Here is a 72,089-nt window from a genome sequence, read left to right on the forward strand (position 1 = left end):
GGAAGAGGAGAGAGAGAGGGTGGAAGAGGAGAGAGAGGGTGGAAGAGGAGAGAGAGGGTGGAAGAGGAGAGAGAGAGGGTGGAAGAGGAGAGAGAGGGTGGAAGAGGAGAGAGAGGGTGGAAGAGGAGAGAGAGAGGGTGGAAGAGGAGAGAGAGGGTGGAAGAGGAGAGAGAGGGTGGAAGAGGAGAGAGAGAGGGTGGAAGAGGAGAGAGAGGGGTGGAAGAGGAGAGAGAGAGGGTGGAAGAGGAGAGAGAGGGGTGGAAGAGGAGAGAGAGGGTGGAAGAGGAGAGAGAGGGGTGGAAGAGGAGTGAGAGAGGGGTGGAAGAGGAGAGAGAGGGGTGGAAGAGGAGAGAGAGGGTGGAAGAGGAGAGAGAGGGTGGAAGAGGAGAGAGAGGGTGGAAGAGGAGAGAGAGGGTGGAAGAGGAGAGAGAGAGGGTGAAGAGGAGAGAGAGGGTGGAAGAGGAGAGAGAGAGGGTGAAGAGGAGAGAGAGAGGGTGGAAGAGGAGAGAGAGGGGTGGAAGAGGAGAGAGAGGGTGGAAGAGGAGAGAGAGAGGGTGGAAGAGGAGAGAGAGAGGGTGGAAGAGGAGAGAGAGGGTGGAAGAGGAGAGAGAGAGGGTGGAAGAGGAGAGAGAGGGTGGAAGAGGAGAGAGAGGTGGAAGAGGAGAGAGAGAGGGTGGAAGAGGAGAGAGAGGGGTGGAAGAGGAGAGAGAGGGTGAAGAGGAGAGAGAGGGTGGAAGAGGAGAGAGAGGGTGGAAGAGGAGAGAGAGGGTGGAAGAGGAGAGAGAGAGGGTGGAAGAGGAGAGAGAGGGTGAAGAGAGAGAGAGAGGGTGGAAGAGGAGAGAGAGGGTGGAAGAGGAGAGAGAGGGTGGAAGAGGAGAGAGAGGGTGGAAGAGGAGAGAGAGAGGGTGGAAGAGGAGAGAGAGGGTGGAAGAGGAGAGAGAGAGGGTGGAAGAGGAGAGAGAGAGGGTGGAAGAGGAGAGAGAGGGGTGGAAGAGGAGAGAGAGGGGGTGGAAGAGGAGAGAGAGGGTGAAGAGGAGAGAGGGGTGGAAGAGGAGAGAGAGAGGGTGGAAGAGGAGAGAGAGAGGGTGGAAGAGGAGAGAGAGGGTGGAAGAGGAGAGAGAGAGGGTGGAAGAGGAGAGAGAGAGGGTGGAAGAGGAGAGAGAGGGGTGGAAGAGGAGAGAGAGGGTGGAAGAGGAGAGAGAGGGTGGAAGAGGAGAGAGAGGGTGGAAGAGGAGAGAGAGGGTGGAAGAGGAGAGAGAGAGGGGTGGAAGAGGAGAGAGAGGGTGAAGAGGAGATAGAGGGTGAAGAGGAGAGAGAGAGGGTGGAAGAGGAGAGAGAGAGGGTGGAAGAGGAGAGAGAGGGTGGAAGAGGAGAGAGAGGGTGGAAGAGGAGAGAGAGGGTGGAAGAGGAGAGAGAGGGTGGAAGAGGAGAGAGAGGGTGAAGAGGAGATAGGGTGAAGAGGAGAGGAGAGGGTGGAAGAGGAGAGAGAGGGTGGAAGAGGAGAGAGAGGGTGAAGAGGAGAGAGAGGGTGGTGGAAGAGGAGAGAGAGAGGGTGGAAGAGGAGAGAGAGGGTGGAAGAGGAGAGAGGGTGAAGAGGAGAGAGAGGGGTAAGAGGAGAGGAGAGGGTGGAAGAGGAGAGAGATGGGTGGAAGAGGAGAGAGAGGGTGGAAGAGGAGAGAGAGGGTGGAAGAGGAGAGAGAGAGGGTGGAAGAGGAGAGAGAGGGTGGAAGAGGAGAGAGAGGGTGGAAGAGGAGAGAGAGAGGGTGGAAGAGGAGAGAGAGGGGTGGAAGAGGAGGAGAGAGGGTGGAAGAGGAGAGAGAGGGTGGAAGAGGAGTGTGAGGGTGGAAGAGGAGAGAGAGAGGGTGGAAGAGGAGAGAGAGAGGGTGGAAGAGGAGAGAGAGAGGGTGGAAGAGGATGAGAGAGGGGTGGAAGAGGAGAGAGAGGGTGGAAGAGGAGAGAGAGGGTGGAAGAGGAGAGAGAGGGTGGAAGAGGAGAGAGAGAGGGTGGAAGAGGAGAGAGGGGTGGAAGAGGAGAGAGAGGGGTGGAAGAGGAGAGAGAGGGTGGAAGAGGAGAGAGAGGGTGGAAGAGGAGAGAGAGGGTGGAAGAGGAGAGAGAGGGTGGAAGAGGAGAGAGAGAGGGTGGAAGAGGAGAGAGGGGGTGGAGGAGGAGAGAGAGAGGTGGAGAGGAGAGAGGGTGAAGAGGAGAGAGGGTGAAGAGGAGAGAGGGTGAAGAGGAGAGAGAGGGGTGGAAGAGGAGAGAGAGGGTGGAGAGGAGAGAGAGAGGGTGGAGAGGAGAGAGAGAGGGTGGAAGAGGAGTGAGGGAGAGGGAGAGGAGGGTGGTGGAAGAGGAGAGAGAGAGGGTGGAAGTGGAGAGAGAGGGTGGAAGAGGAGAGAGAGGGTGGAGAGGAGAGAGAGGGTGAGAGGAGAGAGGGTGATGAGGTGAGAGAGAGGGTGGAAGAGGAGGTGAGAGGGGTTGAAGAGGTGAGAGGGTGAAGAGAGAGAGAGGGTGAAGAGGAGAGAGAGAGGGTGGAAGAGAGAGAGAGAGGGTGGAGGAGGAGAGAGGGGTGAAGAGGAGAGAGTGGTGGGAAGAGGAGAGAGAGGGTGAAGAGGAGAGAGAGGGGTGAAGAGGAGAGAGGGGTGAAGAGGAGAGAGAGAGGGTGGAAGAGGAGAGAGAGTGGAAGAGGAGAGAGAGGGTGAAGAGGAGAGAGAGGGTGGAAGAGGAGAGGAGGGTGAAGAGGAGAGAGGGTGGAAGAGGAGAGAGAGGGTGAAGAGGAGAGAGAGAGGGTGGAAGAGGAGAGAGAGGGTGGAAGAGGAGAGAGAGGGTGGAAGAGGAGAGAGAGGGTGGAAGAGGAGAGAGAGGGTGGAAGAGGAGAGGAGGGTGGAAGAGGAGAGAGAGGGTGGAAGAGGAGAGAGAGGGTGGAAGAGGAGAGAGAGAGGGTGGAAGAGGAGAGAGAGAGGGTGGAAGAGGAGAGAGAGGGTGGGAGAGGGAAGAGGAGGAGAGGGTGGAAGAGGAGAGAGAGGGTGGAAGAGGAGAGAGAGGGTGGAAGAGGAGAGAGAGGGTGGAAGAGGAGAGAGAGAGGGTGGAAGAGGAGAGAGAGGGTGGAAGAGGAGAGAGAGGGGTGGAAGAGGGAGAGAGAGGGTGGAAGAGGAGAGTGAGGGTGGAAGAGGAGAGAGAGAGGGTGGAGGAGAGAGAGGGTGGAGGAGGAGTGTGGAAGAGGAGAGAGAGGGTGGAAGAGGAGAGAGAGGGTGGAAGAGGGAGAGAGAGGGTGGAAGAGGAGAGAGAGAGGGTGGAAGAGGAGAGAGAGGGTGGAGGAGGAGAGAGAGGGGTGGAGGAGGAGAGAGAGGGTGGAAGAGGAGAGAGGGTGAAGAGGAGAGAGAGGGTGGAAGAGGAGAGAGGGTGAAGAGGAGAGAGAGAGGGTGGAGAGGAGAGAGGGGTGGAAGAGGAGAGAGAGAGGGTGGAAGTGAGGAGAGAGGGTGAAGAGGAGAGAGGGTGAAGAGGAGAGAGAGGGTGGAAGAGGAGAGGAGGGTGAAGAGGAGAGAGGGTGGAAGAGGAGAGAGAGGGTGGAGAGGAGAGAGAGGGTGAGGAGGAGAGAGGGTGGAGATGAGAGAGGGTGAGGAGGAGAGAGAGGGTGGAAGAGGAGAGAGAGAGGGTGGAGAGGAGAGAGAGGGTGAGAGGAGAGGGAGAGAGAGAGGGTGAAGAGGAGAGAGAGAGGGTGGAAGAGGAGAGAGGGTGAAGAGGAGAGAGGGTGAGAGGAGAGAGGGTGAAGAGGAGAGAGAGAGGGTGGAAGAGGAGAGTGAGAGGAGGTGGAGAGGAGAGAGAGAGGGGTGGAAGAGGAGAGAGAGGTGGAAGAAGAGAGAGGGTGAGGAGGAGAGAGAGAGGGTGGAAGAGGAGAGAGAGAGGGTGAGAGGAGAGAGGGTGAAGAGGAGAGAGGGTGAAGAGGAGGAGAGGAGGGTTGAAGAGGAGAGAGGGGGTGGAAGAGGAGAGAGAGAGGGTGAAGAGGAGAGAGAGAGGGTGAAGAGGAGAGAGGGGTGAGAGAGGAGAGAGAGAGGGTGGAAGAGGAGGAGAGAGGGTGGAGGAGGAGAGAGAGAGGGGTGGAAGAGGAGAGAGAGAGGTGGAAGAGGAGAGAGGGTGATGAGGAGAGAGAGGGTGGAAGAGGAGAGAGTGGTGGGAAGAGGAGAGAGAGGGGTGGAAGTGGAGAGAGAGGGGTGGAGAGGAGAGAGGGTGAAGAGAGAGAGAGGGTGATGAGGAGAGAGAGGGTGGAAGAGGAGAGAGAGGGTGGAAGAGGAGAGAGAGAGGGGTGGAAGAGGAGAGAGAGAGGGGTGGAAGAGGAGAGAGAGGGTGGAAGAGGAGAGAGGGTGGAAGAGGAGAGAGAGGTGGAAGAGGAGAGAGAGGGGTGGAAGAGGAGAGAGAGGGGTGGAAGAGGAGAGAGAGGGTGAAGAGGAGAGAGAGAGAGGGTGGAAGAGGAGAGAGAGAGGGTGGAAGAGGAGAGAGAGAGGGTGGAAGAGGAAGAGAGAGAGTGTGGACAGAGGAGAGAGAGAGGGTGGAAGAGGAGAGAGGGTGGAAGAGGAGAGGAGGTGGAAGAGGAGAGAGAGGGTGGAAGAGGAGAGAGAGAGGGGTGAAGAGGAGAGAGAGAGGGTGGAAGAGGAGAGAGTGTGGAAGAGGAGAGAGAGTGTGGAAGAGGAGAGAGAGAGGGTTGGAAGAGGAGAGAGAGAGGTGGAAGAGGAGAGAGAGAGAGGGTGGAAGAGGAGAGAGAGAGGTGGAAGAGGAGAGAGAGAGGGTGGAAGAGGAGAGAGAGAGGTGGAAGAGGAGAGAGAGAGAGGGTGGAAGAGGAGAGAGAGTGTGGAAGAGGAGAGAGAGAGGGTGGAAGAGGAGAGAGAGAGGTGGAAGAGGAGAGAGAGAGGGTGGAAGAGGAGAGAGAGAGAGGGTGGAAGAGGAGAGAGAGGTGGAAGAGAGAGCGAGAGAGGGTGGAAGAGGAGAGAGAGGGTGGAAGAGGAGAGAGAGGTGGAAGAGGTGAGAGAGAGAGGGTGGAAGGGAGAGGAGGGTGGAGAGGAGAGGTGGTGGAAGAGGAGAGAGAGGTGGAGGGAGAGAGGGTGGAAGAGGAGAGAGGTGGAAGAGAGAGAGGTGGAGAGGAGAGAGAGGTGGAAGAGGAGAGAGAGAGTGTGGAAGAGGAGAGAGAGAGTGTGGAAGAGGAGAGAGAGAGGGTGGAAGAGGAGAGAGAGGTGGAAGAGGAGAGAGAGAGGGTGGAAGAGGAGAGAGAGCGTGGAAGAGGAGAGAGGGGTGGAAGAGGAGAGAGAGAGGGTGGAAGAGGAGAGAGAGAGGGTGGAAGAGGAGAGAGAGAGGTGGAAGAAGAGAGAGAGGGTGGAAGAGGAGAGAGGGGTGGAAGAGGAGAGAGAGGTGGAAGAGGAGAGAGAGAGGTGGAAGAGGAGAGAGAGGGTGAAGAGGAGAGAGAGAGGGTGGAAGAGGAGAGAGAGGGTGGAAGAGGAGAGAGAGGGTGAAGAGGAGAGAGAGGGTGAAGAGGAGAGAGAGGTGGAAGAGGAGAGAGGGGTGGAAGAGTAGAGAGAGAGGGTGGAAGAGGAGAGAGAGAGGGTGGAAGAGGAGAGAGAGAGGGTGGAAGAGGAGAGGTGGAAGAGGAGAGAGAGGTAGAAGAGGAGAGAGAGAGGGTGGAAGAGGAGAGAGAGGGTGGAAGAGGAGAGAGAGAGGGTGGAAGAGGAGAGAGAGGGTGGAAGAGGAGAGAGAGAGGGTGGAAGAGGAGAGAGAGGTGGAAGAGGAGAGAGATAGGGTGAAGAGGAGAGAGGGTGGAAGAGGAGAGAGAGAGGGTGGAAGAGGAGAGAGAGAGGGTGGAAGAGGAGAGAGAGAGAGAGGGTGGAAGAGGAGAGAGAGAGGGTGGAAGAGGAGAGAGAGAGGGTGGAAGAGGAGAGAGAGAGGGTGGAAGAGGAGAGAGAGAGGGTGGAAGAGGAGAGAGAGGGTGGAAGAGGAGAGAGAGAGTGGAAGAGGAGAGAGAGAGGGTGAAGAGGAGAGAGAGGGTGGAAGAGGAGAGAGAGAGAGTGAAGAGGAGAGAGGGTGGAAGAGGAGAGAGAGGGTGGAAGAGGAGAGAGAGAGGGTGGAAGAGGAGAGAGAGAGGGTGGAAGAGGAGAGAGAGAGGGTGGAAGAGGAGAGAGACCTTCGTTCGTTATGTTGGCATTCAAATCTTAATTAATTGGTTTGAACCTCCACTTTTAATTAAATTTTTTTTATTTTACACAAGAAATATATATCAGAATGTGATATATATCAGAATAGCACAGTACTATGTTGCGTTTACAATAATACGAAAGTCACGCGCGAACACAGGACAACACAGTGTAGTCGAGATGAGGAGGAGGGGTCACCGTCATACATTATCAGGAAATGAATCAATCATGCAAAAAAGAGAGAGTTGAGTAACTCACACTCACCCGTCTTATTTCATAATACAACGTTTCCGAATGGATGTTTGGATTAAACCAAGTGTATGCAGTGATGCTGAACTTTCCCAAGTTACTTAACGTTACACAGGTATGTTATGCACGTTTAGCTGGCTAACGTTAAGATAGCAGGAGCCGTCGGCCAACAAAGATGTTGTTTCAACAAATGGATTCACAAAATGGATTACCATCCAAACGCTATTGAAGCCTCCTGTGACCAGTAAGTAGGTACTACTACTCTTAACCCTTTCACTGCCACAGGACAGAAGGTTAACCGGTCACCGTCGGTTGTGTGATAGGAAAGGGTTAACCGGCTGTTGTGTGGCAGTGAAAGGGTTAACCTTCTGTGTATTGTCGCAGTGAAAGGGTTAACCGTTTGGTAGTCCGGCAGTGAAAGGGTTAATAACCACGGCAATATGCGCTTCGTTATATGCGTAAATGTGCGCTAAGTCAAGACTCGACAGTACTGAACCAGAACAATTATTTAGGAGCACATTTTTTTGCATGATTAAAAACGATGGTTCGAACGTGCGTTGGAAAAAACCTGGCGAAGTTCGAATCCCAAAAATAGGCTTCGGGGAAACAGCTCTAGAACCGACACGAGATATGGTCCGACTTTAGTGCAAAACGTGTGACTCACACTTGACGGCGTGCAGCACTCTGTTGTCCAGGGGTTTACGACTGGGGTCGTTGGTAGAAGAACGGATGCCTGTTCCACAGCTGTTAGCCAGAGTGCTCCTGAGAACAAAGACCAGACAACAAGACAGTATATACCCCTGGCCAGAATACATTAACCCAGAGAACATTCCAAAACGAAAAACGCTCTCTCGAAACTTTGCTTTCACACACACACATTCCTGCACCTATCCATTCCATCTCTTCTTGCACCCTACAAGTTCACGTTTGTTTTTGTTTGTCACATTAACACTTTCAGTGCCCAGCAGGGGGCGCACATTTAGTGCTTGAATGCTCACCATCCACTTCAATGTTAACGTTAATATCGCCTAATCTATGTTTTAAATTATGGATATGTGTCTAATCTGCCCGTCGCTTATCAATGACTCATTTTCCAGTCAACATTGTCGAAGCGGATTGTTTTTTTATCGGTTCATTTCCCGTTTTATAGCATTTTGAAACGCGTTTTCAAGGGGGAAAAAAAGATTCTGTGATAAACGCCCTGTACTGTAATATTCTAGAATGTTGTCATTTTTCGGCCTATTTATGAATCGTTTTCAAATAAACGCTAGATTATCGATAGTATATGTGTATGTGTGCACGCTGGTGCCGCAAGCTGAAAATCAATTCTCTTAGTTCCTGATCGCTCGCACAGTCAAACAGCCATATCACACATAGGAGAAAAGCTTATATCTCCGTGAAAACAGGTCTGATTATCCTAAGACTGGTAAAATAGATTCCTTACCTGAGATCAGATGGTATCCAAAAAGATTATTCCAATTCCTGATCGCCATTCCAAAAACCGATCCTTTTATTGATCCAATGCTACGTACTGTAAAGACATATTACACGCTGCTCTGAGGGTCCACAATGAATCTGATCGGCTCCGGTTACATGCGTGAGAAGTAAAATGTGGATTCCGGAGTTTTTTTTTCTCATCCATTTTCATTGAGTCCAATCCAAAAGGGTGCATTACCATCTGGGAGACGATAGCGGGCGCTTTTTTCACATCTGAGCGCCTGGTGGGGCAGGGTTACCAACGGTAGACTTGGTTGATGAAATATGAATTCAGATCGCTAATAAAATAAAATAAAACGAGAATTCTCGTGATGGGCATTCAAAGTGTTAATGTACATGTACTTTACAGTGAAATGCTTGGTTCTGTATGAGCCCCTGAGAATGTGCTTCATACAGTAAAAAAGTAAGTAAAAGAGGAATAACACAATATACAATATACAAACTAAAGTACAACCTAAGTACAATCTAAGTACAATGAGTAAAAATGCAGACAATGAGGTACAAAAACATTAACCCTTTCACCGCCGCACTACCAAAACGGTTAACCATTTCACAAAAGGTTAACCATTTCACTGCCACGGCGACCGTCGGTTGTGTGATAGTAAAGGGGTAACCTTCTGTCGTGTGGCAGTGAAAGGGTTAAGCCAGGCAAGGTGAAAATGCAAACCCTGCCCGCCCGCCGCCCCTCCTCCTCTCCCCCCTGTACCTGTCGAAGAAGGCGGCCAGCAGGCGTCGCAGCAGCACCTTGTGGCGGGTGCCGGCGCTGACGTGGCAGTTCATGAGCTGCGCGCGGGAGATGAAGACGCAGGTGCCGGTGACGAGCTCCAGCTTCTCCGCCGGGTCGCCCTCCTCGTACAGCTTGGGGTGGCAACGGTTGCCGATCTGGCTGATGAGCTCGGCGGGCAGCGACGCCAGGTCCTGCCGGGAGCGGCTCCCGCGGCCGCCCCGCCCCCCTCCCGACTCCGCCGCCAGGTCCGGCAACGCCTCCACCCGCTCCCCGCCCCCTGCCACTGCAAGAGAGTGAATACAGTGGAACTTCCTTTATTAAAGCCCTTCACTACCACACTACAGAAGGTTAACCTTTCACTACCACACTACAGAAGGTTAACCTTTCACTACCACACTACAGAAGGTTAACCTTTCACTACCACACTACATAAGATTAACCCTTTCACTACCACTACAGACGGTTAACCTTTCACTACCACACTACAGAAGGTTAACCTTTCACTACCACACTACAGACGGTTAACCTTTCACTACCACACTACAGAAGGTTAACCTTTCACTACCACACTACAGACGGTTAGCCCTTTCACAACCCCACTACAGAAGGTTAACCTTTCACAACCACACTACAGACGGTTAACCTTTCACTACCACACTACAGACGGTTAACCTTTCACTACCACACTACAGAAGGTTAACCTTTCACTACCACACTACAGAAGGTTAACCTTTCACAACCACACTACAGACGGTTAACCCTTTCACAACCCCACTACAGAAGGTTAACCTTTCACAACCACACTACAGAAGGTTAACCTTTCACAACCACACTACAGACGGTTAACCTTTCACTACCACACTACAGACGGTTAACCTTTCACTACCACACTACAGAAGGTTAACCTTTCACAACCACACTACAGACGGTTAACCTTTCACTACCACACTACAGAAGGTTAACCTTTCACAACCACACTACAGACGGTTAACCTTTCACTACCACACTACAGAAGGTTAACCTTTCACTACCACACTACAGACGGTTAACCTTTCACTACCACACTACAGACGGTTAACCCTTTCACTACTACACTACAGACGGTTAACCTTTCACTACCACACTACAGACGGTTAACCCTTTCACTACCACTAGACGGTTAACCTTTCACTACCACACTACAGAAGGTTAACCTTTCACTGTCACACTACAGACGGTTAACCTTTCACTACCACACCACAGAAGGTTAACCCTTTCACTACCACACTACAGATGGTTAACCCTTTCACTACCACACTACAGAAGGTTAACCCTTTCACTACCACACTACAGAGGGTTAACCTTTCACTACCACACTACAGACGGTTAACCTTTCACTACCACACTACAAAAGGTTAACCCTTTCACTACCACACTACAAAAGGTTAGCCCTTTCAGCTTTCACTACCACACTACAGACGGTTAACCTTTCACTACCACAGAAGGTTAACCCTTTCACTACCACACTACAGAAGGTTAACCTTTCACTACCACACTACAGAAGGTTAACCTTTCACTAACACACTACAGACGGTTAACCTTTCACTACCAAAGGGTTAACCATTTGGTAGTGTGGCAGTTAAAGGGTTAACCGTCGCTTTCACCACATAAAGAACTCCACCATCCTTCCAACTAATGAGGAACCACTTTAAATCCTATTGCAAATAAAACATTCTGATCAAAGCACTCGTCAGTGAGCAGATCATCATAAACATTGTTTTACTTTGACTGGCTCCCCCCCCCCCCCCCCCCCAGTGACTGCACTTAAGAGAATTTTTTTGGTTGCAACCGAAGGGACCGTTAACCAAAACCTCATACATCTGAGCATAGCTTGATGTGCCGAATGTCCACAAAATGCAGTGATGCGGAAAAATATATTTTTATTGATTTTTGAAAGTGCAATTAACACTTTGGCTGCCATGGGTTAAATTCATTATCAACCGTAGGTTGCCGGCTCTATTTGTCTATGGAGAAATTCCCCTTCTTTGCAGGGCTATAACTTTTTAAATTATATTGCTACATTGCCATTATTAGGGCCCATTCAAAGTCCTATATGTATTGTTCATTGTGTAGCAACGTTAAACTTTTTCATTCACATATTCATAGTAAAGTATGGTCTAATGTATAAGTATGTTTTCATCTCTTTCTGCAGCTTTCTCCAGAACGTGATCTATAGCCCCAAATACATTATATTGATGATGCAATACAGTTTTATGGCAATCAGCGCGATATAAAAAATTCCAACTAGACGTACTTCTAGAAGTTACTACACGTCATCTGATGTTGACCGGATGGGCTAGGGGGCGTTTATAATTCCGTGGGCAGCGTTATACCAATCATCTACGTGTGGGTCAAATGTTGATAATAGCAGTTAGTATCTGCAATACTATTGGCAATTATTGGCAATCGATCGCTGTGTAGTGTGACGAGCCAGAGTCCCGGGACATGTACCGAGTGCCCGGAAGTAATACGGCCGTCCAGCAAAACCTCTACTGCGCTTCCTGTTAAGCGATTGCGCCGATCGGCCACCAGATGGCGCTCCTGAACCGCCAGAGAGCTCAGTGGGTCCTCCTGGTGGATATCAGGCCAGCGGAGGGGAAATATGAATCCGGTCCCAGATTTTTGAAATATTGATATCAAAGACGCTTTAAAGCGTCTTCGGCAACTTGAGCATGGCCGGGAATGACGTGTTTAAGCGTTTTTAGGCAGTCAAAGTGTTAACAATTATTGTTTTTTAAGTTCTCGTTGAGTGAAAAATGTCAACAAAAACATGGTTTAACTGGAACCTTCATGCCTTGAATAAGATCAATGTTGAGTTTGTGTTTCAAGTGTTTCGCCTGTTTTATAGCAACACTACCATCACCGACATCTAAGAAGGGAGATCCCCCCTTGAACGGCCCTTCTAAGGTTTCTCCCCTCCACATTGCCTGTGGTGCTTTTTCCTATTGCTAGGTTTTAGTGAGTTTTTCCTTACCTTGACGTGGGGTATTGATCTGGGAGTGTTGCATTTATTTATTTTACATTTTACTTTTGGATTTCATGGTGTTTTTTGTTTTGTTCTTGATTTATTGTGATGTTTCTTCTTGACTAGTTTAAAGAAGACGTGTCCGCCCCATGGGGACATTAACGTGTGTTGTCGGGCCTTACAAATACATTTGATTTGATTTCAGTATGGCGAACATAGTCCTGAATGACCTCCACTCCTGCAGGGTTGGCAGTGGCACAGACACATTGTAAAACAACATAATATATCGAGAACTATCGTTTGCAGAGACTGGAAGAACAATAGAAACAGTATAACATTTGCATTGAAACAGTGCGCCTCCGGCGGTTAGGTGGCCGAGCGGAGATTGCGTTCGTCACCAGCCCCGGAGCTGTGAGCTGGATTCGCCTGTTCGAAACCAGCTCACAGCTCCGGGGTTGTCACCAGCTTGGCTGGCCGTCTGCACTAATACAATTGGCTGTATTAGAGGGTGGGAGAAGCTGGCGGGGTGGGTCCGGGTCGTTGTAAACAGCGACTCCTACAGTTCGGTCGGGGCGCCTGCTAAGCGCGGATAGGACTCGAGGGGGATAGTGTGGTCCTCCCACACGCTACGCCCTCTCGATGAGAATCCGCGCTGCCAGGTGAAAAGAAGCGGTGATTGGCTGGACGTGTGTCGGAGGAAGCACGTGGTAGCCTCCACTCTCCCAGATGATCTGACTGTGGGGGGTAAGTGCGCAGCGACCAGGAAGGGACTGGGAATTGGCATACGACTAACATTGGGATGGGAGAAAATCGGAGGAAAATGGAGGGGGAAAAAGACCAATAAAAAAGAAAAGAAACAGTGCGCCTCCAGCATCCCAGACAAATAGCAGATCAAGACATCTAGATTTATAATTATTATTAATATATATCTTTTAAGTAGGCTACTTTTGCTTAAAGGGGAACTATCTTATAAATGGCCTTTTCCAGTGTTTAGCATTGTTTTCTAGCTATGTGGCTTTATATTAATGGGGTCTATGTCTCTAATTCTCATTTTGGCGCATTCTTCCAATTCTCATCTCACAATATTCTCCCTCACTGAATTGAGTCATCTGAAACTTTGCATACTTTGGACGTCCAACAATACTCATCTGCATAATAACGCCTGCCCCCTCTATGTTTGTTGCCACCAGGCGCACACACTGTGGTTGTAGCCACTGCCCACAATCTACCTTTATTTAGTGCAGACCGCAAGGAAGGAAGTGCAGTGAGTTAGCCTAACGTTAGCCTAACGTAAATTGTATGAGCAAAACACGCAGGACATGTGCTGCTCCCGAAATGCTCCCGCTGTTTCTATTGGCAAACTTCCATCTTATATTACATCTTTGTTGGTCTGGAGTGCTGTCACCTACCAAACTCGTTCGAATGATCGGCTTGTGCTTAGGGTGCCTCGAATTCGGTCTGAGCTTGGAAAGTCTGCCTTCTCCTACGATGCTCCATACACATGGAATACCCTGCAACAGACTCTAAAGCTCGGAGCATTCCCGTCATTCATGGAGTTTAAAGGCATTGCACTTGACCTATGTACTGAATCATGTAATTGTTTTTAATCCATCATTGTAGTAATTGTAATTCATTGTAATTAATAACTGTTATGATATTTGTGTCCTTTGTTAACTCGTCATCACTGTAAATGAGGGAAACCTCAGTGCTTTCACGAGTATAAATAAAGGTTTGAAATGAAATGTGCAGGGAAAAGTGAAAGTGCTTTGCATCCTAGACTAGTAATTAATTTACATGGTAAACTAACGTTAGTGGCTAGCTAGCTAAATAGCCACACTGATGATGACAGAGAGAGACAGAGAGAGAACACAGCTAGCACGGGTGGGGGCTCTCTGGGGAGGGAGCTTTCTCTGTGTGTTTGTGTGCGCGCAGCATATTTTTTCTGTATTAGGTTCACTTTGACGATAGTAGAGTAGTATGGGCGGAGCTACAAATCACATTCCGAGTATGGGCGGAGCCAGGGGAGGAAACTAACTTTTTGGCTTACCAGCCAACTGGCGAGTAGCTGATTTTTTTTACCAGCCAAACAGATTTTTTACCAGCCAAATAAAAATCGCTAATTGTGATAATTACTTCTTTGTATGTCTTCGTCTAAATTGATTTTCAATCATAGTAATAATCACACCATGTCTCTACTCTTTAAGATATTTATTAGCATAAAACATTAATAACAGTGTCTCTACTCTTCACAATATTAGCATAAAACATAACATGAAAGAGGAAACTATTCTGGACTGGGTTGGGCTGAACTTGGCAGTGAAAGATGCTGGGTTGGACTGGGTTGGGCAGTGAAAGAAAAAAACCGAAGTATGTTGTGAAGTGTATAGATAGATGTGAAATGTATAGATGTAGCAGTACTGTCTATCTGTATGTCATATGTTATGATGAATTGAAAATGGGGGACCCTGATGTAAACCAGACGAAAGTCTTTCTCTGGTCTGCATCCCCTTAACAATTGTGTGTATTGAGCCGTACTGTATTGTACCCATTCTGCAATCTGTTAATAAAGTTTTCAATCAATCAATCAAGTTAACTTTGAACCTCGGTTGTCAAGCCGCGTCAATGTTGTGTATGCATCTGGGTGGGTAGGCATCACAACGGTGTTCACTGTGCCTTTAAGGCGGCACGGTGGGCTGGATGACAGGACTGTGAAATACCGACAGTGTTGTGGCATCGTCAGTTCGGTTGGTGTGTTGTTGTGCACTGGTTGAGCATGCAATAAAACATATAACCTTATGTCGTAGTCCAGTGCGTTTTTGGAAACATTATAGTCATAACAGATACACCTAGCTAACATGTGGCTGGCTGCTTTGAGCACACACACACACACACACAGGGCTAACATTAGCTAGCAAGCAGCTATATAGCCAAAAGTTTTAAAACGCTAACTAGAAGCTAACTACTGTATACTGTTCCAATAGACTAACATACACCTCTGTGATTTAAATGTGTCCTTGCCTTATACTCGAGGGTTGTACTAGGGTTGGATGCAGTTCCCCGTTGGTCAGTCTGTCTGTTTTCCATCTTCTGCTGTGTTTAACGTTATCTGTTTGCGAGTGCTCCCTTGACTGATGGCTAGTACCGCGGGACTTTTATTCAACATTATATATGTCCGCCGCGGGTTGGCCAGTACTGCGGGAACTTTTATTCAACATTATATATGTCCACCGCGGGTTGGCCAGTACTGCGGGAACTTTTATTAAACATTATATGTCCGTGGGTCTTGTGCAGTTCTCTCGTGGCACTGTCAACTAAAGCGAGCGCTCAGAAGACGCGCACAGTTTGCCAGTGACCGTGATTGCAGAATGTTTTTTTTTTTTTTTTTGTTTACTAGTCGCCAGACTGGCGAGTGACATTTGGCAGGTAAAGTGGCCTAATTTCCTCCCCTGGGCGGAGCCCAGCCACAAACAGCTTGAAATCTTGAAGTGGGAAAATGCTGCTCTAGAGTACTTGATTAGAAATACAAAACAATGATTTTTTTGGAAAAAAAACCTTACAGATGTGTTCCATAGACTCACAGGAATTGTGTAAAATTGCCCAAATAGTGAAAGAAACAGTAAGATATTTCCTATATTCCTCATGTGCATAACGTGTCCGAGTGACGGACTATAGCTTAGTCATAACTTGTGTTGTCAAGTCAATATATATCCCTCGTTTTAGTCTTTGTTTCACTACCTCTACCAAAGGGTTAACCCTTTCACTGCGACAATACAGAAGGTTAACCCTTTCACTGCCACATGACAAATGGTTAACCCTTTCACAACCACACTGCAGAAGGTTAACCCTTTCACTGCCACACTACAGGTGGTAGTGAAAGGGTTAAGAGAGAAATTAAGACTAGTCAGTTGCCTCTCTGCTGTCCAGTTCAGCACCATGGACATCGCCACGCGGAGAGGGGATGGGGATGAAGTAGGGGATGAAGCAGGCTAGCACGGCCAGTTTGGTATTTTCACAGGATATTACGAGCGAGAGATTTAAATTAGTGGTGGGACTCGATAAATCTTTTTTTATCGAATTAATTTGAGACTTTATAGTTAATTAATCAAAATGAATCGCATATCAATATTATTTTATTCAAAAAAAATTGTTATAAGAGTGAATCAATGAATCATATATATATATATTATTATTATTAATATACATTATATACGTTTAAGCAGCAAAATCTTGTTTATTAGCTGCTACACAGACCAACAGTCAGATCAATGCAATGTTTTACAAAGTGCAGCAATTTTAGGAACAATATATATAGCGCAAAGGACCTTTTGTCTTTTTTTTTTTTTTTTACTTTATTTTTTAGCGTTTATCGCTTTCCTGGTCAAGCATGACCGACAGTTGCAGGGTGAAACGGGAGAGAGAGCAAGGGGAGACATTCGGCAAATGACGGCGAGTCCGGGAATCGAACTCGGAGTCAACCAGATCCGTGACTCAGCACGGAGTCCCGCGCGAGCGCGGTAACATGGTGTGCTACTGGAGCACCCCGACCTTTTGTCTTTTAAAAGCTAACATTCCAAAGTTTCTTACACAATAAAGAAAAATCACTTTGAGTGCTAATGAAATAGAGTAACAGAGGTTTGAACATACTGAAGTAAGAGTTGTGTGTACTCACATTTCTGTTTAGTGGTTTCCAGATGCCTGTTTTCAAGTTCCAGCTGAGAGGTAGGAGCTGGAAAACATAACGGTTCCATAGCCTGAAGTCTAATAGTCATACAGGTCCAAAGTTTATAAAGATCCCATGGAAAATTAGTATTTCACAAAGATTTTTGTAATGCGTGTATCGCAATAATAGCGTGATTATCAAAAATGGCCATCCACTGCATTTATTTCTTCTCTCGAGTCAAAACAAAGGACTTCCTCATCCGAACGGCTCGTCAAATGACGGTTTCCTCTTCTAACGCGAGACCCGAAGCACGCAATAGGTCGAGTGTGGTGACGGTGGAAAGGCGACAAATTCACCTTCGGCGAAAACGCAGCCTGGAGCCGACAGACGAGAGCAAAGTGCTATGACGTGCGATAAAACGCATACTTTTTCTTTACCTTACATTTTTACGGTAGTTAATTAATAAAAATTAATACGATAAAGTCCCAGCCCTAATTTAAATATGTCGGACTTCCAACAGATTTTTCAAAAAAATAAAAAATAAAGGTTATTACTAGGGATGTCCGATATTATCGGTCTACCGATATTATCGTCCGATATCGGCATTAAAATGTGATATCGGAAAATATCGGTATCGTTTTTTTTTTTTTTTTACATTTCTATAGAAATGGTCCGATATTATCGGCCGATATCGGCATTAAAATGTGATATCGGTTGATATCGGTATCGGAAATTAAGAGTTGGACAATATCGGTATATCGGTAAAAAAGCCAATATCGAGCATCCCTAGTTATTACCAGACAACGGAAACAACACGTGCACATACACAACACCACGTGCACATACACAACACCACGTGCACACACACAACACCACGTGCGCCTGCTCACCTGCGGCCCCTACGTTCAGCATGCTGTACATGGTGTACATGTTGCAGATCTGCCTGTACTGCTCCTCCGCGCTCTCGTCCGTCATGTCGTCCTCCTCCTCGTCCTCGTGGTAACTGATCGGCGAGTCGCTGGTGTACATGCTCAGTGTGCCCGGGCTCGTCCCCTCAGGGGTCCCGCCATTGTTGTTGTTGTTGTTATGGTTATGGTTGACTGTCCCGCCTCCTCCTCCCACCGCCCCGCCCCCTAGGCCGCCGCCGCCGGCAGCTCCCCGCCCAGAGGCGTCCTGGGTGTTGGAGGAGGAGTAGCGTGCGGCCTTCCTCATCCCGCCGGACCCCCCTCCCCCGTCCCGGTTGCCCCCCTCCCACAGCCGCTTGGCCACTGGGGTGCAGACCACAGAGTAGGGCGAGGCCTCCTGCTGGGGAACAAGAGAGGAGCCGCTTATTCACCTCACAATTCAATGCGTCACTAAATCTTTTTGGGGGTTTTTACTTAATTGGCATGCAAATGTGACGAGAGTGGTTTTGTCTGCAACGATCAAAAGTATGCAAACAAAGCCTCGGACCAAGTTAGCAGAGTTCATCTATATATCTCTTATTTCATTATATGAATTATCATACACGTTATTTTCAATTAATTTCCTTTTGAATGAACATGGATCAACCAACGCAATTTGATTCCTTCACCGTGATTACCCCCCCCCCACCCGTAAAGCTGTGCTGTCGACTGTATACTGTAATTATGCACATATCTCTTCCACTAGAGGCCTGCTGATCAAGCCCCACCTGCTGTGAATGAGGGGTGGGCTGTGGCGCCGTCTGCTCCGTCTTCACCTTTGACACCAGGGGGAGGGGCGTCAGGCAGGAGGAGGGTCTGGCCCCCCCGGACGAGGCCACCACCCCGACCCCTCCACCTCCCATCGTTTGAGTGACGGGGCTCTGGGGCTCGGAGGGCGGGGTCTCCTCCACGTGGAGTCCCTGGGAGTCGCAGCTGGGTGAGGAGACCTGGTGGAGACCGGGGGAGGCGGGACGTTGGGAAAGACAAACATCAGCCTGAGGTGTCACTCACAGAGAACACAGTGTGTGTCGTGTACAAGGAGAGTGGAGTGGTTACGTCATCGCTGTTTCCCGCGCGGTCCACCCCTCTTGAAATCACCATGTATTTCCAATGGACCCATTTCTAAATCGGCTCGTTTAAAACAAATAAAGCATGAACATTGGCACGGTGTACCTTTCTGTGTGTATTCATCCACAATCTATAGCTCAACATGAAACAATTCGCAATTAATCGTAAAAGTTGCAAAATAACAGCATTTATGTTTTCGTTCACGGAGGAACTACACTTCCCTCTGGCGCTGCTATTAGGAGACGGCACTGAGCGACAGGCGTTCTACTGGTAAGTGTAGTTACTTTTTAACGACAAATTAAAAACCTTATAACTACTTTTATTTCAACCAAAAATGCTTAAACAATAATGTTAGTGATAGAAGGGAACTCATTATGTGCAAAAATGGAAAGCTTGCCAATGTTCATGAGGCAGAATTGTTACAATAGCCGATTAGCCGATAATCCATTTTCCTAATGATAAATCCCTATACGGGTGGACCGCGCGGGAAACAGGGTGACAGTTACCATCTTCCTGGACTTTTACTTTTGTTTTAAACCAACATTGTTCAATATTACACTTACTGTACATTTCAGTATATTTTTACTGTATATTTTATATTAGAATGTATATACATAACATATATATATATATATATATATATATATATAATGCATATCCCGGACCGTATTTTATTCTTAGGCTTATTTTATTCTTTATTCATAGGCTTAATTTTATTCTTATTCGTGACTTTTGTTTTTGTCTACCTAAATGTTTACTGTGAGCGATTTGTAGTGCCAAATTTCCCTCGGGATGAATAAAGTATTTATATTATATTATATTCACAGGTTTAGCCGATCACGTTGTCTGTTCATCCGTCCACCCGTCCCCACTACTCCCATCCGCCCCACAGAACCATCACCACCCTGAACTCTAATATGCACCAATAATTCACCCTGTCCCCCTCCTCCCACACTGTGCAACATCCTACCCCTCAAGTGCAATATCCACAAGTGCGATACCCACCGATAGACACTGTGATTGTTATTTTGTATATTGTACAGTATTGTAACATTGTTTTATTGTATAGTATTTTATGTTTCGCTTTTATTACTTGTGTGATTTTATATTTGCTTCCACTACTGCACCTTAAAGGAAAACGCCAACATTTTGGGAAATTAGCTTATTTGGCATCTACCCTGGAGTTAGACAAGAAGATACATACCCTTTTTCTTCTCTGTGCATGTAGTAGGAGTAGGAAGACAGGCACCGTTAGCCTAGCTTAGCGTCAGTCACTGGAAGTAGGTTCCTCCATTAGCCTAGTTCAAAATGTCTTCCTACTCCTACTGCATGCACAGAGAAGAAAACGGTATGTATCTTCTTGTCTAACTCCAGGGTCCCCAAAATGTTAGAGCGTTAATATACATACCTTTTTCTTCTCTGTGCATGCAGTAGGAGTAGGAAGACGTGCACCGTTAGTCTAGCTTAGCGTCAGTCACTGGAAGTAGGTTCCTCCATTAGCCTAGTTCCCAACGTCTTCCTACTCCTACTGCATGCACAGAGAAGAAAAAGGTATGCATCTTCTTGTCTAACTCCAGGGTAGATGGCAAATAAGCAAATTTCCCAAAATGTTGTCCTTTAAGTTTGAGTCCCAAATCTCGTTGTATGTGAATATAATGACAATAAAGTATAATCTATCTATCTAATCCAGTGGTTCTCAAACTACGGGTCGTGACCCAAATTGGGGTCGCGGTAGGTGACAGTGGGGTCGGGCATTGGAAAGTAAAAAAAAATATATAATTTTTTTTAATTATTATTATTCTTTTTTTTATGTTCTGGCAACATATTTTGGCTAAATATGCCTCGTTTTATAAATGTGTATCGATAACACAGTGCTATAATTAAATGTTCTAATAAATATGCATGATCAAGTTCAACGACGTGTGCTTTTATTTTGATATTCCTTAATTCCACATTGAAATTACACGACACATTAAGTGTGGGGTCCCCAAAAAAGAAAAAAAATCCTAAATAAAATGGAGTCACGGTATGAAAAGGTTTGAGAACCCCTGATCTAATCCATCTTATCCTGTCCAGCAGCTGTGTTACCTTGAGGAAGAACTCGGTGCCTTTCTCCATGATCTGTTGGATCTGGAGGAAGCCGGCGGTGTACATGAGGAGGAACTGGTCCCCCACGTTCATGCTGAGGCGGCCCGTGTAGCAGAAGGCCAGGATCTGCTGGAAGCTCTGCGGCTGCACCGCAGGGGGCAGCTCCACCACCGAGCTCTTCCCGCCGGCGTTGAACAGGTCCCGGAAGTAGGAGCTGCTGGCCGCCAGCACCGCGCGGTGAGCCTGGGGGGGGGGGGGGGGGGGAGGACAACGGACGTGAGCAGACAAGAAGACAGAGCTGCAGGGTAAGGAAGCAACGCTCCCAACGGGGGAAAAGGAACTTGAAAGACGTACATCTGGATCTACGGAGGGAGGTCTCACCACGTCTGTGAGGTTTTAATGGATTAAGGCGGCTTAAGTTTAAAAGTTAAGCTTAAAAAACACCACTGTTCCCCAAAAAACAACTCAAGCGGAATGCTACTCTACTATGTGCTGCCCCCCTTCCCATTGGACAATGTGCAATAGCGAATGTGCACTTCTTAACACTATATCTTATATATCTATCTATATCTATCTATATCTATCTATCTATATCTATATCTTAATTTATAGATCTATTTTACTGCTGGCTCTCTTTTACCTTTTTAATTTGTAACTTTTAACTGAAGTTCTGACTATATCGTTTGTCGCTTGGCCTCTTTCTTAACCCTTTAACTCGCTTGACTCTTGTTGTTGTGTGTATTTTAACGTTTGTCCACTGTACTGTGAGCTACTGGATACCTGAACCCCAAGGGATCAATAAAGTATCTAAGTATCCATCTACTCTAAGCAGAACTCTGTCTAATTTACATTAATTCTAGGGCTGTCAGTTTATCGCGTTAATTAGATTAATTAATTACACAGCAAATTATCGTGTTATGAAAATTTACTCAAAATGTATTACAAAAAAAAATATATATATATATATTTTTTTTTTATATATTTTTTTTATCTCATTCATTCCATAAGAATGTAGAATACACATTTACAGATTTTTTTTTTATTTTTTTTAATATGGTCCATTTGCATGTTCTTGGTATCTGATTCTAGGGACATCTATGAATCTCAGGGAATGTATTCCCAGTGTCAGAAATACTGTGGGCTAGATCCACAAATAATGGATTGCACGGTGCAAGTTGCACCCTTACTTACAATTCATTATGAATTGAAAATGGGGGACCCTGATGTAAACAAGATGAAATCTGCAGCGGTTTTTTTATTAGACACATATAGCCATAATTTAAGATATAGTTTATGCATTCGCAAATATGAGAGCTCTGTCATTGAAGCGGCTTATCGCGGCTCATGCGCATGCGTGGGCGTACGCGATAACTGGCGGCGATAAGGGGGGCGTGCTAGCGTAGGGTCACGTGGGCTTAGTGGCCAATCAGAGGAACCCGGAAACCGAACAGCGTTGTAGAAGGCATAGACGCGGGGGGGGTCGGATCCAATATTTATGACTTAAAACTAGGGATGTCCGATATTATCGGCCGATATTGGCATTAACACTTTCAGTGCCGGCCATTAACATGGTAAAACATGGTTAAATGCCACCACCCACTTCAATGATAGCGTTGTGAACGGATAATCTCTGTCTTAAATTATGGCTATATGTGTCTAATCTGCCCGTCGCTTATCAATGACTTGTTTGCAGTCAACATTGTCGAAACGGATTGTTTTTTTTAATCGCTTCATTTCCGTTTTATAGCATTTTGAAAAGCCCTCGTTTTCAAGGAAAATATAAAGATTCCGTGATAAAAGGCATTTACTGGAATATTCTGGATACACAAAAACGTTGTCATTTTTCAGCCTATTTATGAATCGTTTTCAAATAAACGCTAGATTATCGATAGTATATGTGTACTTATGCCCGCTATAGAAGCGGGCTGAAATATTGATTATCTCATTTCCTGATCGCTCGCACAGCCACACACACACACGCGCATAGGGCAAACGCTGATATATAGGTGAAAATAGCTCTGATTATCCCAAGACTGGTAAAATAAATTCCTTACCTCAGATCAGATGTTATCCAAAAAGATTATTCCAATTCCTGATCGCCATTCCAAATATCGATCACGCTTATTTATTACAATACATAATCCACGCTGTTCTGATGGCCGGCGATCACTTGGTCTCTTCAGTTGGCCTTGACGGAAAAGTAAAATGAGGAAACTGGCCACGCCCCCTTCGTCAGTTAAAGTAATGGGGTGCAGTTACACAGGGAGAGACAATAGGGGGCGGTATCTTCCCAATTGAGCTCAGAGAGAGTCTGCAGCACTAACCTGAGGCTCGATTGATGAAATATGAATTCAAATCGCCAATAAAAAAAATACGACAAGCAAACGCTATATAGCGTTGGCGGGCACTCAAAGGTCGGCATGAACTAACGACAAAAAGCGTGGCTGGCATTCAAAGTGTTAAAATGTAATATCGGAAATTATCGGTTTAAAAAAAATGTATACATTTATTTAACCTTTATTTACCCAGGCAAGCAAGTAGGAACAAATTCTTATTTTATTTATTGTCAAAAGTATCGCTGCTGGCGGGACAAAACCTCATAACTCCAAAAACCCAACTTTTCAGCAGATGAAAAAAACTAACACAGATTTGAGGGTGAATAGAGTTAGGAGGTTTAGACAGATGATCGGCTTAATGCTTTCCCATTGTTTAAACTTTGTAAAACCCACACACACATATGGAGGATGATCTACGCCGGAGTTGATTTATATAAAAAAAAAATGGAGTTATGAGGTTTTGTCCCGCCAGCAGCGGTATGCATAATGTTGTGTTAATTCCACAACAAGAGATATGTAATGTTATAATTACCTAAGATTATTCCTTTTTGGGGGGGGGGGGGAACCCTGCATATATCGGTATCGGTTGATATCGGTATCGGAAATTAAGAGTTGGACAATATCGGTATATCGGATATCGGTAAAAAAGCCAACATCGAACATCCCTACTTAAAACCAATTTCCGACAATTAGTTACACTTTAAATTAAAAAAAAGTATTTCTTGATTCAGAAAATGTTTATCATGGATGAACAAAACTTTCAATGCGAATGGTTGATTTGAATTTCAAGGACTTATTAAGCACCTTGTTAAAAGGTTGTGTTTTCAAAGAATTCCAGGCTGTGACTTTTCTCTCCAGAAAATCAAGCACTTTAAGCACTTCAAGGACCCCGCAGTACGTTACCTTGAAGGCGTGGCCCTCGACCACCACTGAGACATCACAGTACGTTAAACCTTTCACTGCCACACGACAGAAGGTTAACCCTTTACTATCACACAACCGACGGTCATTAACCGTCTGTTGTGTGGCAGTGAAAGGGTTAACCGTTTTGGTAGTGCGGCAGTGAAAGGATTAAGGCTGAGACAATATGCCATTTGGAAGAATCGATAAATCGGGACAAAATTATCGATAAATATATATATATTTTTATTATTATTATTATATATTTTTTATTATTATATACAACTAATTTATTTTGCAGCAATTCTTTGTCATTGCCACCATCTTTAGTGTTACAGATTTCCGCATTCAAAACTACTGATCCTTCTCATTTTATAGTCGGTGGTCTCTGGATGTGATGGAGGAGTGCACTGCATATTGAATGCACAGTGCAGAGTTGCAATTCAACTGAATTTACATGAAATGGGGATGTTTTAACCACAAGACCTAGTATTTTAGTATAGTATAAAATATACACAGTATATATATTTTTTATATATAATTATTTTTTTACACGTGCAAAAAAATCGATAAGTGACGCCACTTTTCACGCAGTTATCGATTAATCGATAAGTGGCCTCAGCCTTAAGGTGCTCCCATAGTCGAGCAGACTGTACACGGAGCGCACTCCACGGAGGTCCGCGCAGACTCTTTGAGCTTTCATAGTCGAGTGGACCGCCGCGTACCAATTTCCTACATGTCTCCCACCAGTTTACAAAATATTTCCCACGCTGTTTAGACTTCTGTCATGTTGTCGTCATCCGATGTCAAAATAAAGAGTCTAGGTTATCTCCGTTTCCAATATACTGGCAGTTTTACACACTTCATTTAGAAAAGCCATTCAAACATCTCAAGTTTCTTCAGATGATGAGAAAAGACATGGTCCAAATGTATATGAATTGGAATGGGTGACGATTAGCGATAGTAAAACTAAATTTAGCGTCATCTACCTGCCAACGTTTTACCGGACCAATCCTACCCATTTAACCATGATCCTGCCCTACTCTCTCTTGGCACGGAGCGAGTGTTCAGAGTAAATGCAGATCGGCGTCACATTAAATGCAGGTCGATGTCAACCAACAAGCAGAGCAGCGTTTTGTGTGACACCAAGTCAGCGGCGCGGACATCCGTGCATTAGAAAATTGGAGCTTCGCACTTGGAGTCCGCTCCGTGTATGGTCCGCTCACTATGGGAGCACCTTCACAGTACGGTGCCTACCTTGAAGGCGTGGCCCTTGACCACCACCGAGACGTCACAGTAGAGCCCCTGCAGCCGCTGCTCATTCAGACACTCCAGGACATTGTTGCCAAAGTTCGGAATCGCCATCTGCAGCGTCTGAGCCATAACGCTCTGCCCAGCACCACAGGTTCTACCAGGAGGAGAGGTGGAGGGAGGGAGGGAGGAGAGGAGGAGAGAGGAGGGAGGGATGGAGGAGAGGAGGGAGGGGTGGAGGAGAGAGAGGAGGGAGGGATGGAGGAGAGGAGGGATGGAGGAGAGGAGGGAGGGGTGATGGAGGAGGAGGGGTGGAGGAGAGAGAGGGGCAGGGGTGGAGGAGAGGAGGAGGGGTGATGGAGGAGGAGGGGTGGAGGAGAGAGAGGGGCAGGGGTGGAGGAGAGAGAGGGGCAGGGGTGGAGGAGAGAGAGGGGCAGGGGTGGAGGAGGAAGGGGTGGAGGAGAGAGAGGGGCAGGGGTGGAGGAGAGGAGGGAGGGGTGATGGAGGAGGAGGGGTGGAGGAGAGAGAGGGGCAGGGGTGGAGGAGAGGAGGGAGGGGTGATGGAGGAGGAGGGGTGGAGGAGAGAGAGGGGCAGGGGTGGAGGAGAGGAGGGAGGGGTGATGGAGGAGGAGGGGTGGAGGAGAGAGAGGGGCAGGGGTGGAGGAGAGGAGGAGGGGTGATGGAGGAGGAGGGGGGATGGAGGAGGAAGGGGTGGAGGAGAGAGGGATGGATGGATGAAAGAGGGAGAGATGGAGGAAAGAGGGAGAGATGGAGGAAAGAGGGAGGGATGGAGGAAAGAGGGAGGGATGGAGGAAAGAGGGAGGGATGGAGGAAAGAGGGAGAGATGGAGGAAAGAGGGAGGGATGGAGGAAAGAGGGAGATAGAGGAAAGAGAGAGATGGAGGAAAGAGGGAGGGATGGAGGAGAGGGAGGGGGAGAGGGAGGGATGGAGGAAAGAGGGAGGGATGGATGAAAGAGGGAGAGATGGAGGAGAGAGGGGAAAGGGTGATGGAGAGGAGGGAGGAGGGATGGAAGGCGGGAGAAGGGTGGAGAGAGAAGGATGAGACAGAGGAGGGAGGAGAGAGGATAAGATGGGGGAAGAAGGGATGGATAAGGGGAAGAGAAGGGATGAAGTGTAGGGAAGGGTGGGTGAAGCAGAGATGGAGACAGAGAGAAAGTATGAAAAGAGGGAAATCAAATGTATGATGATTAATGCATTGAATTAAGTAGTTGGTAAATGTTAAATGCATAATGTTAAGTTCCATATGAAAGAGAAGGTTGGCCTATTTCTGCCTAGTTCCAGTAGGTTCTAATTCACCCAGTTAATAGTCTCTTTGGTGGCTTTTAGCACACTTTGTTATTTTCGCATTAAAAATAAACAATCCCTTACATAACGTGTCTATTTGGCTTGTGCAGCTCGTCATCGTTCACCAAAGAGGCATGTGATCAAAAGTGGAGGAGCTGTCTTGGCGAGAGCGCTCAAAGAAAAACCAAAGTGATGGTTGGAAATGTTTTTCTGCATTTTGGAGCGAATTCATTACTTTGGAGTTGAGTCTTTCATGTGTCCTTATAATCACTGATGGGGAAAATAGCATTATATTATTCATACTATAGTCAATCATGTCAAAACAAGTGCCAAAACAGTGGAAACTGTGGATAAGAATGAGAACTCCCAATTCCACACAAACCCCTAATAGGAAACAATACAATAGTGAGTAGCCCGGGAGGCTGAGTGAAGCAGAACAAGGCTCCCAAACTAAACCACAACTACTGAGGTAAACCTACAAAGTGGGCCACCATGCCCCGTCAATCATTCCTCTTCGCAACAAGTCAATAATATAAAATGATATGATCGTTCCCATATGAAGCACTTTTTATGCAACTTTTATTTTTATTTAATTTTAAAAGGAATCTTGGTATATATAGCCTGTTATCCAAGGGGGAAAAAACAGTAGACAGGAAACAACTTGAAGTTGGTTTAGCATTTACAAAAAATATGCGACAAAATGACTCAGCTAAATAGGCAGGGGTTTAACAAAAACTGCCCACATTTTGTATATATATTTTTAGCCAGTACGGTTACGTTAACTATATATATTATATTATTCCACTGTATTGGGACATCATTCAAGGCCACAGAATAGGCTACCGTTTCCTACACAGGTCATAGGGGGTCACAACAACTTCCAGGCAGCAGAAAGGGAGTTAATTTCAACCACTTGACCTTTAGCCCTCCGGCCCCCATGAGTCCCATTATATCCCGACATGACACCACAATACCAGCCTGTGTGTCAAGGGGGATACGATTTCAGTGACATCTTGATCTACGTTTAGGCCTATAGCAGTAGGTAACGCAGCATGTGAAATTCAATCCCATTGCCAACTCAAGTTTACTTCATGTAGACCGAGCATAAGACTATGTGGAACTAAACACACAAAGTAATTTCGATCATTATAGTCAAGGTTGATAGATTGGGGGTTTCTTTTTTTTATTGTTATCAACGCCAACACCATCAATCACTGTCTAATGACATTCAATTTCCTGGTTTAGGGGAGGTTATTAAAGGTAGCCTGCTAGCAAGTATAGCAAGCTAAAGCTAAGGCTATTTGCATCAATAAAATACTACACCTAATGCATTTGATTAATACATATGAACAGTAATCACGTGCTTATAATGACAATGAATGTTTAAAAATACAGTATTTAGTAGCGGGACTTTAGCCATACATTAATAATATATGGCTATAATTTAGCCTCCCATGAGCACGATTATAGGATTAAAACTTCAAAACGGAATATCCATTAATACATTAATTAATCTCACATCATTAAAAAATCTAAAGTCTAGCAAAGCCCCAAGTCTCGCCGCCGCCGCCACGGGAGAGCGAGAGGAACCGGTGCCAGCAGCGGGGGAACAGTGAGTCAGACCGGGCAGAGGAGGCAGCTCTCTCTCCCGGTGCCCCGTCGACTGTGTGCCAGCCAGCCTCGATGCCCGGTTACCCCGGTACTAGGCTCTGGAGTCCCCGGTTGGCACGGGCCAGGGGGGGGGGGGCAGAGAGGAGGCAGACAACCGACTAAAAACCCGCTGCTACTACTACTAACTGTAATAATGTCACCGGGTTTAGCAGTAAATAATAAAATATTCAGCAGTTCACTTCACATCCGCTCCTCTCTCTCGGTGCCAGTGTGATGTCGGGCATAGCTTGAGTTACCTCCTCCTCCTCCTCCTCCCCGGCCTAGCAGCTACCAGAGACGGGATAGACGCACAACAACACACGGTACTGCTGGAGGACCCAAAACATTTCTGTTGATTTTAATTATTTAATTAAAACCCAAAAACAATGTGTCGGATAATAATAATAATTCACTTGTGTGGTTTTAATAATCCGGGGTTAATAATCTTTACGGGTTAATAATGTCTGCTGGGGAGAGGAGGAGGAGGGGGGGTATAGCTCCATCTTTATAGCCGCGACATCAACAGGTCATCCCGGGACACAATGCTCTGCTGTGCGAGAGGAGCCAGACAGACATGATGGATCCAGCGTGGAGGGAGGAGGGTTGGAACACAACGAGACAATCCTAACCGAGTATACTCATAATCCTCGAATATAAATATATTAATTCGCATTTGGTTTCTCTAACTAAAAAAAAAAGTACAAACAGTGTTATTATACCTGGTGCTAAATGATCTCCACCCACACTTTTCACAAAAGTTGAGGAATGCGGAGAGAGAGAGAGGGGGAGAGGGGAAGAGAACTCACCGAGAGAAGGAGCCCGCCGCCGGGGATCTAACTGTGTGAAGTCAGTGAAGAAGTGGTTAAAGTTTAGTCGCTGCTGCTGCTGTGTCCCTACGACGAGGAGCCCATCCCCCACCAGAGCACACCTTCCCAAAAAAACAATAGCCACCACACAACCCCCCTCTTCTTCAAATAATTCACCCTGCTGCCGCTGCACCGATGATCCCAACAATGTTGCCCCCGAATACCGAGCCACTCGCACCGGCTACCGACCACCCTGTCCTCCGTGACCCCGCTCGACTGGCGTGAACCCGACGATCAAACTCACCCACCACCGGTTTCAATGGAGGAGCAGCAGCACAGACGCGGTACTACTCTCCCTCTCTCTCTCTGCCTCGCTAACGTTACAGGCAGCCATTCATTGTGTGTGTGTGTGTGTGTGTGTGTGTGTGCAGCAGGCGACACAGCGGAGCGCAGAGCTGTCGAGGAGAGGAGGCGCAGAGAGAGCAGGGTTTCCTTCCCCCAGTGGTTTGTGCAGCAGACACGGAGCACAGAGCCGCCGATCATGCAGACAGACAGACAGTCGGACAGACAGACAGACAGCGTCCCCAACCGACCCACCACTGTCTGAGGCTGAGCCCCCCGGCCGCCCCACCCCCACACACGCTCCCCCACCACACCCACTTACTTTCAACACACTCTTGTGACTGCCCCCCTCCCCATAACTGGACAGGACAAGAGGGGGAGTCCCCTGGGGGACCCTGGCCTGATGTAACAAGACAAACGTCTTTCTCTGGTCTGCATCCCCTTAACAATTGTGTGTATTGAGCCGTACTGTATTGTACCCATTCTGCAATCTGTTAATAAAGTTTTCATTCATTCATCCGAATCATCCCACCACACCGCAGAGAACACATTATATACACCCGGTAGGTGGGACTCCCTCTTGTCCTGTCCAGTTATGGGGGGGGGGGGGGCAGTCACAAGAGGGTGTTGAAAGTAAGTAGATTATTTTAGTGCTTCTCTCTAGACTTCGGCAGGTGAGCTCTCAGCAGGGGTCTATTATCGGTACTGCAGCACGTGACTGACTGCATTTAAGATGAGATATTCCTTTATTGATCCCCTTGGGGAAATTCAGGCATCATAGCGGGGGGGGGGGGGATACAGGTAGTAGAATACATGATACAGGTATAATATAGTTATAGTACAGTGGAGAAGTACAAATAAAAATAGAATAAAAAGGCAGTGTAAACAATATAACAATATATTATGCAATATATAATCTAAATCGAATCTAATATCAATAAATGCTAAATATATGCTCTGATGAAGTATACATTTAAGCACTGTAGGGGCGGGGGTGCTACTGTAGTTTACTCTCCCTTCTTTGTCATGCACAATATTAACTCTATTATAACACATGTGTTATAATTAAAATCTATGGCGTAAAGCTCCGTAGACATAATTGTCATAGCGCCCCCTCCAGATGTTGAGCGTCATAGACCTCGGATTTTCAGTAAATGCTGCTGATTTTATTTTGTGTCAAGTGTTTATAAACCTGGAGAATCACGCGATCGTTGTAAGACCCGCCGGGTTCCGGACACATTTTTACCTGCTGTGGTCTTTTATCAGAAGGGTTTCTCAAGCTAAAGGGTTTATCTGTGTTTTTACATTTAAGAAATACATGAAAAAAGTCATGGGTACAAGACTGTGTACAAAACTACATCTTTCCGGGAAAGGTTTAATTGCATTTGACGACCACGTGTTAGGTTGTACCCCACACTCCGCTACAAAAAACTGCATTGTATACATTTTTGCTGGCCCTCTAATCATCCATATTACACGGTCAGTATCCTACCATTTTCAGAATAGAGGAACAATGCAGTCCTACATCACAATGACTGGAAAATGCGATAAAAAAAATAAAAACATAAAATAAAAAATTATATATATAAAATAAGAGATATAAACCCAGCAGAGGCCAAAGTCTACAATACAACTAATTGTTAAACAATTGGATACAAATATTAAATCAAGATAATATCCTGAACATATCTCTACAGATATCAACTGTATCAATAGGTAGGGTTATGTACAGTTTATTTCTGATGATATACTGACAAATATATCTGAATATTAACAGATGTATCCACATAATGAGTATGATATATATTTCTTTATAGAAGTATCGAATACATGAAGGTAATGAACAGATAATGTGCTTAACACTTTCACGGCCAACCACGTATACTGTATATACGTTATTAGGTGCCAACGGTTAACACATTAATTACCAAAAACGAGAATTCTCGTTTCTGTGCCCCAACCGTTCAGTGCCATAAACGAAGATTCTCGTTTCTGGGTTGTTTTTCCTTTTTTTCCGATTTTAATACCCTATTCAATCTCAGGGAGCTGTGTGTTGCCTGAAAAATGCATAGTGGGAATCCGAAGGTGCAGTACCAGCCGCATCTTACCAGGCGGCGGTATCGAGCACCATTTCTAACATTGTATCCTGGGCTGTGGGATGACCACAGGTCTCGGGGAGGCGCACAGTTCTGCCGGTTACATTGAAGCCCATCAACTATGCCCAATCCGTATGTTATGGTCGTTTATAACGTCAAGCAAATGGGCATTGGATCTACCAGATGGCATTCAAGAAATTGGAATATTCTTTTTGGATTACTCCCGGCCAATGGTAAGGGCGATTTGACGTCAATTCTAGCTTGATCCTGCAATGCTTTCATAGCGATCTGGCTGATAACCGTTTTTAGTGTTCAATGCGAATGCCGTTACTGACGATCGAATAATCAGAAACGACACCCCCCCCTTTCATGCATTAATGATGGAACATAATACATATATTGTAGATTTGAATCCGGAACAGTAGCGGGTTCAGGCAAGGAACGCTAGTGTCTACAATGTAATCGACGTGTTGGGCTATAACTCAGCATTTCATGAATTACGCTAGACCGCTCTAAAACGTATGGTTATTCTATAACCCTAGTTACATGATACTGGCTGAAAATTCACCAACTTGCACGTGACCGCGCCACCCCCATGCGTCCCTATATGACGCCGGAAGTGGTCACGCCTCACCCTTCCCAGTTCGATTTCCATAAGCGGAAACACCCCCAAGGGACCTCAGGGCGCTAAGAGCGAGACGCTCAGCCAGTATCATGTAACATACGGTTAACCTATAACCATAGTTATATGAGTATAGCGAGCGCTTTGCTCGTAGTGGAACCTTATCCCTTTCAATCTAATTCTGAATAAAATGTCTCCACATGTACACACCCATCCGCCTGGCCACACCCACATCCGCTCCTCTACATAAGTGGGGACATGGCCATACTAACAGCTCCTTCCCAAGTCTTTCACCACCGAAGGTGAAGACCACGGGGTCCTCAGTGAGTCAGAGCAGAGCGCTCGCTATCTCATATAACTATGGTTATAGGATAACCGTATGTTATATTATCGTATAGCTTACGCTCTGCTCATAGTGGAACACAGGAGCTGAGCAGAGCGGAAGCTCGACAAATGTACCCGCTGAGGCCCCCCACAACCATCAGAACTGGGGAGGACCCGAGCCCCCGGACCCCCCTAGAGGGGGACGGGAGGGAATCGGATCCAACTGTGCGAAGAGGGTTTAGCAACTCAAACGCACAGGGTGAGCAGATCGTGGGACTTACCTTCACACAGAAGAACCCGCGACTACACAGGCGCGCATCCCACATGCCACTAGGGAACGAACGGGAAGGAAAAAAAACCCGTTACAATCCCTAACATCACAGGGTCAAGGTCAAGAACCCAACCCTGTGGCAAGGCCGTAGCAGAGGAGCGCGAAGGAGGACCCAGCCCCAGGAACAGCCTGAGGGTCAGGACCCCCCGGAAAGGGGGCCTGGTGAGGCCAACGATGCCGCAGCATCGAGACCCCACCAGACGGTCACTACTAGTGACACCACCCCCCACATCACCAGTGTATCGGACAGGGCCCATCCAAGAGTAGGCCCTTCTCCCCTACAGCACGCCGCCCTGAAGCACTCCATAGAGGCTACACCCCCACAACACAGTGGGGCCAGGCAGCGCACCGGGGAGACAACCCCCAAAGAGGTTGATCCTTCAATCCTGGCAACAGGTCAAAAGCATAACTCGACCTGTGCCCGGAGCACTGCGGACTAGACAGGCGCCTAAGGGGTCTACTGAGAACAGCACCCCGGCAGAAGGGGCGTTCGGTATGCTGTGCACCATGTCGCAGCCTCCACAAAAACCCGACCCCCTAGAGAGGCCGAGGCAGAGAAGGCTGACATGATTGGCAGATGTCATGAAAAGTGCGGGGGCACACTCGCAGGCAGACGGGGTCAAGCCCGGCCTAACCCGAGAGTCGACTCCGCTATCAACACACCGGGGAACCAACCACCTCCCTATGTTTAGTTTAACAGGAGGAGGGTGTTCCCTTAACCCCCCCAAGAAAAAACTCCAAAACACACCTGCGCGTATACACCGGCTATACAGCAGTACAAGCGTTTCAGTTTTCAAGAAGGGGTTAACCCAGGCCAACGGGTCGACGAGAACGAGTCCGGACCTGGGCCCGGTGGACCGGGACGTACACAGGGATGCCAGAGGGGTACAAAAGAACCACCTCGACAGCCCCCTCCCAGCCCCGCCAAGCAGGGGAAGGGAGGGGCGAAAAAGAATGGAGAAGGACCAGGCTCCTTAGCACAGCGCAAGGTACAACACAATATGGACCAAGCAACAGTGAAGGATAACACGCAGTGACATAACCACGAACACACCTCCATAACATCAAACCCTGCAACGCCCGGGCCAACCCGGCATTTTCCCCCCGAAAAAGCACAAAGTCCTTCAGGGTACCAGAACAGCAGATCTGCGCCCCGGCGAACAACGGGTTAACTGCCCTGGTCCGGCGCGACCAGAACCAGTCCCATGTCCTAATCACGCCACCATCCCCAGTCCTAAGAGGGGGGTAGGTACGCGTGTCGATCTAAAACATCACAGAGGGCGCCACCAAGACGGTCAGAACATGAATGCACCGCGCCCGGTGGCCCACCCCATGGGCATGAGACCCCTCCGCCAATGCTTTGATCTATTCCGTCATCTCCCCCCAGAGATGAACGAGAATTTGTCGAGACTAACCTAGTACACTGGCGCTCGGAAGAGATAAAATCTCCATCCTAGTTGCTCCATAAAAAACGCAGTTTCCATGATGAGCAACCAAGGCGCGCCAGCCCATGCATGGTTCCACACAGAAGCACCCAGGGCCAGCACTATGTACACGTCGAGACCCAAAACACATCAATGGTAATTTTAACAAGAACCCAGATAACGTTCCCTCCAAGCCGCCTGGGACGAGCGGCAGGAAGCTGGCCAAGAGACACAGATATGAGTCCCATATGACGCGTCTGAGGGAAAACACCCCTGTCAACCCTGCTCTGTATAAAAGAGAGGAGACAGGGAACCTCCAGAGAGGCCTCCCACGTGAGTAATAATTGAAAAGATGTAACATTGAGCTACGTGACCAAAAGCTCAACACATATGTAACAGAGCACAGAGCAGAAAAAAAAGTTTTCACACACCGCATAACCCAATCTTGACAATAACAGCGGTCCACAACATGGAGCCTGAAAAGAACTCACGGAAGTCTCACGACCAATAGAAACGCGCCCAGTGACGTACTCTATGGCAGGGGGAATTCCGTGACCCACCTGCCCAAATATGGCGTGGGACCAGGGAACTCCCCCCCCCCCCCTCTCCCTACCCTGTGACACGCTGACCCAACAGCGTGACAGGAAGACCGAAGAACAGGAGGTCCAACCCCCTGGCCAATCAGAAAAAAGGGGGGCAGGGTTTATCAGTTCACCCCCTTGTGACCCCATACCCCAGATACGATGAAAACAGCAATGATACCAGTTTACCTAGCATGTTACATGAAAAGCGTATATCCATTAGGATAAGCTCATATGGTGTTGAACGCTGAGCTGTAGTCAATGAACAACAGTCTCACATAGCCCCCCTTCTGGCGGTCAAGGTGAGAGAGGGTGCTGTGCAGTACTTGGGAGACCGCATCGTCAGTGGACCTGTTTGGCCTGTATGCAAATTGCATAGGGTCCATATCACTGGGGAGGGAGGCACAAATGTGATCCTTGACCAGCCTCTCAAAACATTTCATGGCCACAGAGGTGAGTGCCACCGGTCTGTAGTCATTGAGACATGTTGGGGAGGGTTTCTTTGGTACAGGGATGATGGTAGACATCTTGAAGCAGGCAGGGACCACTGACTCCGCCAGGGATCCATTAAATATGGCGGTGAACACAGGGGCTAGCTGGTTAGCACAGGACTTAAGTATGCGTCCTGTTATTCCATCTGGGTTAGCAGCTTTTCTGGTGTTCACCTGCATAAATGCTCTTCTCACACTGTGTACCGACAACGAGAGAGCATCCCCGCCCCCCGCGGTTGCCCCCCCCCCCCCTCCGGCACGCCAGTGACGTCACTAGCCGTTGAGCTAGCGGCGCCACTGTCTACACCAAACCGAGCGTAGAAGGAGTTGAGTTTGTCCGTGAGAGAGGCGTCGTCGCTCCCCATTGAGGGGGCGCTGACTTTGTAGTCAGTTATTGTCCTCAGTCCCCGCCATAAGCCTCTTGTGTCGTTTTGTGCCATTTGTGTCTCCAATTTATCAGCATATGTCCGTTTTGCAAGTTTTACAGCCTTGCGCAGAGTATAGACTGTAGCCTTGTACTCCTCCATGTTTCCTGACTGCCCAGGTTGTAGGCAGTGGTGCAGGATTTCAGAGCTGCTCTGATAGTACTGTCCACCCACGGTTTCTGGTTAGGGAAGACCCGCACCTTTTTAGTAGGGACAATACTATCAGCCAGTGTTGTAATGAAGCATACAACGCTGTCCGCGAACTCGCTGACGTCACTGGCGCTTCCTTGAAACATATCCCAGTCGACGTCCTCGAGAGCGTCCTGAAGCGTGGCCTCTGATTGGTCGGTCAATTTTCTTGTCTCACGTGACACGACGGCGTCACGTGATCTTTGTTTGTAAACGGGATAGAGGAAAATGGAGTCATGATCCGATGTGCTTGTAGCCCCCGCCAATGGTGGAGCCGGTACAGCCTTGTAGCCGGCTCTGAACGGGGTGTAGCAGTGATCGAGCGTATTCCCTCCTCTGGTGGAGCAGGCGATGTGTTGAAAAAATTGACGGCATCACTTTCTTCAATTTCGCCTGATTGAAATCGCCAGCTATGATCATGGCTGCGTCCGGGTGTTTGATCTGGTGCTTGTTGAGATTCTCCGCCAGTTCCGCCAGGGCCCTGGCGGTGTTTGCTTGGGGAGGGATGTATACTGCAGTCATGATGACCGCTGTAAACTCTCGGGGAAGGTGGAAAGGGCGACATAGAATGGAGAGATGTTCCATGTCCGAGGAGCATGAACGGGAGAGTACCTTTACCTCCTTGGGGCTAGTCCAGCCATTGTTCGTGAGGAGACAGACACCCCCGCCGACGCTCTTACCAGAGGCTTCCGTGCGATCCGCTCGGAAGACGGTGAAGGAGTCCGAGGGAGAGACGCTGTGATCCGGAGTCGCTGGCTTCAGCCATGTCTCCGTAAAACACAAGATGTTGACGTCCCTCACTTCTCGTTGGAATCGGACCCTCGCTCTCAAATCGTCCATCCTCGCCTTCAACGAACGTGCATTCGCCAGAAAGATTGATGGGATTGCCGGGCGGTAAGCAGATCTTTTTAACCTCAGTCTGATTCCTCCTCTCTTCCCTCTGTGTTTCTTTTTCTTGCCGGCTCCTTTGTCCTTGTTGTCCCGCCTGATCTCCGGTGGCCAATCTAGGCATAAAGTGTCTCTAAACTCCTCTTTGAGTCCGGAGTTTAGGTCAATAAGTGACTGGTGGTCGATTCTGTCTAATCTCAAGAAACTCAAGCAAACCGCGCTTCAATGTATTTCCTTTTAAATCGTGCCATTTGTCGCTTGATTTCTGAATTGTTCTGAAAATAAAGCTAGATTATCGGTATTATATGTGTCCTCATGCACGATACAGAAGCGGGGCTGAAAAATCGCTTCTTCGTGCTTTGGTCACAGCCAACGGCAGGCACACACACACACACACACACACACACACACACACACACACACACACACACACACACACACACACATGCGTGATCGTTACGAAAGAAACATCTGATTAACCCAAGATTGGTAACATAGAGCCCTTACCTCACAACTGATATACTGCAAAAAGATTAATCCAATTCCCGATCGCCATTCCAAATATTGATCGCGTTTATTGATCCAACGTTATATGTCCAAAACGCATAATCCACGCTGCTCCCAGTCTCCCCAGGCAATGTGTTATAACGAGACTGCATGCCCGAGAAGGAAAACATGGACCGGACTTGTTAGATCAGTGTACAGCCCAAGGGGGAGGGATTTCAATTATGTGCAATACCGGCCGGAAGGCGTTAGGCGGCGGTATTGGCCTTTTGCGAGCTCAGACCCATTCCCAATGATAACATCAGGCTGGATGGATGAAAAATTTATGGATATAGCAAATAAAAGAAATAACGATTAAAACCCGACTTTTATCGTGATTGGCACTCAACGCATGGCGAGTTAACCCAACTTTTTTCGTCATTGGTGCTGAAACAGTCAAGGGCCAACCACGTATATAAACGTTTTTAGATCGTTTTCCCTTTTATTTTATTTTAATATCCTATTCAATGTCAGGGAGCTGTATGTTGCCTGTAAAAGGCATACTGGGACTCTGAAGGTGCAGTACTGGCAAGATCCTGCTAGTAGGCAGTATCGAGAGTGCAGTAACCCCTGTTCCAGACCGGGTGCTACCAGTAATGGTGAACCTAGGGCTTCACCCGATCGCATTGAATCGTTTTCGGGACCCTCGATCCATACGCTGTGGTGGGTTATGTCGTGGACCAAATGGACATATGATCTACCAGATGGCGATCAAATAATTGGAATATTCTTTTTGGAATCCCACCGACCTCAGGTAAGGACAATTTGACGTCAATCTCAGCTTGATCGTGCATTGTTTTCATACCAATCCCCCTGATCGGCGTATGTTGTGGTAATAACGAATGCCGTTATTGGCAATCAATTAATCAGAAACGACCCCCCCCCCCCCCTTCATGCATTCATGATGAAACATAATACCTATTGTTGTGGCTGATGGTTGTTTAACACAGCAGGAGACGATATTTCCAATTTTAACAAGTAGGTAATTTATTTAGGAAAAGAAGTTTTAACAGCAAAAGCTATGGCTCAGTAGACGGTCACCACAGTTGAAGGAAAACACTCTAACCTCTCAATCCCTCTGCTTGTCCCCTAAATCCCCTCTCAGTCCTGCCCCCACATGACAGATATGATGACGTGTCATATCATGTCAGATATGACATGACGTACATTAAGATGACACGTAGATTTAACATCGGAGAGAGATAAAAACATTAAGAACATCGAAGAGAGATAAAGACATTAAGAAGAACATAGATTTAGATAAAAACATTAAGAACATCGAAGAGAGATAAAAACATTAAGAACATCGAAGATAAGTCTAAAGGTTTATCGTCCTGAGACAAAGCTGGAGTCTGGAGTCAAGATTAGTGAAAGAGAAAATGAGTGTGTGTGTGTGAGTGTGAAAGAGTATATGTGTGTGTGTGAATGTGAAAATGAGTGTGTGTGTGTGTGTGTGAATGTGAAAGAGTATATGTGTGTGTGTGAAAGAGAGAGAAGAACAAGATATGAAAGCGATATGATGTACGAGATTACAAGCACACAACGTGCCGTACTGAAATGTCCATCTGTCCAAGTTGTTTTAAGAACGTCAGCCAGACCGTCTTTCAGCACTGCTTAGTTGACCCATATTAAACTAGTTCACCTCATATACACATTTTCCCCAACATTCCCCCATTTGGGGCTATCCCTAGTCCCACCCAAATCATATAACCAAGAAAATGTGAACGTCTAACTAAACGAGAAACCTAATACATTTTAAATGTCTAACTAAACAAGAACGCTTACTTCATTCACTGGACCCCTAACGGACCAACAAAGGCTGACTACCGTTCTCACAATAAACACAAAACCGCTCAAAACAAGAGTAATAATAAAACATCAAAAAAAAAACACCCCAATTTATAATCCTAACCTGACAGACAAATCCCCCAACCTCCACCGCTTACCAAATGAGCCACAGTTCCGGCCGGAAACCGCGACTCTCATCAGGGAAAGGAGAAGTTGACCGTCAGAACTAAACATAGAACATCCCTCCCCCAAAAAAAAATGACATTGTCTCTTCCATAACATTGAGTCCTAGTGTCCATCGCTCAGCCCCCCTTCCATGCCCACGCCATAGTCTCCTCACCATATTGCCAAAAGTCACATTTTGCCAATACAGCAACCACCACGCCACACCTCCAGTCCCCGTAGAAGCATGTCCCCATGCCTGGACGGGAGGCGCTGGTACCGACCTCACCACGTGTCCCCCCATCTTCGACGGGAGGTGCCCATCTTGCCCACTGCGTTAGCCCCCCCCTTTGTCCCTCCAGTCCCCAGAACCGATCCCCAGAACACTTCTTCTCAATGCTTCCTCAGGCTCAGAACCGACACTCCGTACCATTCCATACCGATGCCCCTTCCCATTCCGGTTTGACCAGGACCATGAGTAAAATAAACAAAAATAATAAAAAAATAAACCATCACTCAGACCATCCCCCGTCACTCTTAAAGGAAAGAACCAATACAAAATGTCTTCAAAAAACCTTTACATGTTTTTTTTTTTTTTTTTTTTTTTTTAAGTAAAAGGGATAAAACAAACAAAACTGAACCAAACAGAAAGAAAATGTCCCTTCTTCACCATACGCCTAGTTAAAGGAATAAAACAAACAAAACTGAACCAACAAAAAGAAAATGTCCCTACCTCACCATACGCCTAGTTAAAGGAATAAAACAAACAAAACTGAACCAACAAAAAGAAAATGTCCCTACCTCACCATACCCCTAATCCTCTATCCCCTCGTCTCCCTCTAAGGCAGCATAAAGCTGAGGGCATGGCCCGATTTGTGGCTCAATCTCTTCTTGTCCCACCATCAGCATTCGGCTCGAATATCAACCCTGCCACCCCAATGGATATCCCCGTCTGCATCACTATGCTTCCCCACTGTCCCAATCTTTCCAACACCCCACTCCCCCACCATTCTTCATTCCGGCCAGAATTCCCCCTCAACTCCTCCCTCAAATCCTTCAGCTTAGCCATGGCCTCGGAGAACTTTCCCCCTGGCCCCACATTCGTCGGAATGAATGTGCAGCAGTACTGTCCAAACATGGAACAGACTCCACCCTTCTCCGCCATTAACCAGTTCAGAGCCTGTCTATTCTGCCACGCCACCGTACTGGTCGCGTGCATCTGGTCCCCCATTGCATCCAACACCTCCTCGGTGTAGTTGAGATACCGCTGCTGATTGTAAAACAAATAGTTGATCCACCCGGTGTTCTTATTGACCGATATCCATGGCAGAATAGACTCAAACCCTGCCGCAATCTCATTCTTAGCCATGAACTCGGCTGGAATGCCCCTTGGCTGTCCTATGCTGTCCAGATACACCCTTGGGTCTGCCTTGTAGCTACGCTTCGTTCGAGAGATAGGAGACTCAGAAGGTCCTTCCGTCACTGATAATGGTAGGACCACCATTGGCATGATCGCCTGAACCCGGGCACATCTACCTGACCAATCTAAAGGAAGTGTATTCCTCAACCTCCTACCGCCGCAGAGCCAGTATTGGTCCGCCAGTGCCATATCCTGGACATGAAAAGGGCAAGCTACAGGCCGTGGGTTGGTATCCACTCCCTTTAACACGACCCCGTGTCCACACTTTCCTTCTTTCGTGCAGTTAGTCGTGATGCTCCAAATAGTAGTGCACCGCCCCTCTGCCACCTCCCCTACGTCCCGGGTCCCCTCCTTTTGCAAGCACTCGAAATCCTTGGTCAGCCATAGTTTGACACCTCTGGGTATTGGCAACCCCGTCGCTACCCCCTGCACACGTACATCCAATTTCCTACAACGTTCCCGCATAGTGACATCCTTGAAATCCGTGACGTTTCCTGCCGCCTTAAAACGACTAGAGCCGAGAAACCCCAAACACTCTGCCTCGCACCAAGGGCGACTATTATGGGGCCCCTCCCATGCCTCTGCGTCCCTGTCACACTGAGCCCAACTGAACTTCGTGCCCTTCACCAGCAGCCTATCCGGACGTGCCTTGGAGCAGACATAACAATCCTCTATCTGATTCTGCACGCTCGTGTACTGGACCCACTTAAACCACTCATTCCCTAAAGCCGCCCTATACATCGGGTCAGCCTCCGGGTCTTCCTCGTCATAGTCATAGTCGCCCCCATCTTGTTCCCCGGAAGGAAGCAAACCCCTCAACCTGGCCCAGAGTGAGCCCACTGAGTCCCTCAACATTCCGGCTGTCCTCTGGAACATATCCTGTCCCCCCACCTCTTCCGACTCAGCGTCCTTGACCTCCCTTTTTCCCCTCACCCCTGTCCCCTGTGCCTGGTTCGGGACAGGCTCAACCCTCCTATCTACCCCCACAACCCGATCCTCGTTAGTATAATGGTAAGTATCCCCGCCTGTAACGGGGGAATGGTCAAAATCAAAAACATGCCCTTGCGGTCCTCCGGGAAACACCCCTTTTGGTTGTAGTCTTATCTTCTCCCCCCCTTCCTCGATGGGGGGCAGAGGGGGCGCCTGATTCTGAGCCTGGTCATGAAAGCCTGCCGGTACTTGAGCCTGAGCGGGACCCCGTGGGACTCCTACCCACTCAAACCCGTCATCCTCAAGGACGGGTCGACGTGACGGTTCTCAATGACGTCGTTGCGCCCGGCCGACCGTCCGCACACTGCTGCCAACATCTGCGGGAGCATCAGCAGGCACTGCACCTTCCAGTTGCCGTCTCGGGCCCTCCATGTCGGGTTCTGCATAACTGCGATCGATTGTATCCCCCAAGAGATCGCCGCTGGCCTTTATGCAGTGATTGAAGTGGAACCAGGTCGTTGATCCTTTGACTTGGACTGCCGTTCCAGTCGATCGGATCACCTCGTACGGGCCCTCTCTCCGGGGTGATGACCACTTTCTCTTGTGGACCTTTACGAAGACCAGGTCCCCAGGGATCAGCCTCGGTTTGGTGGCTTCCCTCTCCGCCTCCTTCACCCCCTTTTTCTCCTTTCTCTGCTCCTGTCGAAACACAGCTTCATGTATTTTAGTCACTTGCTGAAGATATTTTTTCAGATCTTGCTCAAAAATATCTAATGCCGGGCCCCTAGCCAGGTGTCTAAATGGCGGTGCTGGCATGCTGCGGCCTGTAAGCATTTCATGCGGTGTTAGCTGTGTTTGGCGGTTTACGCTGCTTCTAATAGCCATCAGAGCAAGTGGCAAAGCATCAATCCAGTTAAGCTTAGTTTGCATACAGATTTTCAACAGTTTGTTTTTAATGACCAGATTGGCCCTTTCCACCTTTCCCTGCGACCCGGGACTATAGACACAGGAAAGGCGCTGTTTTATACTTAATTTCTGCATCAGCCCTTTAACCACCTTGTCGATGAACTCGCGGCCATTATCGCTTTGTAATATCGTGGGAATTCCAAATCTCGGAATGACCTCGCGACACAGGAACTTGATCACTGTGTCCGCGTTCTTGTGTTTAGATGGAATGGCCTCAATCCAGCGACTAAAGCAGTCCTCTACTACCAGGAGGTATCGTTTGCCCTGCACTGGCGTTATCATATCTGTGTAGTCCATAATCAGATGTCTGAATGGTCCCTCAGGGAGGGGTGTGTAAGCCGCCACTGTCGGTACTCCTTTGCGCACATTGCCCTGTAAGCATGTTAAACACCTGGCTAGTGTAACGTCAATTTGTGCCTGAAGCTTTGGGGACCAAAATCCCATTTTCGTGATTCGTTTCAGGGTCTCTGCTCTTCCACAGTGATCAACACCATGAGCCTCAGGTATCACCAAGGACAGAAGATCGATGGAGGCGACTATCAAACCGTTATGACTCCTCCACAGACCATCTGCCCCCCTTACAGCCCCCCTCTCCGTCCACGACTGTTTCTCGGCCTGCGTGGCTGAGTCCTGAAGATCACTCAAATTATCCTCAGTTACCTCAGTCGTCAGTTCGGCCGCAAACATCAGAACAGCCGTGGACGGCACCGCAGCCGCCGCCTTCACGGCCTCGTCCGCCGCGTTGTTTCCCGTCGTCACAAAAGACAGGTCTTTTCTGTGTGCCTGGCACTTTACGATAGCAATGCTTTTGGGCAACTTTACAGCCTGAATAAGCGCCACAACCTGCTTGTGGTGAAGGATCGGTGAGCCGTCCGATTTCTTAAAGCCTCTTGCCTTCCAAATGGCCGCGAATAGGTGGCATACGCCATGCGCATAAGCAGAGTCTGTAAAGATGTTAACCGTGCGATCTTTAGCTATTATGCATGCTTCTGTTAGTGCTATTAGTTCTGCAAGCTGGGCCGAACATGGTTGCATGCATTGTCCGGCCTTTCTTGTTAGTGTTTCTCCGTTAGGTTTGCACTGTACGACGGCGTATCCTGACCTTAAATTTTCCCCCTCCCGATAGCAGGACCCATCCACAAAAAGTGAGAGTTCTGCTATCGCGAGCGGGTCGACTCCCAAATCAGGACGGAGTTTCACGAAAGCCTGTACCTCCACCTCGCACTCATGCGGTTGACCCTCGCTCGGGAGTGGTACCAGATCCGCCGGGTTACTGCCGTGGCATGTTTTTATCGTAACGTCCGAGTACTGCAGGAGCCTCATGTAAGCCTGTTGCCGTTGGCTGGTCAGAACAAATTTGCCTCTTTCAATCAAGTTTGCCAATTTGTGATGTGTCCAAATGCAAATGTCATATCCCATTGTCACGGCCGTTGCCTTCTCATACATCAAATGTGCTGCTGCCAGGGCCTGATAACAAGGTGGCAGACCCTGCTCTACCGGCGAAAGAGCTCTAGAGTAATATGCTATCGGTTGTTTTTTCCCACTCACCCCCTGTGTTTGAGTCAGGACAGCTGTCGCATGCTGCGCTCTATGTGAGACGAATAGGTGGAAACACTTCTCATAATCCGGCAGCGCCAGGGCAGGGGCCTGTAACAACAGACGCTTAATGTTTATGAACGCGTCCTCCCCCTCCTCGGCCCATGTCAAGGGAGCGCGAAGCTTGTCTGTACCCGCCTCTTTTATCATCATCCTCAACGGCGCTGTCGCTATCGTATAGTCCTCCACCCACTCAGAGCTGTACCCAGTCATCCCTAAAAACGTCATCATCTGTCGGACAAGTCAATGGCCTAGGTGCCTTGGATACAGCTTCGAGTTGCGTGGGTGAGATGTTTTTTATGCCCTTTTGAATGACGCGAGACAAGTACTCAACTTTTGGCTGGCAGTACTGCAGTTTTGAACGGGATGCCTTGTGGCCTCCCACGGCCAATCCACTCAAAACTTTGATGGAGTCCTCATGGCACTGCTGACGTGTATCCGAGCAGATTAGAATGTCATCTGCATACAGTAAAACCGTGCTAAGTAGTGTGTCGCACACTCCTTGCAAGTCTTCCTTGAGCGCCTTCGAGAAGTAATGCGGCGAGTGCGCGAACCCTTGTGGCAACCGGGTGTAAGAGTATTGTTTCCCCCTGTGGGTAAAAGCAAACAGATACTGAGACTCTTTTTCCAATGGAATACTGAAGAATGCCTGCGTGAGATCAATGACCGTATAGTACTGCGAGCTACTCGGGATGTTTGTCAGGAGGGTGTGTGGATTAGCGACTTCCGCCTCTGGTCCAGACACCACGTCGTTCACCGCCCTCAAATCGTGTACCAGTCTGTACCTAGCCCTGTCCGCCTTTAGCACTGGGTGGATAGGTGTATTACATCTGGATTTGAAAGGGACGAGCACTCCCCCCTTTAACAGTCCCTCAATCTGATGTGATATAGCTTCCTCCGACTCTGGCTTCATTGTATACTGTCTGATAAAGGGTGGTCTACAACCCTTCTTTAACCTGACCTTCACTGGCTGTGCCGACAATATTAGACCCACATCTGTGTCGTGTTTTGACCACAACCGTTCCGGGGTGCGCGCCAACATGTCCTGTTCCAGCAAAGCATCCGCCTCTGGAATAACGCAAGGGTCTCCTGGTAATCTGATTACTTGCGGTTTTGCCAAAACTGAAAAGGAAATCATTATTTTTATGAAACTCCCATCTGCGCTGTTCCAAATTAGCGGAGATTCCGTGGAGACCCACCTTTGAGTCTCGGATTCCTGTATCATTGAACCTAGATGTTCGGATTCGTAACCAGGATTTATTCTCAGTGTGATGTGTGGGGCGGCGTCTCTTAGTCTATGTTGTTCCCGTAGATACTTACTCGTGTTAACCCTCAACGCCGCGCCCTGTCTCCCTACAATTATCGTAGATGAGTTAATCTGCACCTGCTCGGGCTGTCCCTGCAACCATGCCTTGTTCCTAACTAGGTCACTATTCGTCAAATACTGTAGTGTGCAATGTGCCTCCATGTTTGTTTGTCTAGACTGAGGCAGTTGGGTTTTCAGAAATGGCTCCCAGGGGTCACAGACCCTTTGCAGCTCTGCATCTATGTTGCCCAGCCAGAACACAGTGGCCTCTTTCTCCCCCGTCCCTTGTAGCATCATTTGGTACACGTCTTGTTCAATTTGAATCCCCTCAGGCGTACATAGGATTTTACAGCCTAGTTTACACATTGCATCTCGTCCCAAGAGATTGCGCGGGGTGCTGTCCGAAATTAATACAGGTATTGTTATGGTCTTGTTGTTATACGTCATAGAGATTGGATCTGATGTGGGTATTAATTGTGTTTTTCCCGAGAATCCGACCGTCCGAACATACTGTCCAGACTGGGGTAAGTGAGCGGCGTATTTTTGCTTTATGCAGGAAAAACCTGCTCCAGTGTCTGCCATCATCTCTGTTAATTTGCCCTCCACTAGGACCTGCAGAATAGGTTCTTGCTCAGCTCCCTTGGAAACCACAATCATTTGATTTCCCCCCGTCGCATTCTCTGGGCACCCCTAGTGATTACCCCCCTGGTTTCGGGGCCCTCCTGTCTCCCCCTGGTCGTGGGGCCCTTGTGACTCCCCCTGGCGCACGGGTCTTCCATACTCCGAGCCGGGACGGTATGGTTGCCTACATCTCATTTCCCTGTGTCCCTGCATGCCGCAGTTCCAACAGTGGAAACGGGGAAACTGTTGTTCGTTCCCCGGTCCCTGTGTAAACCGTGGGCCTGATTGCCCATTCCCTGCCTGTCGCCTGGACGCCTGGTTCTGTGAACTATAGCCATAGCTTCTCACTACCTGAGGTGCAGGCGGGGGTCCCTGGTCCTGCATGGGTGGAGAGGTAGCAGATGACACCATTACTGCCTGCAACCTCCTTTGGGGCTGCAGTTGTTGCTGAGTTAACTTCCTTGCGTCATTTCTATCCTGATCCCTGACTTTCTGCTCCTGAGCCCTTTGCTTCTCCACACTATGTGTTACATGTGCACAGAACAAAGGATAAGTCATGTCCATTAACCCCACCACGTCTTCCAGTCTATTCTTAACCACCTCTGGAAGCCCTCTCATCACACTTTCTCTAAACATCGCTCTCTGCAACGGGTCAATTTCTGGGTTGTGTCCTAGCTCACCTCTCCACTCCTTCAGTACTTTGTTCACATAGGCGCCAGGCCCTTCCGTCTCCATTATGGGGTTGCCTGCCAGTTTTGCCGGATTAATACGTGATGGATATTGATTCCTGAGTTTGTACCACAACGCCGCTCTATGCGCGCTGAATATGTCTCCATCATGGGCCTGCGTGTCGCATGCCACTCGCATCGATGTATCACCCATGATGTCCCGGCAGGCACCAACTCCTAGCAAACGCGTCAACAGGGATTTGACGTCACCCACTGCTAGCAGAAAAGATGACGTATTTTCCTCAAACTGCGTGATCCACCTGGAGGCTCCTTCTGAAAGGTCCGGTAGTCTTACTATTAAACCATCGATGTCTAGAGGTGACCATGGCATGTGAAAGATATCGTTCCCCTTTATTAGCAGGGGAAACTGGCCTGTGCTTGTCACACTTCCCACGAATGTAGGGGCGAAAGTCAGGGTTCCTGTAATGTTTTCTTTCTCCTGTCCTGGTTTCGTGTCATTCTCATCTTCCTCCTCATTCAACAGTTTAGTGTGGCCACACGCTCCGTGTTTCTCTGATGTCTGCTGTGCCACACTCTGACGGGGCTCTTCCTCTATCTTCCTCCCGACTCCCTCCCTCTGCCTGCCCAGGTTCTCTATCTCCTCTTCCTCTGCAGTATACAACTTCCGACGTACTGTCTCGCCATATGCCGCCAGGGCTTTCGGATAGAGATCCTGCGGGGTCAGTTTGGGGGGGGTATCTCGCCTAAGGGAGGTCTCTGAACTAGCGGAGGTTTCTGACCTAGCGGGGGTTTCTGACCTAGCGGGGGTCCCTAATTCCGTCTCCTCATATTCTCCTCTTATTGTCACAGTGCCCACCGGCAATTGCGTGACATAAGGTGGGGATGTTGGTTTCCCTATATCCGTCTCTCTCTGATTTAGCGCTAAAGCTTCCTGCCTGTATGCTCTCCCCTTCTGGGCGTAGAGCTTCATTACCCCCAACTCTTCTGTCCTCTTTTTCAACCTCTTTTTGCTGTTGTCGCCTGGCTTGTGGTTACGAATCATTACATTCATCTCTTCGCATACGTCGAGATCAAAAGTACCTCCGGAAGGCCATTTTGTGTCCCCGGCCTTTGTACGCCTCTGCCAACGGACACCTATCTTGAGAATTAGGTTCTTTATGAGCGGGTTCCGGTCTAACAGTATGTCCTCTGCTGTATGCATCGTTGTTTAGTGTGTGTGTGTGTTTATTGTGTTGTGTGTGTGTGTGTGTGGTTGTACTTCAGCACTCTACAACTACTACTCCAGGACACAGTTAACCTGGATCTACTACTACTCTACAACTACTACTCCAGGACACAGTTAACCTGGATCTACTACTACTCTACAACTACTACTCCAGGACACAGTTAACCTGGATCTACAACTACAACTACTACTCCAGGACACAGTTAACCTGGATCTACTACTCCAGGACACAGTTAACCTGGTTCTACTCTACAACTACTACTCCAGGACACAGTTAACCTAGATCTACAACTACAACGCTACTACAACTCGGTGTGTGTGTGTCTATGTGTGACTGTGTGTGTGTGTGTGTGTGTGTGTGTGTGTGTATGTCGGTGTGTGTGTCTGTGTGTGTGTGTGTGTGTGTGTGTGTGTGTATGTGTGTATGTCGGTGTGTTTGTGTGTTTGTGTGTGATTGTGTGTGTGTGTGTGTGTGACTGTGTGTGTGTGACTGTGTGTGTGTGCGTCACAACCCGCTGTCTACCGGGACACAGGAATGTGTGTGTGTGTGTGTGTGTGTCGGTGTGTGTGTGTCTGTGTGTGTGTGTGTGTGTGTGTGTCTTTGCTGTGTGTGTGTGTGTGTGTGACTGTGTTGTGTGTGTGTGTGTGTGTGACTGTGTGTGTGTGTGACTGTGTGTGTGTGTGTGTGTGTCGGTGTGTGTGTGTGTGTGTTTGTGTGTGTGTGTGTGTGTGTATGTCTGTGTGTGTCTGTGTGTGTCTGTGTCTTTGCACAGACGTGTGTGTCGGTGTGTGTGTCTGTGTGACTGTGTGTGTCTGTGTGTCTGTGTGTGTGTGTCTGTGTGTGTCTGTGTGTGACTGTGTGTGTGTGTGACTGTGTGTGTGTGTGTGTGTGTGTATGTGTGTATGTCGGTGTGTGTGTGTGTGTGTCTGTGTGTGTGTGTGTGTGTGTGTGTGTGTGTGTGTGTGACTGTGTGTGTGTGTGACTGTGTGTGTGTGTGTGTGTGTGACTGTGTGTGTGTGTGTGTGTGTTTTCTACCACCAGGGGTCAGCAAACCCAAGAGAGAAAGAGATGTGATGAGTTTGTATGCTACACCTTGGCTTACCAACAGGGGTCAGCAAACCCAGGAGAGAGAGAGAGAGAGAGAGAGAGAGAGAGAGAGAGAGAGATCAGGGGCCTGATCTCTGATCCAAACAGTTTACTTTTTTTCCCAACCTGGTGCGTCCTATTGGGGTGTATAATAGCAAACTTTTTAAGCAATGTATATTGTGACACAGGAATGTGTGTGTGTGTGTGTGTAGGCCCAATAGTGCAAACAAGCTAGAGTCTCGTCTCACGCTGCCCAAATTGTTTTTTACTCTCTGCTCATATTATCACAGCTAGCCTCTCTGTAGCAACAACTTCACAAGCCAATAAGAAAACGAACAATAGTGTATCCGTAAACGTAATTAGTTTGACACAGAGAATGCCAGCTGTAATAGTGTGTTTTGAATAACAGCAGAGCGGCACCGGTTTTTGTTTTGAAAATCGAGAGTCTTATCTACAGAGGACAGAAGGCACAGTTATAACAAGGAAGTGGGGAATGTGGAGAGTGTCGTAAAGGGATCAGGGAGAAGTTTGAGCAGATGGAGAAAAATTTGACCAGAGGTCGAAAACATGCAATTAAAAATTGATTAGTGGCGCACTTATAGCCTGTTAAAAGAGGATTCGCCCTAGTGTAAACACCTCACCACTCGTGTTCGTTTTAGCCGTCCATCCAGACCTCGTCACACAGTCAGCTCAACTTTTTCCTCCCGCAGAATCTCTTACGGACATTCTAATCAAAAGCAAAAATGCTCACCTGTGTTTGTTTGTCGACACCGCCAGAATTTCTACGGGAGAGGTCCGGAGCTGGCCGTGTGAGGGGGCCCGGCAGGGCGGTCTACAGGTCAAGGGTCACCAAATGTTGTGGCTGATGGTTGTTTAACACAGCAGGAGACGATATTTCCAATTTTAACAAGTAGGTAATTTATTTAGGAAAAGAAGTTTTAACAGCAAAAGCTATGGCTCAGTAGACGGTCACCACAGTTGAAGGAAAACACTCTAACCTCTCAATCCCTCTGCTTGTCCCCTAAATCCCCTCTCAGTCCTGCCCCCACATGACAGATATGATGACGTGTCATATCATGTCAGATATGACATGACGTACATTAAGATGACACGTAGATTTAACATCGGAGAGAGATAAAAACATTAAGAACATCGAAGAGAGATAAAGACATTAAGAAGAACATAGATTTAGATAAAAACATTAAGAACATCGAAGAGAGATAAAAACATTAAGAACATCGAAGATAAGTCTAAAGGTTTATCGTCCTGAGACAAAGCTGGAGTCTGGAGTCAAGATTAGTGAAAGAGAAAATGAGTGTGTGTGTGTGAGTGTGAAAGAGTATATGTGTGTGTGTGAATGTGAAAATGAGTGTGTGTGTGTGTGTGAATGTGAAAGAGTATATGTGTGTGTGTGAAAGAGAGAGAAGAACAAGATATGAAAGCGATATGATGTACGAGATTACAAGCACACAACGTGCCGTACTGAAATGTCCATCTGTCCAAGTTGTTTTAAGAACGTCAGCCAGACCGTCTTTCAGCACTGCTTAGTTGACCCATATTAAACTAGTTCACCTCATATACACATTTTCCCCAACACTATCATATGCATTTGATTTTTTAATTGTAGCACGTGTAGGGACAAAACGCCAATGGATTTAGTATAATACACGTTGCGGGCTATAACCAGCCTCCCAGGAATTAGCCCCGATCATTCCGAAATAACACTCATATTCACCACAGTATAAAATGGGAATGTATGGGGAAATTATTTCTTTTTTGCATCATGAACGGAAGATAGTTACTGTCAAATGACCATGGTATTATATCCGTAGCTATAATATAAAATATAGATTTAGCTCTACAAACAACACACAGTGAAACTGTGTAATGAAAAGCTGGCCGTGGCTAAACCGGATGGGGAATTCCAAATGGCTCCGAATGAGTTAAGATAGGCTGCTGCTATTATATGCAGGGGTGACAGCGTTACCAAATCTGAGCTTATGCTTCCACTAACAAAGTGCATTGTGACTACTACTAATAGTGGCGTCGCGTGGGTAAAATAACTGGGGATGCCAATTTCTTTTAAATAAAAAATTTGTTTTTTTTTATAAAAAAAAATACGTTTATATATATATATATTTAAGCCAAATAATATTGTGACAAAATAAAAATGCACACTAAATAAAAATACACATTTCAAGTGTAAACATACAGTTATACTATTCCATGGGCTAGATTTAATAAGATTCGAGCTGAGTAAAGCGCTTCCCACACCTCCAGGGCGGCACATGTGCAGAGGCTAGAGTACTTAGGGTGCTTTCTCACTCACCATTCGGGTCCGTACCGTCCTCATTCCGGGTTAGGGTGCGAACTTCCCCCCTCCCTCTCCCCCCTCTAGTTTGTGTATACACTTCAGTCTTGGTTCGCTCCGGGTTCTGTTTACGGTTTGCGTTTTGAGCGTGTACGCTTGCCGTAGGCGATGATGTCACGCTCGAAAATGTAAACAGGAAGAGTGTTAACACAGCGGTGGAGACTGGATGCTGATATAAAATAAACAAATAACCAATAAATATGAAGTTATATTTGAACCTCTGTTGTCAAGCCTCGTCAATATAACCCACCCCCTTTTCTCATGAATGGATGGTGTTGTAGAGTCCGCTTTTAAGCGTGTCCCAGGGCTAACGCTTAGCTAACGGCTAACGCTAGTTAGCGTAGCCTATTACTAGTCTAGTATAGCCACTGTAGCACTTATTCTTCAGCAAATAACGTGCAATAAACAAAACGGATACATTCACTGTGTGTTCTGCCTCTCATTTGTTGATGAAACAAAACTAACATCAACACAATTGAACACCAAAAGCGGAGTTTAGTCTCATCTGTGCCGATTTTGTTAGCTTACATGCTAACGTGAATGGAATATGCCAGTATAACAGTATAGCATTGTGGCTAGCAGCTAACGTTAGCTCACGTTAATTAGCCAGCCAGCACCAAACTGATGATATCGGGAGCTATCAGTAGCTAGATAACATTAGAGACACCACTGGTCTATAGAAATAAATGCATTCGAACAAGAAAGTATAGTAGACATAGCAATGGCAAACGCTAACGCTAAGCTAACGGCTAACGCTAGTTAGCTTAGCCTGTTCAGCAGCTAACATTATCCCATCACTCGTGGCAATTATATTGCATGTCATTGATCTACTGGTCGACCACGACTGGTTGGGCACCACTGGTCTAATAGAAATAAATGCATTCGAACAAGAAACCAATGTATAGACATAGCAATGGCAAACAAAATTGCCAGGCCTAATGCGAGCCAGGGAAGTGCTGTGCTTTGTAACGTGGCTTCATGTTTTCATCCACTGAGCTCAGCTGTGAGGCTCCACATGCTTGTTTGGTTGAGGTCTGAACTCGCAAATTGCCCATAAATATTGTTTTTGTGGGTATTGTCCAGTTGTTGCTGTGTGGTTTTATCTGCGCAAAATTCAAGCAAGTAACGACGTTGTGTGTGTCAGCAAGTTGATACAAAAGCCTCCCCCGCTTCCACTGGCGTGCACCTGGAACCACCTATTTCAGCGGTCCAGGTTCAGCGCCCCCGGGGACGCTGATTCGTCCCCGGGGACGGGGGGAGCGTTCTCACTAGGACAGACACACCCTTTTCTGATGCGAGCCGGCTCTGATTCAACCCCGAACGGTGAGTGAGAAAGCACCCTTAGTTTGCTGATGAACCCGTTTTAAGGTGTGGGAAGGGCTTTAGTAAGCTCGAATCTTATTGGCTAGTATTGGTTTTGGACTCCACATACATGAATCACATGGTGGAAGCTGGAGAAAGACACCTCCCCTCTGCCTCCTCTCCTCTGCTGCAGTGACTGCCTCAGTGAGTCTGACAGTGTGTTAGAGAGAGTGAGAAGGAGAAGAGGGAGACATTAATTTTTTTTTTTTTTTTTATATTTCATATTTTAATAATGGGGAAGCCTGGCTTCCGTTGGCTTCCAGGAGGATTCGCCACTGCTAATAACAAATAAACACAGATGCAAATATCTCTTGAATGATATATATCATATTGAATTATATAGAATGAATAGCATTCATACCTCATTTGCATTTGCACCTTGCCTTACACAAGTTTTTGTACCTCGACCTGCATTTTTACTTCATTGTACTTAGATTGTACTTAGGATGTACTTTAGTTTGTATATTGTATTGTATATTGTGTTATACTGAGCGCCCTCCAACCTAACAAGGCCACTGGCCATGACAACATCCCCTCCAAATTCCTCAAAGACTCAGCAGCCGCCATCACCCCAGTCATCACACACATAATAAACCTCTCCATAAAACAGGGACACGTCCCCAAGGACTTCAAAATTGCGAGAGTAACACCCCTGCACAAAAAAGGCAGTAAATTAGACCCAGGCAACTACCGCCCTGTTTCTATCCTTACCTCCATCTCGAAAGTCATGGAAAGAATTGTATACGAACAGGTCGAAAAATACCTTGCGGAAAGAAAAATCTAATCTACGAATTCCAATCTGGCTTCAGAACATCCCACTCCACTGACACATGCCTTCTCTATTTAAACGACCACATCAAACAAGAGGTGGACGCGGGCAAATACTGCGGCATGGTCATGCTGGACCTACAAAAGGCCTTCGATACTGTCAATCACACCATTCTGATTGACAAGCTAAAAGCAATTGGTTTTGATAGTCTATCAGTGAGCTGGATGCAATCCTACCTGGAGGGGAGAGAGCAGATGGTGGAGGTAAACGGTACCCTACCCCCCCCCCCTCACAGTAAGCTGTGGTGTTCCACAAGGAAGCATACTAGGTCCGCTACTGTTCCTAATTTATGCAAATGACATGTCGTCAGCTTGTGACTGCAACTTGTTCCTGTTTGCGGACGACTCAGCCCTGCTGGTCTCTGACAAGAACAAGTTACAGGTTGAAAAAACCCTCAGCTCAGAACTAGGCAAAATCTACATATGGCTCGCTGATAACAAACTATCATTACACATGGGCAAAACAGAGTACATTCTCTTCGGTTTGTTAGGGTTTGAAACCGACCTCAAACGCACGGCACAGACAGGTAGTTCAGAGTTAGCCAAATACTAGGGCGTATTTATTTACAGAGTCAAAAAAGGAGTCAAGTAACAATTTCGAAACAACAAAAAAGGAGACTGCCTTCGGCAGAGTTATCTGCGGCTCTGCAGATCCTCTTGGTGTTAGAGGTGGGGAATCTGCGTTGACGCCGTAGCGGCTCTGCAGATACTCCCAGCTTCAACTCGAGGTGGAAACGGAGAGAGAGAGAGAGATCAATAACAGTCCAACAGTACACAGAGGCAGTGCAGTTCCCTCCTCCCTTAGCTGAGTCCAGAACAAACAAAAACGATAATCTTCAGTGTTCTCCACAACACACAATTTAGCTGAGTCCAGTGCAAACAAAAACGATACTCTTCAGTGTCTCTTCTAAACACACAATTTAGCTGAGTCCAGTGTAAACAAAAAATGATACTATTCAGTGTTCTTCAAACACACAAAACAGATAATCCAAAAAGGGTTTGGTTCCAACTCACCAAAGCGCAAACGCGTAAAGCGGGCAACGAGGCGCAGCTCCAAACGGAGGAACAAGGTATTCACCAGCGGCAATCCAAAGATGTCCTGGAGGGAAAGTAGATGAGGCACAGCAACGGGGGGAAAGCAGGCAGAAGCAGAAGTATTCAAAGCAGTAGTACTCAAAACGACCCCACCACGATTGAAAGAAGGTCCCAGTATATGAAGCCTCTGGAGCGCTGATTAGAACACACATCAGGTGCGTGATGGTAATTGGTACTTGACCTAGAAGTGTGCGTTCGGCAACGGACCAATCCTCACAGTACCCCCCCCTCCACGGGAGCCACCCGGCGACCCAACCGACCTCGGCTAGCCCGGATGGGACCGAAGGAAGCCGGTGATCAGGGGCACCGGAGAGGGGGACAGAGACAGAGGCCCGGAGGGGGAGGCTGGAGACGGGGACCCGGTGAGGGGGGCTGGAGACAGGGACAGGGAACCGGCGAGGGGGGCCGGAGACGGAGGCAGGGGCCCGGTGAGGGGGCTGGAGACGGGGACAAAAGGGGAACCCCGGGGCGAAGGACTGGACGGCGCCTGAAGACACTGGGCATGACAGAAGGGGCTCCACCCCCTGATGGTGCCGGAGGACCAGGCGATGTGGGGCTCATGCAGCGCGAGCCAGGGCCGACCCAGGACTACCGGGACAAGAGGGGATCTGGTAATGAAAAACTGGAGTCTCTCAACGTGGTTACCAGCCACGGTGAGGAGGACAGGACAGGTGCGTTGAGTGATGTCAGCCAGGCGGCGATGATCCAGCGCAAAGACCTCCAAGGGCCTCTCGAGGTCCTCAAGTGGAATGTTGGCCCGGGTGGCAAACTTCCTTAACTTAGCCTTGAACTGTCCCAGCGTCATGTCCGTTGAACCGTGTGTTACCAGGAGTGTGAACGGTTTGTACAGCTCCGGTAGTCCTCTCATCATCATCGCCATCATTAGCCCATCGCTTGGTGCTTCTCTGGCACTCCTCAATGGCGTCGTGATCTGCTCCGCTCTGTTGACGTATTCGGTCACAGTCTCGGTTTGCCCCTTTCTCAGGGTCGTCAGTGCTGTGTAGAGGGCCATGACTCGGGGTCTTCCTCATCCGATGTAATGCTCTCTCAATACCTCCAGGCTTTCTCTGCCTCGGTCTTTAGTGTCGCGGAATATCAGCCCCAGGCTGGTGTCGTCGAGCAGCGGCGCTAACTCACAGTACGCGTCTGCGTTACGCTGGTCGTCCAGGGCTTGCTCTTCCGCCGTCAGTTCTCCCGTGGGGGCTGCCAGGATCGTCTCCTTCAGCCCGCACCGTGCATGCAGCATAGCATGCGTTCTTTCCAGAGCTCGTAGTTCTCTGCTTTTCCATTGAATGAGGGCCATTTGTTCCTCCCTCTGGTCGCCGCGCGTTCTAAGATGGGGTTCTCCCCCTCGCCTCCGTTGTGTTCAGCAGGCGCCACGCTTTCTAAGGCGGGGTTCTCCCCCTCGCCTCTGTTGTGCTCAGCATGCTGAGTCTCCCCCGGTGCCACCTCCTCGGGGCTCTTGGCTGCTACCTTCCAGTGACTCCCAGCTGCTACCTTCTTGACCCTCCTGTGAATCTTCTTGGCTTTCATGTCGCTCTTTGATGGTGGGCGTAGTTTTAGCTCCTGTTGGCCTAGCGCAGTGCTTCTCAAACTTTTTCTGTCAGGCCCCCCTTTGGCGGACCAAAATATTTTGGGCCCCCCCTCCCCCCTCGCCCCAACGAAATAGTCATGAAATGGGCCATGTTTAAATTTATTGAAATAACACCAATATCGTGACCTTTCAAATTGGCCCTATATTTTGTTTTCAGAGCTGTCATGGATGAAAAGCCAGCTTCACACAGATACTGTATGTGGTGCTGAATGGTATCAACACCTTAACTGCTGCATCATGAGATACTTGGTGGGCCATGAGATGAGATACTTGGTACTCAGCACCACACTCTGAAACTAGCTCTCTAGGTGGTATCAGATGAGATTTCAAAGAGTTCTTCCAAGAGTTTGGATGGAGATGTGTCAGGAAGCTTTGTCTCAATGTTGTCTGTAAAGGTTTTTTTTATCCAGAGTAACTTGGTGATCCTTTTCTGTGTTTTATTAAATAATGATTTTCAGATTTTGAGAAATGGTATTTTCATGGAGAACAGTGCAGCTGCAACAGATAGCACTTTAGTGAAAATTTTCTGTAAAAAAAAATAAAAAAAAAAAATAAAAAGATTTTAAAATAAATCTCAAGGCCCCCCCTGTCATGCATCTGCGCCCCCCCTGGGGGGCGCGCCCCCCACTTTGAGAAACACTGGCCTAGCGTCTAGCCACGCGGTACTCCCGGTGCTAACCTAGCCTATACTTTAGCTAAACTTGCTACCCTTATTATTTCGCCCCCGGCGTGATCTGGGCCCATAACCTGTTAACAGAATCAGGCTGTAGGGTGACAATAATGTGGTCCAGAGGCATGGTTTTTATCTTGAGCCTTTTACTGGCGTGGCCCCTCAGAACCCCCCCACGCGATTTATATTTTGTTTTACAATGGGTCATGACAAACCAATGACATAATCCAACATTGTGTAAACAACTAACATATTCCAGGTGACTGTATATTTCTTGAATGAGTCGTTATGACGAATTTCCGGCGACCTTTGTCTTCCCCCATATCTCTCTCCCATCCTTCCTCTCTGCCGGACTTGTATCGGAAATAAAGCAATAAAATGCAAAAAAAAATAAATAAAAAGGATTGGCCAGGGGACTCTGGTAAATCATCTCTCTGACACATGTTTACAACATTGACCCAAATGCCCAAGTGAAACTCAAAGTTGATCATTCTAGTGATCTATGTATCAGCAAATCCCTTAGTTACAATAAGATTGTGTTAGCAGAACAGTATTGTGTTTATAGGTGTAGTATTTACAATGTTTGCTATTTATCTGAACAAAGATTTTCACAGTAGGTCTATAGCTGATGTTACCCAGATGGCGGACAGCAGCACTCACAGGCTTTGCCCACTCATGTGTTGGTGTAGGCGTCTCTCTGAGTGACCTTCTAGTTCTAATTCTACAGCCACTTAAATAAAAGTATTGGTGTGCAGATACCCTTTTGTTACAACTGTAACTACAAAAGAAAAAAAGTATTAAGTAGCTGAATGTAGAGATGTTGAGAAATAGAAGTGTCTGTCTTGTCTTTGTGTCTGTGTTGTCTTTGTGTCTGTGTTGTCTTTGTGTCTGTGTTGTCTTTGTGTCTGTTGTCTTTGTGTCTGTGTTGTCTTTGTGTCTGTGTTGTCTTTGTGTCTGTGCTGTCTTTGTGTCTGTTGTCTTTGTGTCTGTGTTGTCTTTGTGTCTGTGTTGTCTTTGTGTCTGTTGTCTTTGTGTGTGTTGTCTTTGTGTGTGTGTTGTCTTTGTGTCTGTGTTGTCTTTGTGTCTGTTGTCTTTGTGTCTGTGTTGTCTTTGTGTCTGTGCTGTCTTTGTGTCTGTTGTCTTTGTGTCTGTGTTGTCTTTGTGTCTGTGTTGTCTTTGTGTCTGTGTTGTCTTTGTGTCTGTGTTGTCTTTGTGTCTGTTGTCTTTGTGTCTGTTGTCTTTGTGTCTGTTGTCTTTGTGTCTGTGTTATCTTTGTGTCTGTTGTCTTTGTGTCTGTTGTCTTTGTGTCTGTGTTGTCTTTGTGTCTATGTTGTCTTTGTGTCTGTGTTGTCTTTGTGTCTGTGTTGTCTTTGTGTCTGTTGTCTTTGTCTGTTGTCTTTGTGTCTGTTGTCTTTGTGTCTGTGTTGTCTTTGTGTCTGTTGTCTTTGTGTGTGTTGTCTTTGTGTCTGTGTTGTCTTTGTGTCTGTGTTGTCTTTGTGTCTGTGTTGTCTTTGTGTCTGTGTTGTCTTTGTGTCTGTGTTGTCTTTGTGTCTGTTGTCTTTGTGTCTGTTGTCTTTGTGTCTGTTGTCTTTGTGTCTGTGTTGTCTTTGTGTCTGTGTTGTCTTTGTGTCTGTGTTGTCTTTGTGTCTATGTTGTCTTTGTGTCTGTGTTGTCTTTGTGTCTGTGTTGTCTTTGTGTCTGTGTTGTCTTTGTGTCTGTGTTGTCTTTGTGTCTGTTGTCTTTGTTGTCTTTGTGTGTCTGTGTTGTCTTTGTGTCTTTGTGTCTGTTGTCTTTGTGTCTGTTGTCTTTGTGTCTGTTGTCTTTGTGTCTGTGTTGTCTTTGTGTCTGTGTTGTCTTTGTGTCTGTGTTGTCTTTGTGTCTGTGTTGTCTTTGTGTCTGTTGTCTTTGTGTCTATGTTGTCTTTGTGTCTATGTTGTCTTTGTGTCTGTGTTGTCTTTGTGTCTGTGTTGTCTTTGTGTCTGTGTTGTCTTTGTGTCTGTTGTCTTTGTTGTCTTTGTGTGTCTGTGTTGTCTTTGTGTCTTTGTGTCTGTTGTCTTTGTGTCTGTTGTCTTTGTGTCTGTGTTGTCTTTGTGTCTGTGTTGTCTTTGTGTCTGAATTGAATTGAATTGAAAACCTTTATTTATCCCCGAGGGGAGATTAACATGTCCTTTACAGCATAAACAGCGTAACAGCAATTTAAAAAAACAGTTTATACATAACATACATAACATACACTTATTAGTATTTGTTAAAAACAAGATGGACAAGTACACAGGGATAAAAATAGCTAAAATAGGACTAAAAATAGCAAAAAAAAAGTGGTGAAAAAGAAACAAGTCCAATCATGAATGTGTTGTTAAATAATTAAGTTAATTTGTTACAGTCCACAACCCAGCTCCTCCAGTCCACAGCAGTTAGCCCGTCCTGGCCCTGCTTGGTTGTGGAGCCTGATTGCCACTGGCACAAAGGACTGCCCAAAGCGCTTTGTGGTATGTCGGGGGGGGATGAGTCTGTGGCTAAACGTGGACCGCATTGCGGTCAGCTCATCATAGAGGGGGTGGCAGGGGTTCTCAAGGATAGCATGCAGCTTCCTCCTCGTCCTCCCTTCTGCCACCACCTCCAGACTGTCCAGGTACGCTCCCACCACAGAGCTTGCTTTTTTTACCAGTTTGTTTATTTTGTCTGTGTTGGTGTTGCCCCCCCAGCATACCACAGCGAAAAAAGAGGGCACCCGCCACCACAGACTGGTAGAACATCTGCAGCAGTTTGCTGCAGACATTAAAAGACCTGAGCCCTCTCAGGAAGAACAGTCTGCTCTGTCCCTTCCTTTAGAGGGCCTCGTGTTGTCCGTCCAGTCCGTCCTGTGTTGTCTTTGTGTTGTCTTTGTGTCTGTGTTGTCTTTATGTCTGTGTTGTCTCTGTGTCTGTGTTGTCTTTGTGTCTGTGTTGTCTTTGTGTCTGTGTTGTCTTTGTGTCTGTGTTGTCTTTGTGTCTGTTGTCTTTGTGTCTATGTTGTCTTTGTGTCTGTGTTGTCTTTGTGTCTGTGTTGTCTTTGTGTCTGTGTTGTCTTTGTGTCTGTGTTGTCTTTGTGTCTGTGTTGTCTTTGTGTCTGTCCTGGGATCCCTCTGCATCTTTTGTTGACAACATTCTCCTGAAACAGAAACACAACAGAGCATTATTAAGTAGTTTGTCTAAGATCACATAGGTTACAGTAGATGCATCATTTAGGGATGTCCGATATTATCGGCCGATAGTGGCATTAAAATGTAATATTGGAAATTATCGGTATCGGTTTAAAAAAAAAACTTTACATTGACATTACATGACATTTATTTAACCTTTATTTACACAGGCAAGCAAGTAAGAACAAATTCTTATTTTATTTATTGTTAAAAGTATGCATAATGTTGTGTTTTGGGGGGGGGGGCCTTGCATATATCGGTATCGGTTGATATCGGTATCGGGAATTAAGAGTTGGACAATATCGGTATATCGGATATCGGTAAAAAAGCCAATATCGAACATCCCTAATTTATATACTTAGTGAGGTCAATGGGGAAATAAATGGGCATCGATGTTACGCAGAGGAATTTGAATTCACCAATTAATAGTTATGTAAAAATGTCTCCAGGGAGTGAGCTTGTTATTTTTAGACTAGACTTTAGACTTTTGTCCCCAAGGGGAAATTCCTTCTCACAGCACTGTACTCATTAGACAACACATACAACATCATATCAACAACAGTACATCCAACAGCACACAGCAACAACATACAATAACAGACAGCAGCACATACTCAGTCCTGTTCAGCGAGGCCTTCTGTTCAAGGTGACTATGGCTGCGGGGATCAGGCGTTTACCAACGAGAGCCCTTCTGTACCCCAGTGTTAACTCAATGGCCGCCAACAACGATTTAATATGTGTTAGCCCGCCAATCGTTGAACGCCAACCACGTATATATACGTTATTGAATCGTTATTTATTTTATTCGCTATTTCCATTCATAAACATGCAGGCAGCTGTGTGTCATCACTGGGGATGGGTCTGAGTTAGCAAAAGTCCAATACCGCCGCCTAACGCCTTGCGGCCGCTATTGCACTCCATTTGAAACGATGTGGCTTGGTGTCTGGGCCGAGCTGCGGCGTTCGGGCGGGCGGGGTCAAACTACTCGGGCAGGGCAAGGGCTTATAACGCATGGATCGACGAGGGTCGGGCCCCCCGGGTTCATGTTCATTGCTGGATTACGTCGGCAATACAATCGACTGTCGGCAATCAGTACTTGGAATCGCGATCAGATAATTGGAATATTCTTTTCGGGACAGATCCTGGTCAAGGTAAGGACTATATGGTTTCAATATTGCGTTGATCCAAAAATTCCTCCATGCTGATCGGGGCGTGTGTGTGTGGTGTGTGTGTGTGGCGTGTGCCGTTGGTTGCGATCAAAGCACGGAGGGGCGCCCCCCCCCCCCCCCCCCCATTTCCATGATGAAACATAATACAGATAATCTAAATTTGATTTGAGGACAGTAGCTAGTCCAGGGAAGAAACGATAACGCTTTTACTCGAATACACGTTGCCGGCCATTACGGAGCATTTTGGAAATGACACCAGACCGCCCTGAAACTACACTCATATTCAAGACGGTATAAAACGGGAATGTATGAATGAAAAAATTATCTGTTTTTTTTGCATCTTGACAGGAAGAAACTCATTGACAATCGACTATATTATTAGATCCATAGCTATAATATATAATATAGCTTTAGGCCTGCAAACACAGCCACGTATCCCCATGTTAAAAGGCGATGGCATTTCAACGGTAAGGTAAACAGCGACCCCTGGCGCTGAATGAGTTAAGGTAGTGGGTGTGTGATGTTCTGTTCTATTGATGTTGCAATGCGTGCAATGGCCACATTGTTTAGGTCTGTGAGGTTGGGTGTGGGGAGGCCGATTATCCTGGCGGCGGTGTAGGATATGCGTGAGTTTGGCCCTGTTTGTAATTGATTAGTAATTTAAAGAAGCAGGTGGAACAGTACAGTAGGATGGGGCTGAATAATGCTCTGGTACAACAGTAGGAGGAGGGCAACATAGAGCCCTTTGAGCTCACGGATGACTGATGGCCTTTGGTGGCTCCTTTTTGTGTTAACGTTTATTGTCCAGCGTCACTCCAAGGTATTTAAAACTGTCGACCATTTCAACTGTTTGGTGCTGAGGTGAGGGGAGACCAAATGTAATTAATTTCCCTTGTCTTGCTGACATTGAGGTGAAAATGGTTATCCTCCCACCACTGTGAGTGAATTGTGGTGTGATAGTAGATATAACATAGTGATTTGTCTGTGACTAGGACAAGAATGCTAGCATATACCACATCCACATGACTACACACCTTCACCATTTAGCACCCTTTGATGGATTTGAATTCTCTGTCACAAGTGGGGACAAACGCAGGTGGAAGACAAGATGAAGTTTCCATGGGTGTTTAATGAAGACAAGGCAGGAACAAAAAGGGAAGGGCTGTCAGCCGGGCTGACTAAGTAAAAATGATACAATAACTAAATACACAAAGAGACTAGAGAAACACTGGAGAGAGGATCAAGACACAGACTAGGACTTAATTAGACAATGAGACAACAAAGACAAAACAGAGAACAGGGACTAAAATACACAGAGGGGCAAATGACACACCTGCGATGATTACATACAAGAGGCACCTGGGAGGGGATACTACAAACTATACAAAGAACTACAGGAACCAAAAGAACTACAACAATGGCACAAGACAGAGAATACAATGAGTAACATGACTGGTCACATGCTTAACAAGAAACTACAAGGGACTGGACAGAGAACACAATACATAGGAACAGCACCGAGATAGAAACAAGATACACGGAACAGCTAAACTAACAGGGGAAGGAGGGAGAGAGAGAGAAAGACAGAGAGAGAGAGAGAGAGAGAGAGAGAGAGAGAGAGAGAGAGAGAGAGAGAGAGAGAGAGAGAGAGAGCCGATAGAATGGGCAGATGTCCCAAACCATAACACTATATGAATGAATGAAAGATTTAAATTATAAAGTATAAAAACTAAAATATATCTGTTCATTTGATATACAAAAGATAATAAAAAAGACAACAAAAAGAGAAACATATAAACAAATCATAGTTTACCCTTTTCGAAAAAGGAGTAGGAAGAAGTATACACTTCTTCTTTTTAACTCAAATTATATAATTTTATTCTATTGTTAATTATGTATAAACGCTGTATCTCTATACAATCCAATACATTTATATATAAATACATTTATATAAATATACATATAAATATATAATATATATATTAAATAAATACCATATTGTTGTGAAGGGCCAGATTAAACTGAATATATATATGTATCGTTTGATATACCTTGTATATTATTTATATATATACACGGAATATCCCTTTACCTGCGTACAGACCAGAGTAATATTCGCTCTCCTATTGGACAGCGGCCCCAGGCGCCAACGACCAAGCCCCCAACGGCAAGTTCAAAGGCAACTCCGGGCATGTCAGAACATGCCCAGAGTCTGCGTAGTAATACGAGACAAGAACTGAGGTTGGGACTAGATATTCACTTAAGTATAAATACGGCGCAGGTGTAAACGGCAGTACCCTTACCTAAACCTTAACCCACCTTCACCACGAGTCAACGTGCAGTGAAGTGAGCAACCTTGCATCTAAATAGAGCATTGAGAACCGCGTGCGAATAGAATGTTAAAGTGTCAGAGTTTAATACAGTAACGTTGAGTTCGACTTAATCTAATGTGAAGTAATAGTCGATCATTTATTGTATATCGTGCGGCCACAGTTCTTCCGTATGTAGCATTACCCATCGGTTCATCGTGTCTTTAGCTAGTGCACTTATCCAGGCTGTGTGGCCTAAATACGTGCCCACGCCCGAGGAGTCCTAGGCGAGAACCGTTGGACATGTACACAGGAGAATCGGCACCGGCGATTGCAGAACCATTCCTGGTTGGATTATATTGCTTTGGGACCGTGACCACCGGAGAAGAGCACCGTTGATGTCCACTGTCGTTTGGGATTTAACCTCGTGAGGATTACCACTTGGGCCTGCCTCTTGGAAGGGGCTGGCTAGCTGTCGTCAATGCTGTCGAGCATCTTGGATTACAACTATTGCTTTTGTCTGCTGATCAAGGGAGTACAAGCACCGACTCCTGTACCTGGAGCCTCTTTATTCCTCGTTGACCCAGACGGAGTACCCGAACTTTCCTCTACCCATTGTCTCCAGTTGGTACCGGTGTTGCCCTATATAATTGCTGCTATACAACAGGTGGTGTCAGCTTAGACCCATCATAGTATTCCTACTATTCTGACTTATGCTCTTGACTGACTTTACGTATATTCTTCGCCATACAAGCGCGACCCTAATTCTCAATCTGTAACCTAACGTTGCCTAATAATAATAAATAACCCTCCAATAGAATTTCTGTGTCAATGCCGTGTTCTTGTGAGTGTTCACCATCAATATTTGATGTACTGTTTGGCCAGTAATTAAAGTACATAACTAGCAGTGGTTTAATATATCACAATCTTTAATACAGTCAGGGTTTTGTAACCCCTCAGTTACACATATGATATACATCATTTCTTACATTTTTTATTTACATGTACATCTTACACATACTCCCAATCAACACACTTCCTCTTCCAGATACCCATTTAAGAAAGATTTTTTGTACATCTTTTTAAACTGATTTATGTTTGTACTCTGTTTTAACTCCAGACTGTTCCACAAGTCCACCCCACAGATTGACATGCACATTTGTGTTATGTTGTCCAAACATAACTATAGGCATTTAAGGTTGCACCAAATCATATTATGTCAGTACAGCCGTTATAACTGTTATAAAAATGGTTATACTTGTGTAACAAGCCATGCAAACAACATGATGAAACAAACTGCAGGCCAAACCTATGCACAGACATAATCCAATGATGAGTGTGGCGATCATAGATGAAATACATTCACCTGCTTCCTGGTCCACACTGCAGCCACACACAGCAGCCTCCCTCACCAGCCTCAACTTGTCTCACACCCGTCTCACACCTCCATCTCTAACAAGCCACTGCCTTTTCTCTCTCTCGCTCTTTCAATTTGGCACTTTCACACTCCCATGTCGAGCTGTCTCTACGCCTGCACAACACAGCCTGCTAAAAACACAGCCTGCTAAAACACAGAGGGGTAGTGGTTAACACTGTCGCCTCACAGCTAGAAGGTCCTGGGTTCGATTCCCGCTTGGGGACCAGGTTGCCGTGTTGCCAGTTACCCAGGTGGGGTATCTCCCGGGCCTTTCTGTGTGGAGTTTGCATGTTCTCCCCATGTGCTCGCAAGGGTTTCCCCTCCCGATAAGATAAACCCAATGGAAAAACATGCACAACAGACAGATCGCTAACGCTGTCGCGTCCCTGACGAAGACGGACAGGAGCACTTGGATTGGTCCCCGGGCGCGGCCCCACGCCGCAGCCCTTGTCTGCTCCGGGCTGCCCTTGGGGGGGGGGGGGGGGGGGGGGGGCGACGGGATGGGAAGTGCAAAGAACATTTCATTCAGCGACTCAGTGCATGTGTGTGTGTGTTCCTGTGGATCGCCCATCGTATGTGTGTGTGTTAAATCTGCATGACAAATAAAGACTTCTTCTTCATCTTCTTCTTCATCTTCACCTCTGCCCAAGAGAGCAAAAATTATGCATTGATGTAGTTATCAGAAAAGTAAAAGGACTACATACACAGTGAATAAACAAGGCTGCACAGACGGCGTGAAATTCTTTTTTCAATTCATTTTCAAAATATATTTAAAAAAATATATGGGTTGGAACAATAATATATTTATTCAGGGGAAGAAATATGAGAAGATGTAGCACTGGTCAGTTTACTTCCTGTTTTGGCAGAGATGTTTGACGGCGGAATGTTGTCCAACTCTCTATAGGAGAATGCATTTAGTTAAGTATTATTGGCATGATGTAAGCTGTTATGGTTTGGGTAGGTGTGTTGGACCCAGGTGCAGTGCAGAACAGAAACGACGAGAGACAGTTGTTGATCTTAGAATTTGAGCACTGCTCCTTTTAAGTCGAGTAGCGTAAGGATACGCACGTCACAGTGGACCAAAATAAAGGGGAGAAAACAAGTCTCCAAAAACATGCTGTATAGCACAAACACATAAACTGAACTATATAATAAAGAAGGAAAACAAAGGGGAGAAAATACTGTCTCCAAAACGGGATACACGAAATGATAAACATGACAAACGGAATACACGTCCGACGGCGATGCTGCATATACTCACAGCGATATAATGTATTCTCATAACAGGTTGACACGGCAGTCAAAGTGGCATGATAGTGAACAAACGTATCCTCCGTGGCAAGGAGCGATAAGGTTTTAACAAGAATGCATAGTACTGGGGCGGCTAGGTGGTGCAGTGGGCAAGGCGCTCACCACCAATGCAGGAGATGCTGGGTTCGAGCCAAGCTCTCCGCATTGCTATCAGCTTGGCTGGTCGTTCATACTAATACAATTGGCAGTATTAGGGGGTGGGAAGCTGATGGGTGGGGATCGGACGTTGTGGACAGCGACTCCTACAGGTCTGCGCAGCAGAATCAGGAAGCGACGGGGGCGGCGTGCCCTCCAAACGCAGACCCCGACGCTGAGAGATTGCGCTGTGCAGGTGAAAAGATGCGACTGCTGCTTCCTCGAGTACCGGAGGGGACACGTGATGTAAGGCTTAGTCCACATTGCAGCCGGCTTGTGGGAGGCATGGCCTAACAGCGTTCGAGACAGGGGAGGGTAGAATTGGACGATACGAAATTAGAAAAATAGAAAAATGGGAGAAAAAGTAGATAAAAAAAATGCATAGTACTACTCACGGCAAGGTTCAGTGATCGACTGAATCTGAAACTTAAATTTATTTATTTTTTTATCTCATTCATTCCATAAGAACGTAGAATACACATTTACAGACTTTTTTTTTTTAAATGGTCCATTTGCATGTTCTTGGTATCTGATTCTAGGGACATCTATGGATCTCAGGGAATGTATTCCCAGTGTCAGAAATACTGTGTCTGTTACTAGGCTTGAGTAAATTGTAATGAACCAAATGAGAATATCAATAAAAAAGTTTTTATCTTTGACTGTGAATAACACCATGCTAAAATTGACCAGACCTGAAAAATCTAAGCAAATTAATAGATGGAAGATGATTAAACAGAAGGTTTTGTAGATACAGTACTGAATTCTGCCATCCAGACACAAGCTATTTGAAATATGATTATAGAATATAGAATATCAGGCATAAAATGGTTATGCGATTAAAATGCGATTAATTAGATTGATTAATTAATTACAAATCCTGTAATTAATTAGATAAATTTTTTTAATCGCCTGACAGCACTAGTTCTAATATATAACCATAGTCAGATTCATTAGCTGACAGTCTGTACTTTTGCCTCTTTATTCATCTTTTGAGCAGAGAATCGAATGGGGATTCTGTCAAAGGAACCAGTTTCATATGACTGTCCAGGACATTTGATTCAATTACTAGCACTAGAAAAAGAGAAAGAGAGAAAAAAAAGAGAAAGAGAAAAAAAGAGAGAGAGAGAGAGAGGCTCTCATATGGTGCGACTCGTCTCGGAGCGATCTCTCCTCTGTCTCTCCCCCTGCATTTACACACACTCGCGACTTGAGCCGCTCACACACGCGTGCTCTCGGAGCGATTTCTCCTCTCTCTCTCTCTCTCTCTCTCTCTCTCTCTCTCTCTCTCCTCCTCTCTATCTCTCTCTCTCCCTCTCTCCCTTTCTCTCTCTATCTCTCTCTCTCTCTCTCTCTCTCTCTCTCTCAATTCAATTCAATTCAATTCAATTCAAATAGGCTTTATTGGCATGAAATATTAACATACTTATTGCCAAAGCAAGTTCAACATACAAACAATAACATATATATTAAGCAATAAAATACCATAATATTAGTAATAACAGTAAAGACAATCAACAAGAAACATATTAATTTACAAAATAGTCACTCAATCGGGTAGTAATTTTTCAAGTGTGGCCACTCAGATACATTTACAGAGCTTGTTCTCTTATTGTATGACAACCATCTACATATTTTGCAGCTAATGCTGTACACTGACTTTTCTCCCCACACATGTATAGCAGCTTTTGGTGATCAGGGAGATGGATAAACTGTGGATCAATTTTATTTATTTTATCAAAGAAGACTTCTCTTAGATCCTAGTATTTCTCACAGTATAGTAGGAAGTGAGGTTCTGTCTCAACATCCCCCTGATGGCAAAGTGAACACAGCCTGGCCTCTCTGGGCAGCCAGTTTTGCCTGTAACGGCCTGTTTCTATGGCTAGACTATGTCCACTCAGTCTGTACCGTGTCAATGTTTTTCTTAATTTTATCTCATTCACAGTGGTCAGTGTGTGTGTGTACTCTCTGTTTAGGGTCAAATAGAATTCTAATTTACTTTGAGATTTGGTTGATTTGTTCCAATATTCTATATAATTTTCTTTTTGTTTTGAGATTATTTGGTTGGGCCAGATTTCTTGGTGTCTGTCCTGAAACCCTGGTGTTTGTGGACAGAGATTTCTGACTAGCTGGGAGAGGGGACTCTTATCTGGGTTCATCTCTTGGCTCTGAAGGGCTTTGTAGTGGTAGGAGTGTGGGTCACTTGATTGGAGGTGTGTATAGAATTTGATGGCTCGCTTTTGAATTTGAATGATTAGGGGGTATTGGCCAAGTTCTGCCCTGCATGCATTATTGGCAGTGTGTCTGTGGACCCTAAGTAGGTTTTTGCACAATTCTGCATGCAGTACTTCTAATGGGTATTTTCCCCATTTTGGGAAGTCTTGGTTAGTTAGTGGACCCCACACTTCACTGCCATATGATATTATTGGATTTATTACAGAATTTTGAATTTTGAGCCAGGTCCTAATTGGGATGTCAATTGGAATTTTCTTTTTGATGGCATAAAAAGCCCTTCTTCCCTTCTCCTTCAGTTCATTCACAGCCATGTTGAAGTTACCATTATGATTTATTTTCAATCCCAAATATGGGTAGCTTTTTGTGTTTTCTAATATATGTGTGCCTAATTTAACTGTATTATGTGAACTCTGAGACTCGTGTCTCCTTTGAAAGACCATGACTTTAGTCTTCTTCATGTTTACGTTCAGAGACCATGTCTGGCAGAACTGGTGGAGGATGTCTAGGTTCTGTTGTAGACCCTCTTTAGTGGTTGACAGCAGAACCAGATCATCTGCATACATCAACAATTTTACATTGGTATCGTGCAGAGTCAGACCGGGTGCAGTAGAAAGTTCTAATAACTTTGCTAATTCATTTATATATATATATTAAACAATGTTGGGCTTAAATTGCACCCCTGGCAGACTCCACGACCCTGGGTGAAGAAATGTGTTATTTTATTGCCAATTCTAACAGCACATCTGTTTTTTGTGTACATGGATTTGATCAAGTCATATGTATTTCCTCCAACACCACTTTCTAGAATCTTGAAGAAGAGACCTTTGTGCCAAATTGAATCAAAAGCTTTTTCAAAATCGACAAAGCAGGAATATATTTTGTTTTTGTTCTGTTTCATGTGAATGTCAATTAGTTTTAAGAGTGTATATATGGTCAGAGATACGATAATTTGGTAAGAATCCAATTTGGCTTTTACTTAGGACACTGTGTTCCGTAAGGAATTCTATGAGTCTGGTGTTGATGATACTACATAGAAGTTTGCCCAACTTCTCATCCACTCCTTCATCACCTCCCGTCTGGACTCATCCACTCCTTCATCACCTCCCGTCTGGACTCATCCACTCCTTCATCACCTCCCGTCTGGACTCATCCACTCCTTCATCACCTCCCGTCTGGACTCATCCACTCCTTCATCACCTCCCGTCTGGACTACTCGAATGCAGTCCTTGCAGGGCTACTGAGCAATGCTCTGAACAGGCTGCAATATGTTCAAAACTCAGCTGCTAGGGTTCTCACCCGCACCAAGCCCTGGCACCACATCACTCCCACCCTCATCCACCTCCACTGGCTTCCAGTCAAGTCCTGCATCAACTTTAAGATCCTCCTCATCACCTACAAATCCCTACATTCCCTTGCCCCCCGGTACCTAGCCAACCTCCTTCATCCCTACATTCCACCCGGGAGGCTGCGGCCCTCTGACTCTGGTCTCCCCTCCATCCCCACCACAACACTGTTGGTCCCAGAGCCTTCTATCTATCTATCTATCTATCTATCTATCTATCTATCTATCTATCTATCTATCTATCTATCTATCTATCTATCTATCTATCTATCTATCTATCTATCTATCTATCTATCTATCTATCTATCTATCTATCTATCTATCTATCTATCTATCTATCTATCTATCTATCTATCTATCTATCTATCTATCTATCTCTCTCTCTCTCTCTCTCTCTCTCTCTCTCTCTCTCTCTCTCTCTCTCTCTCTCTCTCTCTCTCTCTCTCTCTCTCTCTCTCTCTCTCTCTCTCTCTCTCTCTCTCTCTCTCTCTCTCTCTCTCTCTCTCTCTCTCTCTCTCTCTCTCCGTCTCTCTGTGTGTGTATGTATGTATGTATGTATGTATGTATGTATGTATGTATGTATGTATGTATGTATGTATGTATGTATGTATGTATGTATGTATGTATGTATGTATGTATGTATGTATGTATGTATGTATGTATGTATGTATGTATGTATGTATGTATGTATGTATGTATGTATGTATTCCCATCTCTGTTTCCTGTTTGTATTGTGACAGATCTACTCCCCTGTGTTGTAACTGTAACCTGGACTCGTACCTCCTGCTGGATAACTAGTATAACATCACCTCCATGCTGCTGGTCTGTCAGAGAGACAACACCACCCAGCCAGCCAGTGGAGAGCAGTATTACACAAACACTTGTCTCGGATATTTGTTGTTAGATGTGATTTAGTCCAGAATTCCATAACTGTTTGTACTGTATGTATGGAGAGATTTATTTATTTGTATTTGTACTTTATTTAACCAGGTTAGTGTCATTGAAGTTAGAAAAACCTCTTTTACAAGAGAGACCTGGCCAAGAACATTTAAAGAAAAAATTAAGAAAAGGGGGACCACATCAGAGTTGTACATTGAAGGCAGGCAAGATTAATTTAGTGTGACCTGTTACGTAACATAGCATTTACAGACTTAGTTCATCTTCCTCCATGATTTGTAACCTAGCTTTAAAACATGGTAGTGAGATAAGCTCCTCCAGATCCATGTTTTTTTTATTTTTTTTGCTCATTTCCAGGCCTTAGGGGCAGAAAACTGGAAGGCCTTTTCTCCGTACAGAGTCCTAGAGGAGGGTTCGGTCAGCAGTAACTTGTCTTGTGAACGTAACTGGTAAGCAGTCGCGGACTGGGACCATAATTCCTACCGGGAATTTGACTCAGCCAGGCCAGGCCAACCAGGCAGAATATAATCATAGCCGTGGAACGCATTTATAACGGATGCTGAGGGGGGGGGGATTAAACGAAAAGGGAGGGGGCGCAAATTAACGAGCAGAAATGACTCGATTGTTAAGTTTGCTGAACAACTCACAGTTTAGCAGGGCAGCACAGACCACAGATCAGATCACCATGGTAACAGACGAAGAAAGTGCCAACACAGCCAATAATCCCAATGCCTGATGCTGCACGGCGGCAGTTTTAAACAACAACATTATATATTGTCCCTACCTTAGATCCGCCACGCCTGCTGCATGCATCCCACAACTTCATCTCCAAATGTGGCCTTTCTCTCCGAGTTGGCGCTGATGAAGGTCTTTATTAGGGGCGGTGGCGGTCACATAATCTTCTTTTGTTGAGGCTTCCCAAAAAAGTCTGACATAAATTTTTGCCTAATTTGGAGAGGTGGTCAGCTTTGTGTGAAATGTCTCTGAGTCTAGCTTAAGTTGTAGCTACAGAGCCGCCGTGTGTTACGACAACAAAGAACACGTTAAAACCAACAGATACAGGTGATTAGTTCCTCCCTGACGTAGTGACCTTACAATGTTTACAAAGTTTCTTACATGTTGCTGTTTTATTTTAAATGTTTATCTTTTTATTTGTTTCCATTAGTGTCTCAATTGAAATAAACAGATATAGTAATGTTGACACACGTGCCTGTGGGGAACGGGCCAATCGCTTGGCTCCCAGTATTGCTGCTTGCAGCCTTGTCAGGGAGCGAGCATGTGACCGTTCTGAGGGTGTGGCCACTGGGAACATGTGACCGTTCTGAGGGTGTGGCCACTGGGAACATGTGACCGTTCTGAGGGTGTGGCCACTCTGAACATGTGACCGTTCTGAGGGTGTGGCCACTCGGAACATGTGACCGTGCTGAGGGTGTGGCCACTGGGAACATGTGACCGTTCTGAGGGTGTGGCCACTC

The 72,089-nt window shown here is 46.5% G+C and overlaps 1 protein-coding gene across 1 annotated transcript; it reads right to left on the reverse strand.

The window, feature by feature from the left end:
• Positions 1-7,060: 7,060 nt before the first annotated feature.
• LOC311231796 (nucleus accumbens-associated protein 1-like) lies at positions 7,061-29,024 on the reverse strand (the record flags this gene model as incomplete). The annotated part of the gene is made up of 8 exons (XM_084318422.1): positions 28,656-29,024; positions 24,901-25,051; positions 20,408-20,650; positions 17,980-18,198; positions 17,198-17,612; positions 16,317-16,373; positions 8,623-8,926; positions 7,061-7,181 (listed from the first exon to the last, which is right to left on the reverse strand). Exons 2-8 carry the CDS (start codon positions 25,024-25,026, stop codon positions 7,061-7,063), a joined length of 1,485 nt encoding a protein of 494 aa, XP_084174548.1. The 5' UTR covers positions 25,027-25,051; positions 28,656-29,024.
• Positions 29,025-72,089: the final 43,065 nt, after the last annotated feature.

The sequence above is a fragment of the Notolepis coatsorum genome (assembly GCF_963971535.1).
Source record: "Notolepis coatsorum genome assembly, chromosome: 7".
NCBI classification, from domain to species: Eukaryota; Metazoa; Chordata; class Actinopteri; order Aulopiformes; family Paralepididae; genus Notolepis; species Notolepis coatsorum.